The sequence below is a fragment of the Dipodomys merriami genome, unplaced genomic scaffold, assembly GCF_024711535.1.
Source record: "Dipodomys merriami isolate MVZ:Mamm:240054 unplaced genomic scaffold, mDipMer1.0.p SCAF_43, whole genome shotgun sequence".
Lineage (NCBI taxonomy): Eukaryota > Metazoa > Chordata > Mammalia > Rodentia > Heteromyidae > Dipodomys > Dipodomys merriami.
The window spans coordinates 8,476,966-8,549,054 of record NW_027205937.1 but is presented as its reverse complement, the minus strand read 5'-3'; the positions used below and the strand labels follow the sequence as shown (position 1 = coordinate 8,549,054).

At 37.1% G+C, this 72,089-nt stretch overlaps 1 long non-coding RNA gene across 1 annotated transcript; it reads left to right on the top strand.

Annotated features, from left to right (window-relative positions):
* The first annotated feature begins 34,566 nt into the window (after positions 1 to 34,566).
* On the top strand, positions 34,567 to 36,989 carry LOC138807733 (uncharacterized). The gene is made up of 4 exons (XR_011366250.1): positions 34,567 to 34,626; positions 34,927 to 35,118; positions 35,817 to 35,859; positions 36,801 to 36,989. It is a non-coding gene; the product is annotated as an uncharacterized lncRNA (long non-coding RNA).
* The last annotated feature ends 35,100 nt before the right edge of the window (positions 36,990 to 72,089 follow it).

Sequence of the window (72,089 nt, the reverse complement as noted above, 5' to 3'; positions counted from 1 at the left end):
TCCCCAAAGAAGAAATTGGAACAAGAAGAGAAAATTTATCATTGCTGGAAAAGGAGGAAGACAACTAGGAGAATATTTCTCTGAATACAGACATGGATATAATTGTAACAAAAATGTAAGTTGTGGCTCATCAGTACAAACTATCAAATCAAACCTCACTAAAGCTAAAAATAAAACATAAAAATAAAAAAACAGCTATTTGGATTTCAGTACTAACATGTATTTTAAGGAGTGTGTGTGGGGGTGGTGGTCTGAGATTATATATGGGACAGCATTGGTTCTTAAAATCATCATATTGACACTATCCTTTAGGTTTCCCATTCAAGTCTGGTGGCTTTCTAGCTCTATCACTTGAAAAACACAATTCTCGCTTTCCTCTGGTTAACTGGAGATAAACATGTATTGGATATGTCAACCTGGATTGGTTCAAACTATGACCTTCAGATCTTACTGTATGGAATAGGTAATGTATGAGAGTGAGCCACTATGCTTAGCCCAGTATTTCCTGTAAGTTACTTAATCTTTATGAATCTCAGCTTCTTCCTGTTTGGAAAGTGAAAATAATTACTTTGTGGACCTTAGAATCTGGTGGGAGTTATGACTGGGTGCAGGAAGTATAAGTGCTCAGGATGTGTGGGCAGAGTCTGACACTCTCATAAAATTACTGATGTTTATATGAAATGAATTCCAGGAATTGGAAAGAAGAGGGATTTTTCTGTTCTTGTTTATCCATTTATGGGCATTGAGGGAGCCAGAGATATTCAAAGAGAACAGGGAAACAAATGCAGCAGTTGTATTCTGTAGATATTATGTTCACAATGAGGTATAACACTGTGGACAGGGACAGGAGGGAAAATCAGAGAGAGTGTGCAAAGGAAGTGATGAGATTGTCAAACAAGAAATGAACTCACCTGACTTACAAAATGGTGATCCGCATCTACACTACATTAACAATAACAATTTTTAAAATCCGGGTTTCTGATTCTTTCCTCCACTTTTTGTAGGTTCCCTTAAGACTCAGGCCCACCGATGGAGTTTGTGAAGGTCAATTTATATGATAATGAATATAGAGCCAGAATCTCTTAAGCAATAGTATAAAAAATATTTCATTCTTAATACCAGTTTCTCTTTGAGTGGCAATTCTATATGTTGTTGGCAGAGATATTTTTTTTTACTTTTTTTTTTAGTACTTGCCAGGTGTTGAAATCCTTCTTAAAGCGTTGGGACAGATGTCTGCTATGTCTTGGCACCCTGCCAATAACTAAAATGATAATCAACCTTTGAAATTAATGTACTTGAGTATGAGTTTTATTTATTTATTTTATTAGTTGATGTTGGTGAACTCTGGGCCTGGTTGCTGTCCTTCAGCTCTTCAGCTCAAGACTAGTGCTCTACCACTTGAGCCACAGTACCACTTCCACCTTTTTCTGCTTAGATGGTGCTGAGGAATCAAACCCAGGGTCTCATGAATTAAAGGAAAGCTGTTAACCTTTGATCCACCTTCTCAGCCCTTATGAGTGGTATTTTTGTGCAGGGTGTATCAAGAAAATCTATTGAGCAAATGTATTCATTTGCCAATAGACATATTCAAAATTATGAATTATCTGATATTTTAAAAATAAAAATGTTATCATTGTTACTAGGAATTTTTTGTATCCCCATGCTAAAAGCATGGAGGAGGTATTTTAAACTAAAACTACAAAAGAAATTTTAAGATCTTGATACTAATAAATCTGTCCAGGTGTTATTACATTAAACAGAGAATTCCAAACGGTTTTTCTTCATGAATACAGAGATCAAAGGTCTTATAATACTTATTTCAAAATACAAATTAAAGGGAAAATCAGTCAGGAGGTAAAATTTATATTGAATGTTAATTTTTAAAGAGGAAGGGAAGATCCTACATGGCAGACTAAAGTCAAAGCAATATCAGAGCTGTATATGCTCAATAATAAATAAGAAGCCTTAATTGAAAAATTGAGCTGGAATATGCACATAGGGCAAAGATAAGCAATCAGAGCCCACCACCAACAAAGAAACATCATAATGTATCCCTCAGAAAAAAGAAAAAATTCAGACCAGGGCTCAACATCCTTATCCTTGATTTCAAGGATAACCCTTGATACACATACACCCCCCCTACACACACACACACACACACACACACACACACACAAATGTATGCAACAACTCAACCTACTCACATCCATTCAACATGAATCAAAGATCTTCCTGTAATATTTGAAACTTTAAAAGGTTTAAGTCTTGTAAATAATTGATAACAGATGCATAAGCAATTATTTTCTGAATAGCACTCTGATATGGAAATGAGTGGTTATAACTACTTAAATATTTCTGAATCTTGAAAGAATTAAAAAAGAGACAATCCGAATTCTGGGACTATATTTCTACCATCTATTCTGCAAAGGCTTAATAAGAAGTTATGAAATCCAAAATTAAATACCAAATTAATACAATTAATACTTGTGTAAGTGAAGTGAAAGACAGTGATCAGAGACCTACGCTGCCTCCAGTTCTCAGCCGGCTGCACACTGTGGCACCTTTGATTCTGCTGGGCCAGGCCCACAGATGTCTTCCCCAGAGCCATGGCCATGTTGGTGTTGGGGCTGAAGCTCTGTGGATAGGAGGGGAGGCCACGGGGGAGGCTGAGCTGGGGTTGGGGCTGGGGGTAGTAAGGAGAGGACGGGAGGCTCTGGCAGAGGCTGGTGAAGGGAGGAAGGAGGCAGTAAGCCAGTGGCTCAGAAAGCAGCAGCCCCAAAGGCAGCTGGGTTCTGGAGAGTGTTTGTGAGGCTGGGAGTTTGGCCCCTGGGGCTCGGTGGCTGGGTGAGGAGAGGAAGGAGTCTCAAATCATACCCAGACAATGAGAAATGGGACAACCGTGGCTGAAGAATTTCAAGAACAAAGGCAAGGACTTGTAGGTAAACTCTGGGGGCTGGAAGGGCAGCAATGCTGGGCCGGTGGTGGTCATGCTTCTCTGGAGGTCCTTGGAAGTGAGTGAGGGCCAGCTTTGCTGTGGGCTAGGCTTCAGTCTCCCCTTGAAGCAGGCATCAGGAATTGCCAGCAGAGCCTCAGTCTGCCCCACGGACCTGGCCTGGCATGGCTGCTGCAGACCAGGCAGCTGCTGGGAGGCTTTGTGCAGCAGGGCAGAGGAAGAATGGCTTGTGGGCACTGCTCCATACCAGCCAGACCCAGGGCCACTGCAGAAGTTCTGGCTTTGGATCAGGACCAGGGACTGACCCCCAAACAAGTGGCCTCTGGTGACCTGCATGGTGGCTGCCACGTGTGGGCTGGGAACTTCCTTAACATGGCTGAGGAGTCTCCACAGCGAGGTGCATTTGCTCCTGTGCCTCTCCCATCTTTTGGATTCCCGCTGTCCTCAAACCTCGTGCCATGTCCAACTTTAAGAGTCAACTTCTCTTGGCCTCTGAGAGGCCATCCCGGAGATGCTCACCGTGCTTCCCCCTTCTGTTTCACCATGCATGCAGGTTTCACAGGGTGCCATCCTACAGGCAAAGTGTACTCCCATTTCAGCTTGGCCACAACTGCTTAAGGGAACACAAACTGCATTCTTACACAGAAAGCCAGGGGAACACAAGGCTATCCTGCAGTCTAAGTCATTCTTTGACTCCTCCTGTTCAGGTGTGGGGCAACTGTGGAGCCAACCACCCCATCACGTTTGATAATTTAAAAGGAAGAGGAAAACGCTTCATTGTCACAGATAGAGCTGCCCTTGGAGTTCTCTATGTACACTAATCTTGTGCTGAGATAAAGATCCCCAAAGACCAGCAAGCAGCCAATTCCCATGCAAGTACATAAGAGTCATTTATTGCAAGCTCGAGCCTGGACTCACAACTGTCACCATCGCAGCAGGTCAGAGTTGAGAGCCCTGACCCTTCAGTTAACAGGGTTTTTATAGGGCAAAGGGCTGAAGTAAGGGGGTTCCTAGCTTGGCAGTTTCATTATTGGTTGACATTTAGTGAGTGAATAGTATAACAATCTTATTGGCTAGCGTGCACAGGCTAAGCAAATAAGCAGCAAACTATGTTAACTATGCTATCTTAAGAAACATCTGTAATTTTAGCTACCTTCTTGTCATTCGTCATCCATATGAACCTGTCATCCATGGCTATTGCTAGGGGACTGATGGGCAGAACCTTATTGGGACATTTCCCATTTTTTCCGGGAACCTGATTTATTTATAACTTTCAGTAAAAGTCTTTCAGTAAAGGCCTTCACAAGGGATACTTTCTGTAAAGGCCTTCAAAATGTAGTCTAAGTCCAGAATGGCTGTACTTTGGCTAAAACTTCTCACTAGGTAGGTGTGTGTGTGTGTGTGTGTGTGTGTGTGTGTGTGTGTGTGTGTGTGTGTGTGTGTGTGTGTGTGTGTGTGTGTGTGTGTGTTTGATGTGAAAGAGTCAGCTGAGGTTTGGGGTCAAACACTTCTTCTTTTCAGCATTGAATTTTGTATCTAGTGGTTGTTCCCCCTCCTGAATTCTGAGTTCTAAAGTTGTCCTTCCATATAATTTTATCCTTAGATCTTCTTGATATTCAGTTTCCTAAGGTCTGCTTGTGAACTTCAGCATTTGCTTCATGAAAGTGGTGCCTTTCTTTTAACTTTTATGAAGCGCTTTGCTCTCTTTAGATGCAGTTTGTGCTTTGTTATTTGTTTTACTTAGCCCAGACTGTTATGGCCCAGGCTGTGACTGTTAATTCTAAGGTTAGTTTAGGCCAATATGAGATGAAAGAAGTTCAGCATCTTTATTGTAATAATTTCCTTGCTTTAAAAACAAACAAATAATCCAGTGAAATAAATGTACAATCAGTTGTTTTTGTTAATTGTGCACCATTGTAATGAAAAAAATCTTTTTACTAAAGTGAGTATTTAGAATGCAAAAAAAATTGAATAATATAGTATTTAAGAATTGATCAAATACCAAAAGAAAAAGAAAATGACTGATCAGAAATGAAGTGCAAATTTAAGTTTTTAATAAGTAAATGAAATGTTTGAGATTCTTATCCACATAGGAAATACATAGGAAAATAAATAGGAAAGTCACTGAGTTCCCATCTTACACACCAGAATAGATATCGCCACTCAAATATATAAACTGCAGGAGAGGTTGAAATAAATCAGGAACTGTATTTGGTTTTGTGGCATTGTAAACTAGGGCAACCCATATGGATAACATAATGGAAGTTTACATAATACCAAAAGACACATATGTTAATGACCTTTATGGCAACTTGGATACATATTGAAGGAATACAAGTCAACATGAACATACATGATCATGGCAGCAATATTCATAGCAACCAAGCTGTGTAATCAATCTAGATGCACAAGAAAGAAGGAATAAAGAAAATGCACTATTCATAGCTATAAACATATTCTGTTATATAAGAGAAGTGATTGTTTCTCCTGCATCATTGTTAAAGATTTTGGGATATATACCTAATCCTAATTTTGTGGCATTGTGTTTTTGTTTTAATGAGGGAGCTCCATATTGATTTTCAGAACAGTTAAAATATGTTGAAGATATCCTATAATATGTGTATATCAAAGCAAAATTTAAATATATAAATGAATACATCCAGGACCATCATATATAGTTTATAATTTGAAGCAATTTAAAGAAGGCAACAATTAGGGAAAAAGACAATGTTAGAAGATTAATAACAAATATGCAGACATGGAAAAATACAAAAAATGTGCAACTAATTAGTGCTAATAGTAACAAAACATTTTCAAGTTTTAAAAATGAAACTAATAAAATAATAATAATATCAAATAAATATGCCATGGAAGAAAATGTACCATAGACATCTGTTTCCCCATAATTAGTTTTATTTTATAACAAATGGATTAAAAATGTGATTACATGTCTGAAGATAACACATTTAAGTGTAATTGATTGAACCCAGCAAAGGAAAGCAACACAGAAGTAGAGAGTAAGAACAACCTAGGGTATGGATGAAGATACTCAGTAGAACTTTGTGAGGAAAGAATGTGCACCGTTTTCCTCATCTAAAGAGAGCTAGGACAGCTACTTTTTGAGAGAGCACTTGTTATGTAGTCAGAGCAGTTGAATTACTAATTTGGGTAGTAATTTATTACTTTTATTCCCTAATCTTATGATGTGATTCACAAATGTAAGTGATCCTTGATTATCTGAGCCTTTGTCACACAAAGTTTCTAATTCCTCCCCCTGCCAATGATTTGTCTGTTACTCTCAATTCTCCTTGTTTCTGAACTCAACTCCTGTGATTTTTTGGTTCATGAGAAAGGGCTGGAGAAATAGGATGGATGGCCTGGAGTCTGACCTAACATCCACTCCAGCTTGGAGGATCTGGGGAGGAACTCCGCGTGGGCCTCAGAATCAGATATTAATTGACCTTTTTGGAAATGGAGAAACTCACTCCCTCAGGCATAATCTGTCATTCTTTGACTTTCTCTGAAGAGATTTGGTACTAGGGCACAATTTAGAGAATGAGCTTTCCCACCACCCACCACAGTCTTGTCAGGAGGAACAGGTTGAACAATAAAAGTGGCCTCAGTTCCCACAGGGCCAGTCAGAAGCCAAGAGATCACACTTTCCCCTTCATCAGGGATCTTCTGGTAGGGATAGCGTCTGAGCAAAGTCTAAGATGGAGATTGAGACTGGGTCTAAGGAGGACACAAAAGAATGACCTTCTATTTGACTACAAGTGAGTTGTGTAGTGAAACATGACAACTTCATTAAAATATGAAAATATACTAGGTGAGTTATCTCACTGCCACTTTAGAGGAGGTCAGTTTCCCCAAAGGAGAAGTTGTTAAATGTTGTGACTACCAGTTTGCTCTCTAGGCTGTTGCCTCTCCCACCAATTCCCATGCTAGGAATTCATTGCTTCTTTCAGGCACTCAACAACTTGTCCTGACTCCTAGGCAGGAATACTGTAGGTTATTCTTTGGATAACCTCTTGCATTTGAAGTAGAATAGGCCCAGGCTGTGCTCATGCCAAGAAGTAGATGCAAGAAGGTGAGTATAAGCTCAGATTTGTGCCGAAAAACAATCATATTGGAAAAAATTAAATGAAATTAATAATTGATTAATCCAGGGTTTATAGCTACTAAATTTAGGTAATTATTTGTGACACACCTAGAACCATGGGTTAGGAACAGAGCAGTGAAGTAGGTTCAAGATAAGATGGAAAAGACACACCATAGCAATTACAGGAGATGAGAGTGTGAAGGAACTATTGGCATAGGTCCATTTACTATCTTAGGAGTGACCTTGGATAGGAGGCTTTTAGAATAATACCTAAAAGAGAGGGATTGCTGGGCATTGGTGGCTCACATCTGTAATCAAATCTACCCAGGAGGGTGAGATCTGAGTATTATGATTCAAATGAAGCCCAGACAGAAAAAGCCAGAAGTGGTGCTGTGGCTCATGTTGTAGAGCACTAGCCTGGAGCTCAGGGACACTGCCTAGCCCTTGAGTCCAAGAAACAGGATCAGCAAAACAACACCAACAAAACAATAAAGATAAAAAGAAATAAAAGAAGGACTTAAATATATGTGATGGAATGATAATCCTGTGTAACTATTTAGGGAACATAAAAGGAGACAAAATTTGGAGCAAAATAATACCTATTCATTACTAATCAAGGATGCAAAGCAAATGCCAAATTCCTCTCTGGAAAACTACCAAACTTGGGCTGGGAAGGTTGCTCAGTGGTTAAAGTGCTTGCCTTGCATGCATAAGGCCCTGGGTTTGATTCCTCAGCCAGAAGTGGCGCTATGGCTGGACTGGTAGAACACTTGCCTTGAGATGAATAGGTGAGGGACAGCAACCAGGCCCAGAGTTTTGGCCCCATGACCGGCGAAAGAAACCCCCTCCCCCCAAAAAAACAGAAAAAATGCTTCCAAATTTATCTTTTCTCAAAATTGAGGTGAGGCTTTGTTTACAGGAATTCTCCTTATCTAGCTCAACGTCGTCAGAATCTCAGTAGACTTTCCTTGTTGAGATGTAATGCACCTAACTCTACTGAACCTAATCATGGCTAGGAAAGTATGGACATTGATATGTTTATTGTATTTTTCCTTATAAATGTATAATACTGTCAGGTATTATAAATAATATATATAATATACAAATGCATTATATATGATATATTAAATATATTCTAATATAACATATGTTATTTATTAACAGACTTCCTAATTTTAGTGTTAGGAACAAGCAACATATTGAAAGATATATGCTTGAATCTCTGAGTAATTTCTCTACCACTGGACAAAGCAACATAGGAACGCGATACACATGGAGGTGGTTCTCTGGATTTTGGAAACTGTGATCTGCATGTACATATATACATATATATATATATATATGTATATATGAAATATTGTTTTATACTAGTGAATGTGTAAATCTATAGCAACAGTTAAATAAGTGAAAACCTATGTGCACACACACTCAATCACTTTCAAGTAGAAGACTTTCTTTTCTATGTGCCCTATTCACCTACACAGAGAACACATGATTTCCCCTTTAATTGTCCTGGAAGTTCTTTATGTGGCTACTGTAGCTTCACATCCTTTGCTCTCTAAGTAGCCAGATGCTATGTATTCAACAGTAATACTTGTTAAAGGCAACAGTATCCACCCTGACACACAGAGGAACTTGGATTTCAGAAATGCCACAAATAAGTGGGAGGTACAGCAGTAATTTTCAAAATTGAATAGATTATATATTATTAGAAAATTTGTAAGAAAAATAACTTCAGTGTAGGATGAAACACTTGAAGAAAACTACAGTTTAAATTACATATAGCCAGGTGCTTATAGCTCATGCCTATAATCTTGGCTAATCTGGAGGCTGATATCTGAGGATCACAGTTCAAAGCCAGCTTGGGCAGAAAAGTTCCCGTGAGACACTTATCTCAAATTAATCATTAAGACTAAAATTGATACTGTGGCTCAATGAGTCAAAGACCTCAGGAACAGTGCCCAGGCCCTGAGTTCAAACTCTGCAATAGACAATAAATAAAAATGAAAAATAAATTACATATAATTTATTACCAACTCTCTACAAGGAAAATATGATATGACACATGACACATATGACTTCAAGTTACAAAGTTCCTGTGCATTTCCCCACTCTTGAGAACTAGGAGTACTCCATATCGAAAAAAAATAAAAATGTGAATGATTTATAAAAAATTTCAAAACATACTATATATTATACAAACGAAATGCAACAAACATGCATTTCACAGTCTAGTAACATCATATATTATAAAGAATCTGATTAACTGACTCATAAAAATCAATACAATGCAGTTAAAACATCCGATATCTCAGGTGACAACTTAGCAGAATACTTTCAATCTATGATGGATATTTTGTAAATTACCCAGCCCTATCCATCCCACAATGGCAGAAGGCTCTTCCTGAGAAAGTCCAGAGACTTGTGAGTGCTCAATGTATACCTGTTCCCATTCTCTATTATTTGGGCATGTGATAGACTGAATATCTGATAACTTGACAAACGTACAATTTAGGACTGGCTTCCAGTAATGCTATTTTAGTTCTCAGAAAAAAAGGAAATTGAAGACAGTAGGAAAATCTGCCAGATCCTTGAAAGATGTCTATCATTGCGTTAAAACTGTACCCTTCTACTGACACTTGAACAAACCAGTATTTCTCACTCCAACCACATGTACAAAAAATGGCTTTCCAAATATTGACCTGTTTTCACTTTGGCAAATCAAGACACACTACTGTGGCCCATTTTACTTAAAATATCAGCGACGGTTGGCCCAAGAGATAGTTGACCTTACCAATTTCTTAAATTTTAGGTCATCACACAATCACTTCATAGCAATTAAACATTAAAAATACATATCTATATAAGTCTGCATTACATACTTATTACTGTTTTTCATTTGTCATCTTTTACATATTTGTGTATCCCAGAGCTTAGTTCTGTAATCTTCCTTCTCATGATTTTACCACTGAGTACATGTAATTATTTCTGTTTTTTCCCCCCTCCGGCTCTGTTCTTTCTTTAATTGAAGTCCTTAATAGCATTCTCTCTACTGACAACTCCTAGCTACTGATTTTAACAAACAAAAAAGATTCCAAAGTGAGCTTTGATCTTTATCTACAAACTTATCCCTCATTACTATTTGATTAAGTGATATTTCTTTTAGTTATCTTGTCAAAATACCTTGGAGTCATTTCAGACTTACATACATTTTCACACCTCATATGTAATCTATGACCAGTTTTTGACAAATTATCTCACAGAATATATAGTACATGAGTGCTAACATTATGACTTAAATTCAGGGCCTAGGTCCTTTTATTTTTCTTTTGTGCTCAGGCTGTCAGTCTTCCATTTGAGCCACAGCTCCACTTTTAGCTTTTTGGTTCTTCATTGAAGATAAGTGTCTAATGGTCCATTTACCTGGTCTAGCTTAAAACCATGATCCTCTGTTTTCAGATTTCTAAATAGTTAGATTTATAGGCATGCACCACTAAAACCACACCTATTATATTTGAATTAAAAATAAATTTAAAGAACGAATATTTATAATATTTTCAAATTAGTATGTTTTCATTTACACCAAAACACACTGCCTTAAATGTTTTTTTGTTATTCCAGTTCACTGTCAAAGAAAGAAAAGAAAAATTCACAACTGGAGAATCTCTGAATGTACCAGTGCTCAACCCTGCTAGCCACAATTTCTTTGCTGTGAAATAACAAAAGATGATATTTTCTACAGGCAAAGCAGGAGAAAATGCTCTTCACTGAAATTGCTGAAAGGGTGATAGGGATGGGGACAAGGAACATTATCCAGAAAGTATCACAAACTGTTTTCTGTGGATGAGTGTCGCAATCTTAGAGGATGTTCATAGCAACGTGGAGAATATTTGAAGGTGAATATGGGATTACAGAGGTATGCTTTCTTGAAGATATATGTTTATAGCATAGTTTACACACTGTTGAAAAGAAGACAGTTAAGATAGTGATACTGTCATTCCTTGTATCCTTCACAGAATAATATTAAAACCAGTTTTTTATATATATATATTATTTATAGTATTATAAAATATCCCTAATTATGCATATATTATAAATATATCATTTATATGTTATATAACATAGTACACTGCATATACTATGCACACAAAATTTAATTTTTCTACTTGTCTGACCAGGAATTAAACTAGCAATATCTTTGAAAATTGTTAGTAAAGTAGGGTTCTTAAAATTTCGATTGCAACATATAGTTTTACCCAATAAATCGTTATTTATTCTGAATTGGTTTAGAAATTTAATATCATAATATCATTTAATATTCAAAAATAATTATGTAAGAAGATGCCAACGATGGAATTAAAAAATATAACATTACTCATGTCTGTAATCACAGCTACTTATGGGCTGTGATATGAAGATGGTTATATGAAACCAGTCTGAGTAAAATGGCTCAGGGACAACACCCAGACAATGGTTCAAGTCTCAGTACTGGCACAAAAACAAATTATGTGACGAAAACATACAACTATATTTATTTAAATAAATTTGTCATTCCTTGTATGCGTCCCAGTATAATACTACATCAAATAATGTATTACAGAAGATCAGTAATGATACACATATTATAAACATATGATTTATATGCTATTTAATAGAATACATTACATATATTATGCACACATAATTTTAACTGATATCACTAATATCCATTAATTGATATGTGTTTTAGAATAGGGAGTAGATTTTCTTTGGTACTACCAGGATGTAACTAGTCATGAAATTTTTTCTTTTTTTTATTGTGAAAATACTGTACAGAGGGGTTACAATTACATGGGCAAGATAGTGAGTACATTTCTTATCAAGCATTGTGGCCTCCTCCTTTGTTTATCCTTCCTATCCCTTCCCTGCCTCCCCCCAACCCCCACCCAATCCACCCCAACCATCAACAAAGTTGTAAAGTTCATTTTCAACATGACAAATTGTACTTCTCATTGTTGCAACGGGTCCCCTGTATCCATATTTAAACAAATTGTTTTTCCGCTTCCCCTCCACAAATTATACCGACATCAAATACAGTGAAAGCAGGGGTTATACAGTGGGGGAAGGACATACAAAGCAACAAAGAAATAATCTTATAAATGCTTTAGAAACAAATGCATAAAAGAATAAAAAGCATTTAAATACATATCTAAGGGTTCATATTCCTAATATCATCTTATATGACTTTTTCTGCTTGACTCATATATATACTAGATATTGCAAATAAGTGAAACAATGGGACCTATGTTTATTTGAGCTTGGCTTACTTCACTTAATATAATTTTTTCCAAGTCTTTCCATTTCCTAAGAAATGGGGCAATGTCATTCTTTCTGATGGAGGCATAGAATTCCATTGTGTATATATACCACATTTTCTTGATCCATTCATCTACTGAGGGGAATCTGGGTTGGTTCCCGATCTTAGCTATGGTAAATAATGCTGCAAAAAACATAGTTGTGCTGGTAGCTTTAGTATTGTCTTGTTTGTAAGTATTTGGGTAAATGCCCAAAAGTGGGATTGCTGGGTCATAGGGGAGCTCTATGTGAAGTCTTTTGAGGAACCTCCATATTCCTTTCCAAAGTGGTTGAACAAGTTTACACTCCCACCAACAATGAAGTAAGGTTACCTTCTGTCCACATCCCCTCCAGCATCTGTAGTTATTAGAGTTCTTGATTTTTGCCATTCTAACTGTTGTGAGGTGGTATCTCAATATTGTTTTGATTGGCATTTCTTTTTTGGCTAGGGATGTTGAGCATTTCTTCATGTGTCTATTGGCCATCCTTCTTTCTTCTTCAGAGAAGTTTCTCTTTAAGTCATTAGCCCACTTATTTATTGGGCAGTTGTTTCTTTGAGGATTTGTTGTTGGGGGATTTAATTTTTGGAGTTCCAATATATTTTAGATATGAGACCCTTGTCCATTGTATGACTAGTGAACATCTTCACCCAATATATGGACTTTCTATTGATCTTGCTAGCCATGTCCTTTGCCATGCAGAAGCTCTGCAACTTCATGCAGTCCCATTTGTCCAAACTTTCTTTGATTTTTTGTGTTTCTGGGTCTCTATTAAGACAATTTCGGCCTGTGCCAGGGAGACCTAGCGTTTCTCTTATTCCATCCTGTAATGTTTTCAGAATGTGTGCTTTGACTCCCAGGTCTTTGATCCATTTGGAGTTGCTTCTGGTGCACGGTGATAAATAAGAATCTAGCTTTAGTTTTCCACAAGTAGTTAACCAATTTTGCTAGCACCATTTACTGAAAAGACTGTCTATCTTGCATTGTATTTTTTTGGCTCCCTTATCATTAGAAAGCTATAGGTCTGTAGGTTCATTTCTGGGTTTTTAATTCTATTCCAGTGGTCCTGAGGTCTGTTCTTGTGCTAGCACCATGCTGTTTTGATTACTATGGCTTTATAGTAGAGTTTGAAATTTGGTATTGATATTCCTCCATCAGTGTTCTTTCCGTTGCGGAGCGTTTTAGCTAATCGGGGTCTTTTATTGTTCCATAGGAATTTTTGGATTGCCTCTTCTATTTCCTTGAAGAATGATGTTGGAATTTTTATAGGTATCACATTGAATTTGTAGATGGCCTTGGGAAGTATTGCCATTTTTACGATGTTAAACTTTCCAATCCAGGATCATGGGAGTTTTTTCCTATTTTCTAAGTGCTGTTTGATTTCCTTTTTCAGGTTCTTAAAGTTTTCATCATAGAGGTCCTTCACTTCTTTAGTTAAGTTAATTCCTAGGTATTTTATTATTTGTGGAGCTATTACAAATGGAGTTGCTTTCCTAATTTCAGCCACACTTTTCTCATTGTTGTCATACAGAAAAGCCATTGATTTTAGGGGGTTAATTTTATACCCTGCTACTTTGCCAAAGTTTTGAATCAGCTTGAGTAATTTGGGAGTGGAGTCCACGGGATTCTTAAATACAAGATCATGTCATCTGCAAAGAGGGAGAGTTTTATTTCTTCTTTCCCTATTTGGATCCCCTTTATGTCTGCATCTTGTCTTATTGCTGTAGCTAGGCATTCTAATACTAGCTTGAAAAGAAGTGGAGAGTGTGGACATCCTTATCTTTTTCCTGAGTTAAAAGGAAATAGCTTTAGTTTTTCACCATTAAGTATAATGCTGATTGTAGTTTTGTCATATACAGCCTTTATTGTATGGAGGAATGTTCCATGGATTCCTAATTTTTCCAAAAGCTTCATCATAAAGGGGTGTTGGATCTTGTCGAATGCTTTTTCTACATCTATTGAGATAACCATGTGGTTCTTATTCTTGCTCCTGATGATGTGATGAATAATATTGATTGATTTGCGTATATTAAACCAGCTTTGCATCCCTGATCTGAATCCTTTTTGATCATGGTGTATAATTTTTTGGATGAATTGTTGAAGTCGATTGGCCAAAATTTTGTTGAGAAGTATTGCATCAATGTTCATCGAAGAAATGGGTCTATAGTTCTCTTTCTTCGAGGAGTCCCTGCCTGGTTTTGGGATGAGGGTTATGATGGCTTCATAGAATGTGTTCGGTGGTGAACTTTCTCTTTCAATTTCATTGAAGAGTTGGAGGAATATTGGTGTGAGCTCAGCTTTGAAGGCCTTGTAGAATTCCGCTGTAAAACCACCTGGTCCTTGACATTTCTTAACTGTGAAGTCTCTTCTTGCTGTTTCTGTTTCAATGCTTGATATGGGCCAGTTAAGATGGTTTAACTCATTTTGGTTTAGTTATGGCTTGTCAATATTTGCTAGGAAAAGGTCCATTTCTTTCAAGTTCTCAAACTCATTAGCATAAAGTTTTGAGAAGTTTTCCCTTATAATGTTCTGAACCTTGTTTTTTTCTGTGGTGATATTTCCATTCTCATCTCTGAGTTTATTTATTTGGGTGGGTTCTCTTCTTTTTCTGATAAGATTTGCTAAGAGTCTGTCAATTTTGTTAATTTTTTCGAAGAACCAACTCATTTTTTGTTGATTCTTTCTATATTTTTTTTGGATTCTAATCCATTTAATTCTGATTTAATTTTAATTACTTCTTTGGGTAGACTGGATTGGGGTTTATCTTGCTGCTCTTTTTCAAGGAGGTTCAAATGTCTCATTATATTCTTGGTTTCAGATCTCTCCAATTTGTTGATGTAGGAGCTCAGAGCTATAAACTTGACTCTGAGTACTGCCTTTGCTGTGTCACAGAATATCTAGTAATTTGTGTGTTCATTTTTGTTAGATAGCACGAATATTTGGATTTCCTTTCTAATCACTTCCAGGACCCACTTGTGATTCAGCAGTGTGTTGTTCGGCCTCCATGTGTTACTGGACATTCTTTGGTGGCTTTTAGTGTTGGGTTCTAATTTTATTCCCTTGTGGTCTTAGAGAATGCAAGGTATTACATCAATGTTTCTGAATTTCGACAAGTTTGCTTTGTGGCCTAAAATGTGGTCTATTTTAGAAAATGTTCCATTTGCTGCTGAGAAAAATGAGTATTCTCATGCTGTTGGGTGAAATATTCGGTAGATGTCTGTTAAATCTAGTTGATCTATGCAGTTGTTTAGATCTGAGGTTTCTCTGTTGAGTTTTTGCGGAGTTGATCTATCTAGTGGGGAGAGTGGTGTGTGAAAATCCCCAACAATTAATGTCTTTGGATCTATGTGGGATTTGAGGGAAAGTAGTGTTTCTTGGATAAATTTGGGTGCTCCGTTGCTTGGCGAATAGATATTTAGAATTGTAATATACACCTGAAGGAGAGATCCCTTAATTAGTATGTAGCGACCTTCTTTATCTCTTCTCACAAATTTTAATTTTAAGTCTATTTTATCTGATATTACGATTGCAACTACCGCCTGTTTATGGGGGCCATTTGATTGGTAGATTATGTTCCAGCCATTCACCCTGAAAATGTGTTTGTTTTTACGGGCAAGATGTGACTCCTGAAGGCAGCAGATAGAAGGATCTTGTTTTTTTTTAATCCAACTAGACAGTCTATGTCGCTTAAATGGAGAGTTGAGTCCATTAATGTTAAGAGATAGGACTGAGAGGTATTTGGGAGTTCCTACCATGTTATCCACCTTCTTAGGGGCTGTGAAAATTGTGTTCTTCCTATGGTTCTTGGATTCTCAGTTTGGGTGTAGTTTCTTGGCCTTTATTGTGGTCTTGTTGGTGTTCTATATGTAGGACATCTTTAAGACTCTTTTGTAGGGCTGGTTTGGTGGAGATGTATTGTTTCAATTTTTCTTTGATATGGAAGGTTTTTATTTGGCCTTCAGTTATGAAGGAGAGTTTAGCTGGGTACAGTATTCTTGGTTGATATTTGCTTGTTTTTAGGACATGGCATACGTCATTGCAGGCTTTTCTTGCTTTGATTGTCTCAGCTGAGAAATCTGAGTTGATTCTAATTGGTTTCCTTTATAGGTGATTAGTCTTTTTCTCCTTGACAGCTTAAGGATCTTTTCCTTGTTTTGAGTTGATACTGTGTGTATTATGATGTGACAGTGGGATGTCCTATTCTGGTCTGGTCTATTTCGAGTTCTAAAAGCTTCTTGCATATGAATAGGCCTATCTATTTGCATGTTTGGGAAGTTCTCTGCTAGGATCCTGTTAAGCAAATTTCCAAGACCATTAACTTCTGTTTCTAGGTGCTCCTTTACACATATGATCCTTAGATTAAGCCTTCTGATTGTGTCTTCCAAGTGTTGGATAGATCTATCATATTTCTTGGACTTGTCTTGGATTGATGTATGTTCTTTCTCTGTAATATCTAGGCTGTCTTCAATCCCTGAGATTCGATCTTCTGCACGGTCTAACCTGCTGTCAAGACTTTCTACTTTGTTTTTTATTTCTTTTCTTTCAAGTTGGTCAGTTTTGATGGCTTCAAATTCTTTGTTGAAGCTTTGTTTTAGATCTTGTATTGACTTCTTTACTTCCTTAATTTGGTGTTCGGTGTTTATTCTCAAATCACTTAGTTGATTGTTTATGGTTTCCTTGCACTCCCATTCCATCTGTTGGGTTCCAGTCAGTATTCCCTTTGTGGTCTCCCTGACTTCCTTCAGCTCTTCGTTAATGGATTCCATGAATGCCTTTAGTGTTCTTTGTGTATTCTCTTCCTGCTCTCTCAATTCCTGTATTGCTCTTTGCTTAGATTCCTCCCGTTCATGCCATTCCTATAATTCTCTTTGAATGTTCTCAGCCTGCTCATGCCATTCTTGCCTTTCTCTTTAAGCATTCTCAAGCTGCTCATGCAAATCCTGTATCAGTTTTTGACTAGGTTCCTCTCGCTCATGATATTCCTGTATAAAACTTTGCATTGCCTGCTTTCTATCCCTATCACGCTCATACAGAGTCCTTTGTATGTTTTCCGTCTTTTCATTTATCATGTTTGCCAGCAGTGCTTGTAGAGCTATTTGGGAAGTCTCCTCTGGATTTTTCATTATCTGTTCTGTCCCCTGATTATCATGAGTGGGATTTGAGATACGTGGATTTGCCATTTTTCTTGTATTTTTCCAGCTTACCCTGCCCATTTGGGATGAAATCAACACCAGTTTTGTGCTAGAACACAAACTTAAGGCAAGTATCAACCAAAGTCTGTATTTGCACAGTCAATAGTCTGCAGGTACAATCTAGTTCAACAGATAAATCTATTCAACATCGAACAACTATATATTAATAGGCGACGAACCGCAAAGAAGTATTTGGTAAACCAGAAATTATTAGGTTTAGGAAGAGTTGTGGGTAAAAAATAGGAATAGAGTGATGTGGGAAGGCACAGGGAGTGTTAACTAAGTCCTAATCTCAAAGCAGGAAATAGGTTGGATAGGATGAAAGTAGGGAGAGAGAAACAAAAGAAGAAAGAGAAAGGGAACAAAAAGAGACCAAAAAAATTGGAAAGGTAAAAATTAGAAATATACTTGCTCAAAAACAAACTATTCAGAAAAGAACGTGAATATAATGAGAGAAGGGGAGGGATATAAAGGAGATATAAGAATAAAAATACTTAAAATATTATATAGGTATAAAGAGGTAGTACTGCTCTTAAGGAATTTAAGTCTCAGAGGTTTTGAATTGAGTAATAAATTTGTGGACTCAGTGTGTACACAATGGGGTAAAAGGTCTAATAATTGACTACAGGTTTATCTGAGGATGTGTAGAACAACAATTAAGTCATATAAAGAAGAATGAAAGAGAAGAAAAGGTGAAAAGGATGAGAAAGAAAGAAAAAAGATCAGAGGTTCAGTAGAGCTAAACAGAAAGCGAAAACAAAAAACAAAAACAAAAAACAAACAAAAAAAGAAAGAAAAACGCACACACTGAAACCCCTAAAATAAAATTCTAAGAGGAAAAAAAATTACTAGAAAACAATTTTTTTTCAAAAAGTAAAAATCAAAGATTAAAAAAATTAGAAAAAAATTACTTTATAAAAGGTACAAAAACAATAGTTCTTTTTTTTATTTAATTTTATTTTATTTGTGAACATACTGTACAGAGGAGTTATAATTACATAGGCAGGATAATGCGTACATTTCTTACCAAGCATTGCAGCCTCCTCCTTTGTTTACCCTTCATATCCATTCCCAGCCTCCCCCTCCCCCCCAATCCCAATCCTTCTCCTTCCCCTCGCCCCCTGCACCAACGTTGTAAAGCTCGTTTTCGACATGACAACTTGTACTTCTCATTGTTGCAACAGGTCCACCTGTATCCTTAAACAACTGGTTTTACCCCATCTCCTCCACAAGTTATACTGACATCAAATATAGTGAAAGCAGGGGTTATACTGTGGGGGAGGGACATACAAAGCAACAAAGAGATAATCTTATAAATGCGTTAGAAACACATACATGAAAGAAAAAAACATTAAAATACACATCTAAGGGTTCATTTTCCTGACATCACTTTATCTGACCTTTTCCGCTTGACTCATACATATACTAGATATTGCAAATAAGGGAAACCATCGGACCTATGTTTCTTTGGGCCTGGCTTACTTCACTTAATATATTTTTTTCCAAGTTTTTCCATTTCCTACCAAATGGGGCAATGTCATTCTTTCTGATGGAGGCATAGAATTCCATTGTGTATATATACCACATTTTCTTGATCCATTCATCTACTGAGGGGCATTTGGGTTGGTTCCATATCTTAGCTATGGTAAATAATGCTGCAATAAACATAGTTGTGCTGGTAGCTTTAGTGTGGTCTTGTTTGTAAACATTTGGGTAAATGCCCAAAAGTGGGATTGCTGGGTCATAGGGGAGATCTATGTGAAGTCTTTTGAGGAACGTCCATACTGCTTTCCAAAGTTGTTGAACAAGTTTACATTCCCACCAACAATGAAGTAAGGTTCCTTTCTGCCACATCCCCTCCAGCATCTGTTGTTGTTAGAGTTCTTGATTTTTGCCATTCTAACTGGAGTGAGATGATATCTCAATGTTGTTTTGATTTGCATTTCTTTTATGGCTAGGGATGTTCATGTGTCTATTGGCCATCCTTCTTTCTTCTTCAGAGAAGTTTCTCTTTAAGTCTTTCGCCCACTCATTTATTTGGCAGTTGTTTCTTTGAGGATTTGTTGTTGGGGGGTTTAATTTTTTGAGTTCCAAGTGTATTTTAGATATGAGACCCTTGTCCATTTTATGGCTAGTAAAGATCTTCTCCCAATCCGTGGGCTTTCTATTGATCTTGCTAGCTATATAATTTGACCTGCAGAAGCTCTGCAACTTTAAAAACAATAGTTCTTTGATTTTTTGGGGTGGGGGTGGGAAAAATCCTGAATCTCCCTTGTGTCCTTAACTGGCCTCTTGTTGGAGTCTCTGGTCTGCTTGTGTTCCTGTGGCTTGGTTGGTTTCTTAAATCAGTTTGTTTGAACAGGCAGAAAAATGTTCTGCTTTCCTCAAAGGTTTGCATTCCTCCTCCCAGGTTAGTTCAATGGGAGTCAGTTCTGCTTTGAGTATCACAAAAGAGGGAGATGGCTTTTTCCTCAAGTTTGGAGATGTTGTGATGAGGCTAAGTTCTGGGTAGAGTTGAGGCCTTTTAGCAAACAGCAGCTTTTCCTGGGGGCTGGTTTGTGAGAAACTCACAGAGCCCAGCCTGGAGCCATTCTCAGGGTTTCTGTTTACTGAATTTCAATTGATTGTTGAGGCTGCTAAAGGGAGGGGCAGCCTCTGCCTCTGATTACCCGGTGAAGAAAACCACTCCTGGGGCTGGCACCCAAGCTGGGTGACTTTTCCCTGGGTAGAGCTGAGTCTGGCAGTTCAGGTTAGGCTCCTGTGACCTGCTAAATGACTCTAGTTTACTTCCAAGACCTGAGTTAGAGCTAGCAGCTCTGCCGAGCTTTGTAGGTATCCAAGATAGAGATCTCCAGTACTTGGGGGGAGGGGTGGCCTTCCCTCCTCTGCTCCCTAAGAAGGAGTGAGTACGTCAGGTTTCTACTCACACCGAGTCTTGGTTCCTGGGTTGTCTCTGGTCTGCGAACTGAAGGATGAAGATTTCTGATCCTTGTTGGTTCTTGCTGGTGATGAGTAGAATCTGCTCACCCTCAGTGTCTGGCTCCTTCATCCCAGACTCTCTGTGATTCAGATATGGCAGGTATGGCCGCCGCCGCCGCCACAGCTGCTGCTGCAGCAGCGGCAGCTGCTGGCAAGTGCTCAGAGCTGTCTCCTTGCCTTTATTTTCTCTCTCTGGCCTAACTCTCTGTCCTTTGAAGGCACACTTGGTGTGGTTCTCTGGCTTAGGACTGTTTGCTGGACCTCTAAAACTGCTTTCTATGCGAGAGCTTGTTTAGCCTCCAGCTTCTCCTCCGCCATCTTCCCAGAACCTCCACTAAATTATTTCTTTTGGATTATATATCCATAACAAACTATTCACTGTGTATTCACGGTACTTCATGATAAAAGCCTGTGTTTATCAGCACAAGTGTCTTTGACATGGAATTGGTCTCTTTAAGCAATTACTCCAGGAGTAATGAAAAGTGGAATCTAAATGATGTTCATTCATGTATTTCGTGAGAAATTAAACTGATCTTTGTTTGGTATAAAGATCACTTACACTTTCATTAGCCACACCCTTTTCATTTAAAAATATCTATATTCTGAAGCATTTTTATTGCCATTATAGGAAGATAATGTGGGTTCATCTGCTCCATAGCTCTTGAAAGGTAATGAATATGACAAAGAATATCCTCAGATATGCCTGGTGCAAACCTGGATTTAATTATGTGTCTAGAACTGATCAGTCTTGGGTATTTGGGAAATTTGCTTCACCTTGTTGCCTACTTCTGTTTTTAATAAAATATTTAATTCATTTTCTAACTTGAAAAACACTCATAAGCACTACAATTACCTAATGCAGGTGCAGTGCTTGGAATAGTGTCTGTGCATTCTGTAGTAGGTCCCAGAGAAGTCAGCTTCAATTAACATAGTGAGAGCATCCTTCCTGAATGCCTTAAGAAATATATACCCAATTGATGTTAATATCTGTGAAAATTTGTCTACTACAAAAAGGTCTTTTCTTCATATGAACAATGAAAGTAATGATGGGGCTGTCCTGTGGCTTTTACTCTGAAGGAGTTTTGCCTAAATTTCATTCTTACTCTATTAATGGTAGCAGTAATATTCTTTAGTGCTACCCTTCATGTTTCTAGTTCTGTGTTCCATTTGGAATACTATTGTAACTTACTTTATAAACTTTGTTATCAGAATAAATAAACTACAACTGCTGAAGTTTTCAATAAAGAGTCATTACATTACATTTTATGTGCTTAATGCTTTCCTGAAATTATGTCTTTGGGAGTATATATACCTAACAGACCATTTTTTGTGATTTCTTATATGATTCATATAGATATCTTATGTTATTCTTTTATAATTTCTTAAAGATCCATAAATAAAACTGCTTAGAACAGAAAAGAGTAGGTAAACAATACTATTATGGTGGTCTTAATGGCTAAGCATAATGAATATGTTAAAAACTGTTGGAAGATACATTTGCTCTGTTTGCTATTCTCTCCCCCTTCTTTGTAGAAAGGTTCTTACTATGAGGTGCCAAATGGTCTGGACATTCCAAGCCTTGTCTCAGTGACAGAAATGATAGAATTAGGGACATGTGCTTCCATGGATGGCGTTTAGGAAGCTCACAATATGGCAATACCAATACACATAAAGAAACTTTTGTGAGTGATGTGTATTCACTTCCTCAATTACCAAAATTTAATTCACATGTGAAAACATCAAATTACTTACATTATAATATATGCAGTTTAACTGGCATTACTAACACCCCCATAAATCAGATGCAAACTAAAAGTTCTACTTCAAAAACCAACATCTAAGGCAGTGTTGGAAATATAAGAAGATAAACAATAAATCTAAAGAGTGAGATCTTTAACACTGGCAATGAGCAGTGATAGCTCAATTGTTAACCAGGCTTGAAAAGTTCGGGTGTCCACTAACTATGTGGTTAGAGTTGCAGTGTTGACCTTAGTACCAAGATTGGAGGTAACATTCAAAGGCAGCTGAGGTTGCTGCAGTATTGTAGCTCAATACAGTGTGATCCTGCCTGATAATGGTAAAGCACAAAGTAGAAGTTAAGTCAGTAAAATGTATAGAAAGGATTCTCCACTGAGAATAATTACAGGTGTGATATCACTCTTGCATTGAAAATGTATTGCCCATCATTCTACTTTAAGCTCTAGCATTTTTCTGATCTGATGACAATTTTAACACACGAATGTGCCATGAATGCTGAGAGGTGTATATTACTCTAATCTAGGTATAAATCCTCACAGGTATGGAATGGCCTGACCCTGATACTTCATTCTGTGTTGCTGAGTTTCATGGAGAAATGGTCGTAATTAGGCAATTCACACTCACCTATTTGTAATTCAGGCAACTGGGTCATCACTCCAGTGACGTGGTCTGACCTATGAAATAAATAACATTATTTCACAATGTATATGTGTTTCTGAAACTATATGCAATACCAAATACCAAATATACAAAAGGGACAATTATCCATTTCTTATATTATCACAAGTAAAGATAGTCCTGAATTGCACTTTCTTGCTAGAGGATCACAGGTTGACTGCTGATGTTAGGTATCTTTCCAGGTGATCCTATACATTTGTCAATCTTCTTTGAGGAAGTATTTTTATGTGGTTTGTTTTGAGGTATTCAGAATATAAGTACTGTCATTAACTGCAACCTTGGGACAGCAAATACAATGGGATACCTGGCCAAAGAACTGAGAAATCACAGGAAGTGATAGGAATGAAGACACCAGAGGACCCAATGCCTTATTACCAGCTTCTGGATCCCCAAATCCTGCTTAACAGACTTTATATTCATTCTACTATAGGGGGTGGTCAGTGGCTACAGGTATGTCCACAAACTAAGGTATCAATCTAGTTTGTGGTTATAATTATTAACATGAGGTATTGTTTGTAAACATAGTGATAATTGAATCCCTTATTGTTAGGGAGAAGAAGGGAGCAAAGGTCATTACAACTATATCACAGACATCCATCTTGTCTCCAAAGTCTTAATCTTTTATTGTCCAACAGCTCTAACTTAAATACCCTTGAGGTAATAACTCCTCATACTCCTGTCTTCCCTTGACTGTTTGACCTTCCCAGAGCACAGCCTTTTGAATGTTGTTTGAGATGGCTTCCCAATCTATCCCTTTTCAGGTCTAACAGCTTGACTCTAGAATCTCTCACAAGTACTGTGAGAGATGTATTATCTTGAAAAGGATATTATTTTTAGGATAGGTTCAATTTTTGAATTTTATTTTATTTCAAAGATACTTTACAGAGTGTGTAGAGTTACATGAGTAAGGTAAATTCCTTGTTGAATATTGTTACCCACTCCATCGTTGTTATCATATCCTTTCCCACCTCCTACCCCACTTCCCACCCAAGGTTGTCAAGTTCATTTCTGACATAGTGTCTTGTGAATATCATTGTTGCACTGGGTCGCTCTTTGTACTCCTTTCATCACTATGTTTTTCTTTTCCTTCTCAAAATCAGATAAATGTATATACAAAATGAAAGGTACCAGAATTAAGACAGAGATTGCAGGGGATAAACCAATTGAAAAAGACAAATGAAATAAAATAAGATCTAGATACACTATTTTAGAGATATCAAGGTTGACATCTGAAAAAAATGACTTGTTTCCATACCTTGGAGTTCATTTCAATTAGCATCATTTTGTAAGGTCAAATGTACATAGCTTTGGAGCCAGCAATCCCACTCCTGGGCATTTGTGGAAATGATCTCAAGCTAAAACTTACTAAATCTACAACTATGTTTTTGGAAGCATTATTACCATATCTAAGATATTGAACCAAACTAGAAGCCTCTCTATATATGAATAGTTCAAGAAAAGGTGGTATATATACACAATGAAATTTTATGTTTCTATCAGAAAGAATGACACAGCCCCTTTCTTAAGAAAATGGAAAGACTTGGGAAAATAGTCATGGAACCTAGGTTCCATGGTTTCCTTCATTTTTATTAATAAATGCTTAGGATAGTCCTGGAAGACAGGTTCACATTTTAAACTCTTAATATTCCCTTTTTTCTCCCTCTTCCTCTCTCATTCCATTTGTGTGTGTGTGTGTGTGTGTGTGTGTGTGTGTGTGTGTGTCTGCGCGTGCGCACGCATGCCACCCAGTAATGAAACTTGACTTGGAGCCTCAAACTCTTGCTTGGTTTTTTCACTAATGACTGACTGAGTCTGTACTATTTGATCCAAAGTTTCAATCTGTGTTTGATTGAACAATTGAACATAAATGTCTCATGGATTGCTACCCCAGCCATCGGTGAACTATGATCTTCCAATCTCAGGCTCATGACTATCTAGAAATAAGGATAAGGCACTGGCAGCCAGCTCTATTGCCAAGTGTCTTTTGCTTTTATTTGTTTTTGTTTTTTGTTGTTTTTGTGCATCCAAAATCTCTAAGAAAAACAAATCATTTATAATCAGGACTATTCACATAAAATGTGTATTGTTTAAAGATTACCTTAATAATGTTATTCTTTTGCATCCACATTATGTGATTTGATTTTTTTTATCTCTACTATTGCAAACAGTCAAGTAACATACACATTTTGAATCTTCTTGTCTTGGTTTTATAGTTTGTTAGGTGTTTCAAAACAGAGTTTATCAAGGTTTAACTCTTCACTACTGAAGCAAGACTTTTATGATTATTCAATATCCTGTAAATCGTACGTTCATCACTTCTTGTGACACCTTATGAGCACAGGTAGTTTCCTACACGTACTTTAGACCCCAATGTGATGTGCTCTACTGCCATATATGCAAGGGCATCCTTCGTAATTCTCCTTGAATTTTCACTGCTCTTTTCTCTACTCTCCAGTGCTAAGTCCTGTTATGATCTTGTTGATTTTCTCCCCCGATACACCTTCATCATTGTATCTTGGGACTACTGGTATGCACTACTGTACTTCTGTCCATTCTCATTATGCTTTGGCTTAACCTTTCTCACCCTGGAGGGCCAGAGATGGGGGTATTTTCTTCAATCTTTAGCTACGACATCTATCTTTATACTTTCTAGAACTACATTCATTGAATTCTTTCTGTAAAGTCTAAGGCCTTGACAATAATTACTGCATTTTCATGGCTTTTTGATTTGGCATTAGGGAAGAATATAGGTCAGTAACTGTAACTGAGGTAAAAGAAGATTGCAATCATTCCTCAATAGCTGTTGTTCATTGGATAATGTTTACTTCAAGGTCTGCCTGCCTGCTTCCTTTTAATTGTTTATTTTTCAATGTAGCCTTTTCTTCTGGAAAGTATTTATGGGCCGAGTGAAAATCAATTCCTACTGTAATTAGTCATTAATTTTATTCCAACATAATTTCACAGATCCTTCTGAGTTTCTTCAGGGTCTGTATAGTAGTGCTTCACATTCTTAGATATGTTTTAACATCGATGTATCCAATGATAAAGACACATTGCTTAAATCACCATTTTGATGACTGCAATAAACCATCTTTCAAGCTCACAGATACCCCACCCTCACTACTCTAGTCCCTCATAGTAACATTGCTCCCCTTTCCTAGTACATCCAAGCTACTCCCTTCCCTTTCATACCAACTAGCCTTCTCCCTCGATCCTCTCCTATTTTCATCAGAACCTCCGCCCATAACTAGCCTACTTCAAACTGGACTAACCTTTCAAACCAAGCCTTGAACCTACTTCTTCTCACAAAACCCATCATGCAATACCAAAAACCCTTCACCTCCCTATAACTGCCCTTGAAGCCTCACATTGCTTGGCTAGAAGCTTCTCACACAGCCCATCTCCTGCCTAGAAAGCCAGCCCTGTTCTACCACAAGCCTCACCACCTCCCACAAGTGTTCTCTCAATGCCCTGCCTTACTCCTCAGATGAACCCGACCCCTATTGGCTCCTCCCTCAGATCCACACCCTACTCCACCAGATACCCTGCCCATAATTATCTACACCTTTATATCCCTTCCACTCCTTCTCAAAGCCCCTCCTCCAACTATCCCCATGGCTCCAAGCCCTGCATTGCTCCAGAAAAAACCCACTAGAATACCCCCAACACACTATCCCATCTCTCAACACCCACATTGCTCCACTAGAAACAACTGCATCAGATGGCCTCCATCTGGAAGCCTCACCAGGCTCAACTGTAAATCCCTGTCCCTCTGTTTTCCCTTTTTGAAGGTTGCTTTGCCCTACTGGAAACCCTGTACAAAGACCATGGCCTGCCTTGCAATACTGAAATCCCCACCCAACATTACTCCTCTTTTCAAAGTGGTGACTGACTATACCAGAAACCCCATCTTAACCATTCTGGTGCACTGCATCCTATCAGTGCTCTCACAAAGCTCTGGTTCTGAAAATCTCCTCCATACATTGTGACTGCACTCTTCTCTTCAGGAAACCCCACTTCCACCCTAACATACTCTCCAAAGGCCTGCCATTGTTCACCAGAAACCCCGCCCATTACTAGTCCATGTCTTCCTTTTACCACCCTGACCTCTCAAGGCCAGACATTGAAAAGCCTCTCGCTCATAGCTCTGCATTCCTGCACCAGAATCCCCACATTCTGTCAGCCTCTTGCCTACATTCACTGCCTTGCCTTATGGGAAACCTCATCCTACATATCCCACAAGGGCTCACAATGCTCCCCCAGAACCCTTCCTCTAAGTAACCTCATCCTTTGTAGCTTTGTTCTTCCTTCTCAAAGCTCTGCCCCAATCAGCCTCCAGCCCTGTGACCTAGCCTTCTTACTAAAGTACCGCATACTCTACAAGAGACCAGGCCCCTAACAAGTCTAGTACTTCCTGTCTCCTCCCTGTGGTCTCAAAGCCCAACACAGACTGGTCTTCACTCCCTAAGACTCACCATGCTCCACTACAGAGACTGTGCCAATACCAACTCCCCCTTTTAACCAGAGAGGGCTCCACCAGAAACCCACACCATCTCATCCATGAAGGTCCAATCTAGTAACTGTTATGAGATATGTGATATTGTACTGGCCATAGAATTCATACTAATCAATATGATAAGAAAGCAGTCTTGCAAAAAGGCAACAAAAATTAGACAGCTATTAGATGCTTTATTCTAGTTTGGGGTTCTGTTACCAGGCAGATACACATTGTGTGAAAATGTATGAAAGTGATTCTTCTTATTGGAAACCATTCTTTGAAGTATCAGTAAGGTTTCATGAATGATCATTTTATTTCTAGAAAATTCGTACATATTTGTGCCCATTAACTTAAAAAATATTAGTTATTTTAAATCCTCTCTTTTCATTGAGGAAAGAGTATTAGATGACTTTCAACTCACCTCCATAATAAATAATTTTGGAGTTGCTTACCTTACTATGTACCAGAGTTTTTAGCAACAGAAATTCTCTACCAGGGGGCTGGGAAGGTGGCTCAGTGTTAGAGTGCTTGCCTTGCATGCATGAGGCCCTGGGTTCGATTCCTCAACACCGCATAAGCAAAAAAGAAAAAAGCCAGAAGTGGCACTGTGGCTCAAGTGGTAGAGCACTGGCCTTGAGCTGAAGAACTGAGGTACACTGCCCAGGCCCAGAGTTCAGGCCCCACGACTGGACCCCCCCCAAAAAAAAACATGAAAAAGAAATTCTCGAACAGAATCCATTTTGAATTTCCTCCTTCCACTAAAGTGTCCTTTGGAAAAGATTGAAATGAGATTATACAGGTAAAATGCCAGAAATAAAAACGTATTTTTTATCATAACAAAATTATGATAAAGACCCCATCCAATGTGCTTTTAATTTTCTAACAAAAGGAACTTAAGCCTATTTAACTGTAGACTTTCTGAAGACTATAAGACAAAAATATAAGAAATGCCCTCTTATACCATGGTTCTGAAAACAAAACCAAATTAAGGAAAGACAACATAATGACACAGAAGGAAATGAAGAACTTGTACATATGATATAGCATGTAAAAAATACACTGAATCAGGTAAAAATTATTTTGGTCACCATGTCTGGTTGTTCAATATATTTCATTTTAAATATTGTTCTTTGTTAACCTGTGACTTAATATTAAAAGTCTCAGCAGGGATATGCCCAGGTAATTGTGTAGTTAGTCAATTTCATCATTGCAAGATCATCAGGATGAAAAACTCCACACACCTTAAGACACACCTGCAACAGCAGTAGACATACACTCCTATTGGTCCAACAGTGTAAGCCAGACCTGTGTTTTACCAAAGCTTTGTATGTGGTATGCTATGGTTTATTCAGGCTGAAGAGCCAAAATAACTCTAATTTAAGATTAACCCTACCATCTTGTGCTTGGCTTCCCTCAGAGTAATACCAAGAGAGAGAAAAAAAACCACAGGTTGCCACCAACCCTGCCCACCCTTAAGAAATCAAAACACTTTCCCAAGTGTTCCAGGAAAAGTACATACCAATAGTTCAGAGAAAAGGCAGTGTGGTTTGGGTGGACTCAAACCAATCATGTAACTGCTTGTGTGGAAATTCCCTAAATTTGTTTGTTCAGTACTATAAAACTGTGCTGATGTTGTGCTCAGGGATTCTTATTATCACCGGTTAGTGAGTGCACAGAGGACCAGCTTGAGCTTGCAAATAAAAGACTCTTATGCTGTTCATATTGGTCGTGGTCTCTGGGGGTCTTTTGGGCATCTCAAGTCTGTACAACATTTCTGGGGGTTCATGTGGAATCTCCCTCATAAAACCATCCAGACGCCCCACCCCAGAGACTCAAAAACAAAAACAGCTGTTAAGTCAAGGCACTGCTGTTCTGCATATTTGGTTGCCTGTAATTTCTGTATCTGTAATTCTGGTTTCCCACAGGGTCTGTATTCTGGTTGGCAAGGACTCTTGGTAGACGCGCTATAAGACTGACAACAGGGTTCTTTGAGAAGATGTCCCCAGACCCCTCTTGGTAGATTGCTGTTTAGTACAGATATTTTTGGGAAATTTTCTGTCTGTAGTCTCGCACTTTCATGCAGACATTTTGTGGGATGTTTTCCATCTGTATTGGGAAGTTTTCATTTTGGGGGAAACTCTCCGTATGTAGTTCGGCACTTTCTTGTTTACAATTTACAATGATGCAGTGTGTCTTTGTAAATTCTTTGTGTTGAGTATTCTGTTTGTCATTTGGAGTTTATATTAGCCTTTGTCCTTGGCCCAGGAGGGTCTGAATATGGGGGAGAATCTGTCCGTCTGAGGGGATGGCCGCTAGAGACTTATTTCCCTTGCTCCAAAATGACTGGGACTTCTCTTCCACTTTGGAAGGCCCCTGGGTCAACAAACGTTGGTGAGACATCACCCCATTCACTGAGACCTGATTGTTCTCTGTTCTGTTTCTTGAGGTAGGGAAGTTCTGGGTGAGAGTAGCATGCTCATTCAGCAGACTCTGGATTCAGCTTGCTGAGTGAGAACGGCACAGAGTTCTGGTAGGGATAAACTCAGCCTTTGGGTGTTGAGTTGTCTCGTTCTGTTTTAGAATTGGTACGAGCTTTAATGTGGGTTTTTGGTTTTTGTGATTTTGTTATTTATTTGAACATCTCTGGGGAAATAAAAGCTCCAGCCTCCAGCTGAGCTCAGTCACAGAGAAGGCTGTGTGGCTGGGTTTCACTTTTCAGCTAGTCCTGACAATGTAAACTGCTCTTGTATAAAATTGGATAAAAATCAGGCCAGTTTAGTTTCAGGTGACCATCCCCCCAGCATTCCTCCAACAGAAGGGATTCAAAAGACTAATTGGAGAAATGCCTTTGTAAAGCAAGCCCTTGAAAAATGAAACTCAACAAAGATACTTAGTTTAAAAGAAATATTGTCTTAAATTTTTGTTTGAAAATTTTAGAAAATGTATGTAAAAGTTGTTTTTATTTTTGCATGCTTAAATATCTGTGTGAGTGTGTTTTGTATGTGTTTGGTAATATGTTGAAGATAGACATTTTCAGCATTCTGTAACAATTGGGTGAGTTCAAAATTTAAAATTCAAAAGGTTATGACGTTTGGACATTACCAAAAATTTTTTTAAAGAATTTTCACTTTGTTTTAAATGGCTTTTTAAGGATTCTTTAACTTGAAAATTAGAAAATCTGGTATTTTAGAATGCATAAGTCTCTTTACACTGTAATAAAGATATCTGGCTTAACAACAAGGAGAAACTTAGAAGACAAGAGAAGAACTATCTTTAGGAGTGAAGGGTGAACATGCAGAAGTGCAGTTCAGCTGGTCATGCACAGTAGAACCATGCATGGTGAAAGAGGGCAAGCTGGCACAAATGCAGTTCATATAACCCTAAAGAGTTGGATTGGGTGCGTGCCCATTACACAGGAAGGGCTAAGTGGCTCATCTTTATTTTGTACCTTACCTTCAGATAGACACTGGAAACATGATGGTAAAACTGAATGATGTAATGATCGGATTATCATTGCTAAAACTGTCCCTTGGATATGTTAAAATTAAAATTAAGAAGGCCTTTAAAAAGTATTAAAAAGTTTATTTATATAATGTGATTTGTTCTCAATGATATTCTGCTATTGGATATTTTTAAGGCAAAATGGTGTTAAGTCTAGCTTCTTGGTACAGTGATTGTGATTGTAATTTTTGCAATAAGAAAAAATTCTTATTTGAGTTTAAAAGTTTTAATGTGTATCTGTTTTAAAACAAGCATCCAAGAGAAAATGAGTGACACCTAGCCTTGAGAGGTCAAGGGATTTTTCAAAATGCAACTAAAAACTAAAGTATAGAATATTAAAACGGAGATAACAAATTAGGAATTGATTTCTGGATATAAAGTTTAAAAGTAAAAACGTTCTAAATATTTACCTCAAAATGCTAAAGGAAAAATTAGGATTACCAAAATAATTGCTTAATTCCTATTTCAGTTTGCTCTCATAGGTTTTTTTTTTTTTGTAACAGTTCCTAGCAGGTCCACAAAAAGGAGTGAGGATTCTTATAAGTTTATCAGATGTAACTTTGGCTCTTAGTACTTTTCAGGTAAGAACATGCTTAAAAGACACTTCTATGTTGAACACCTTGTTGCTTTTAAGTGGATGAGAGTGGCCTTTTATGAGAATTGTTGATCTACAAACTGGTTCCAAGCCAGCCCAGGCAGAAAAAGGTCCTTGTGAAACTGTCACTTCTACTCAGCCAAAAGATGGCTGAAAGAGCAAGCAGAGTTTCTTTAGGACTCAAAGTGGCAGAGCGATAGCCTGCTGTAGATCTGAGGGACAGCACTCAGGCCCCGAGTTCAAGTTCAGCAACTAACTAAGGGAAATGCCAATGAGGCATTTTTCCCAGTGTGGAGAAGACACTCCTGGGATGAAAACAATGGAGGAGCATCCAGACACCATAAGCCACTGCTTGTATGGCAGAAATAATGTCAGATCTTAGAGTCATTTGTGTGTGGCTTTTCAAAAATTGGTCAGAACCAGGAGTTCATGGGAACATAGTTTGTAAGCATGCATACTGTCTATGTCTATCTACCTTGTAAGGGACAGGAACTCTTCAGTCATCTGTGATAGTACTAAAAAGTTAAGGTTTTAAAATGTGGAAGATAGTTTTGATCCCAACCCCTGTATGTGCCAAAAACTCTAATTGGCAGTAAATTTTGAGCTGATGCCAGCTACATGAAATTCATCTGCTCAGGAAAAAAACTTTGTAAACCTGAGAGTGTGTTTCTATTGATATCTGTCTGAAGGCCTACATAGGTAACTGAGGCATTGTTAGGATTACTAGAGATCACATTCCTATGCCATCCAGAAAGATCCTTTTGTAAACTAGAAGTCTAAATAAGCTCCACTGCTGTAGCCAGAAAAAGGTCTGTGCATTTGTTAAAAGTTAAAATATTGTTCTTAATGACATATAACCCTGATAACCTCTTTGTAAAATAGGCTATGTTTATAGGTTCCTGGCTAACTAGGATCAACATCCCTGAGTCAGCTTGAAGAAGTGACAGAAGCTGAATCTTTGCCCAACATCCCCTTTTAAGAACAAGGGACCAGATTCACTTTTTTAAAAATGTGGCAAAACAGACAGAAGGAAAAGACATGGGAAATAATAGTACAGGCCTGAGCCCTATATATCTGCCTAGAAAATCCTAGCCCTATTAAAAGAACTATCTAATTTAAAATGTTGTCAGCTTGGTAAATTGTCCTGGGCTATTGTCTAAATAGTTTTAAAATCTAGTGGGGTCACAGCCTGCCAAGCCTATGCCATGTGTCCTTAACCAGGTTGTGTAGGAATTTGCAGCTCAGCACGAGGTGTGACTGTCCTTTGGAGCCACTGAGAGACCCTGTGCTGCTGCTGCTGTTGCTGCTGCTGCTGCACACCCTAATGGGTAAAGTTCAACGACAGCCTGACAGTCACCTGGAGGAAATCTACATCATCACTCAGACCACCTCCACTGTAGTAAAATAGACTGAACTCCTGCTTGACTCCATCACCTGAGAATGCTTCCCTGTTGATATCTACTACAAAATAATATCATGTGGGACATTCTTTTAGTGATATCTAGTAACCCTCTCTACTCCCACAGTGGATATTAGTGGCAAGGTTATTGCTGAATTGCCTTAGGCACTTCAGGGTCACAACCTCTTTTCTCTCTGGTAGGGTAATAACCTGCTTCTTCCTGGGTATGTTTTAAAGATAAAGGAGGATTTCTTTTTTAAATCAACGGAGACAGTAAGAGGAATGAGACCCAGCCCTAATCTTAGCCTTAAAATCTAACAAGCTTTTCATCCCATTAGTGCCCTGAGGCTTTCTGAGATAACATGGTTCCACAAGTCAAAGTAAAAATGGGCACACACACACACACACACACACATACACACACACACACACACACACACAAACACTCCCACAGAGATGTACACACACAGAGTCACAGGCAATATTGTATCTTAAATTCTTATCCAGAGATTGGACAACAGCCCACTTATTTGTGAAGGTTTTTCTTGATTATTTTGAAGGAGGAGGATAGTTCATGAGACACAGGTGACAAGACTTTAGTGAGGAATACTTTATAAACAACTAGCTTATAAAAAGAACAGGAGCACGGTTTTTATCTTTAAATCTTACATTCCTTCAACTATAGTTTTAAATAATAATCATTGAGGGGCTGGGAAGGTGGCTCAGTGGTAGAGTGCTTGTCTTACATGCATGACGCCCTGTGTTCAATTCCTCAGCACCACATAAGCAAAAAAAGAAAAAATCCAGAAGTGGCGCTGTGCCTCAAGTGATAGATTGCTAGCCTTGAGCTGAAGAGCTGAGAGACAGCGCCCAGGCCCAGAGTTCAGGCCCCACGACTGGACACCCATTCAAAAAAAAATAATCATTGAATTATGAGAAGACAATGCAGCACCTCTTCCCTTCTCCCCTTCCCCTCTGTCATAAAATATGACAAAAGTATCAAAAATAGTCTTTTATCTTAAAAAAATGTACACGTGTAAAAATGTCTGACTATATGTGTAAGGTTTTTTCAATATTTTTATGATTTTTCCCACCTCTAAGTATTTGTCTTTTGGGCAGATTACAGCACACAGGGGCTTCAAGAGCAAACAAAAGATTAGGAAACATGAACCAAACAGTGTCCTAGGAAGTAGATGCAAAAAGCACATGGCAGGCTGAGAGGGCCCTGAGAGGCAAAATGATTTTTGCAGAACAAGAGGAATAGTGAAAAATAAGGAATAAGGCATGGATCTCACCTAGGAAAGCTTCCTTGAGGCTGAGACCATGCTGGTTCCTAGGCCTACCTGAGGATGTTGGGATTTGACAATGTCCACATTTGTATAGAGTGATGTGGGAGGGGAAATTTCAGCCTCCCGTTTGTCTTTGGGATGGTCTTATGTGAGTAAGCAGCTTAGATCATTGGGCTCTGAGAGATGACACTACTTCCCTCACAATGGAATAGAATATGGAACTCTGAGACCCAGACAACTGTAACTTACAGTCAGCTCTAGCCAGCTCACTTGGCCTGTGGCTCAGAAACAAGAAAGATATTCCTGTATTGTTTTCAAAGTTCAAGAGAATCAGGTCCCAGGCATGAGAGGGGTGAGTGCCTCACTCAATACTGCAGACATTGGATCAGTGCCAAACCACGAATCCAATGTCTCAGGCCTTTTTATAAGAAGAAATAAAGGGAATCACAAGGCAACTCAGGTCAGGTGTAACTATGACAGGAAACCTATTTAATCTCATTCTAGCCCACAGTACAGGCTTCTTCTTGTGTTTTTATATGTGTATATTGATAAAATATTTACTGTGTACTTTTCAATCCTATTACTCTATTACTCATTTTGAAGTGTACTCCCATTTCCATGTTTCAAAGATTCATTCTTTTTACCACCTCAGTGTGACAATGAGTCTGCTCAAATCCTGAATGTGCCTTATAATATATGGAGCTTGGACTCAGGCTTGTTGGAAATGCTGGTAATGGACCTGATCCCTGCCTACCAGAAAGGTGATCTCTTCTATGTTGGAAACTTCCACCGCCACTATAGAGAGTGGGAGACAATGGAGCAGTTGCTGGATATTGTTTAAAAAGTGAGTGTTCCTCATTCAAATCCAGGACTGATGAGACCCCCTGGCAGATTATTGGAATACTTGGTACGTCTCTGAGACTGTTTCACTGGGGTTTTATCACAGGAGCTTGGCTTGAGACAAAGAAGTGTATTCCCTGGATAACTCCTTACGAGTGGCCTGCCAGAACATTTCATTTTCCTCAGAAGCTAGTGGAGCCTTAACAGTTTGCTTGCTGAGAGACTAGGATTAAAGGAATGAGCCAGTGTCACCCAACATCCACCCTCACCTAGGAAATCACTATCTTGGAGGCCTTTGAAGGAATATAGATGGAAGAAAGAATGGAACTTGAACTTGGGGCCTGAGTGCTGTTCTGTTCATATCACTCTACCATTTAAGCTCCAAGTCCAGGTCTGGCCTTTGGCTGGTTAATTGAAGATAAGTGTCTTTAGAATTTTACAAACTAGACTGGGTTCAAACTGTGATCCTTAGATCTCACCCTCATGATTAGTAGGATTAGAGGCATGAGCCATGGGACATTTATTTGGACAAATGCTGATAAGCATCCTCACAGAATTTCCATGAAATTGTATAGACATATCTCTACTTTTTGTCTGTTATGTTTACATTACCATATGTGACTTAACCAGTCCCATGTCTGTCCTGTTAGTTCACAAAAGAGAAGCATAGAGTAACTTCCTTCTCTCCTCCCATTGGTACAGATCCTTCTACCGTAACTGGGAGGAAGATGAACAAGATGAAGAAGTAAGTGGACGTTGACACAAAGAGAAGTTCTGTCCTTGAAAACTGGGTATCTTTGAGGTGTCTGAATCAAAGTCAACTTCCTTCTTTGCACACCAGTTGTGATTTTCACCAGGGGGTTGAGGCTTGGCACTTCAGTGGATAGCAGATTACACAGTGTGGATGTGGTTGTGGTTTTGGACTCTCATGGATGACGAGGGGGGTATGTATAGCAAGTCAGATCAAGAGGGGAAACAACCTTCTCCTCCTAACATAGGGAGAATTTTAGATGATTATATTTGAGAAATTTCTAGAAGTGGGTTGTGAGGAGCATCCTGCTTGCAGGAGTCTCTTCCTACAACATGCAAGTCCCGCCAGAAAGAGGCTATAGTACAAAGCTCAGGATGGGGAGGAAAGGCTCTCATTTTCCTTGTCACCAATCTGCCCATAGCATAGTTTGTTCCATCTTCCCTATGTGGATGGACTTCTACCTTGATGATTTCTATGAGAATAAGAACCATGACACCCTGAAAGAACTTACACAGTATGTCAAGCTCAAGATGCCCTCTTCAGACTTGCTCTTCTGCTTACATATTCTTCTGGACCAGCTAGAGGAACGCATGGCCCATGAGACCAAGAAAAAGTGGAAGAAGTCCTTGTTTAGATACCTCAGAGCTGGTGAATATGGATGGAACTTGGGTCTTTAGGCATGGGCAGGATGGGCATAGAGCCCTTAGTACTCCCCAGCTTGGCAAAATATCCTTTTATGGATATTCTTTGCCAGGTAATATCTGTTCTCCTTTGAAGGAACTTGGAAGTAGCCACTCATTAGAAACATGCTAACTTCTCATCAGTGTTCAGTCCAAACTCAAGTTCTACAGCTTCCCCCATTAGATTCTCATGAAAGTTTAGTCACACCTTAACTTCTTGAGTTCTAAGACTCCTGTACCTATTTCCATTCTCAGGTTTGTATCACAGTAGAGCAGCTCCTGCAGTTCTCCAGATAAAGAACCCATCAGTGATGTCGTTTATGATGACTCATGGAAATCAGAAAACATTACTGATCTCCAGAAGGCATGTGAACATAGAGGGTGTTTTTTTAATATATAGAAAGGCCCAAGCAGGTTTTGAGTCTTGTGGACATCCCACTGGTTGTGAACCCCACATGTGAAGCAGGAGTACCTGCACTTACTGCCAAGGAAGAAGATGATCCAGAATATCTTCCAGTGATGTTGATAATCCACCTAGATTAGCTCCAAACAAGTCAAAAAGACATGTCTTGGTATGCAGTGTAAATGTATGCTAATGGAAAATGACCCCAGTGTATCTTCAGGAAAACCAATAAGTGAGGTCCAAAATCTAGATTCAGTTGAGGAAAGGGAATCTTTCCTCACAGAATATCCTGACCAATCTGTCCTCCTGAAGGGGATCCAGTTTCCAATTGAGAAATTAGAATCTGTCCCTCCTTGGACTCAGGAAGAAAACCCTGTCTTTAATGAGGAAGTAAATCCCTTTTAGGACTCTGAGGCAGAATTTCTTTCTGAAGGCAACTTAGAAGCCAATCTAGATTTAGAGATTCCTTCCCCCATTCCTGGGAAAACCTGTATTTTTTTGTCCTGATGGTTATAAAATGCTCATTCTATTTATTTTTCTAACTTTATTAAAATGTTAGTGTTTTTTATATAATCTAGTATTCATGAATCCTAATTATGTTTTTAAGCCTACAATCTGAAGCATTGTGCATACGTGTTCTGTGGGAGGAAAACAGAGTGACAGGGTGCTGTACAAGAGAGCCTACTGCATATTACTCAACTGTTAAATGCACAGGGAGCGGCAAGGAAGCCAGGCCATGCCTGTATGGGGAAATAAGGTGGCTACAAAAGGTCTATGACATAGCAGGATAGAGGTCCTAGAAAGCTGTTCTGTCAATTTGGACAAATGTCACAATACTTATAGTGGTATGTAGGATACTCTTCCAACCGTGAGTTCAAATCTGTTTACATTTCATTGTGCTTTGGGCACATATGGAAGAAAAATTACTCTCCAATAATATCATACAGTAATGTGAATCATTTTCTTTAAAACTGCTCCAGGGCTGAGAAGGTGGCTCAGTGGTAGAGTGCTCGCTTTGCATGCATGAGGCCCTGGGTTCAATTCCTCAGCACTACATAAGCAGAAAAAGCTAGAAGTGGCATTATGGCTCAAGTGGTAGAGCACTGGTCTTGAGCTGAAGAGCTTAGGGACAGTGCCCAGGCTCAGAGTTCAAGCCCCACAACTGGCAAAAATACTGCTCCATTAAACAATTAATTAAATAATTAATAATTAATTCAGGCTGCAGCCACTTAATCAGGCATGCTGGTCCCTCTGGTGAAGTGGGATCCTACTGGAAGCCTGCCCACCTAGGGCCGTTGTGAGCACCCCTTGCCTGGGACTGTGGAAGAAGATCAGGGTGCACCTGTTGTTGGGCTAGGGCAGCAACCTGGCAGCTGCTGCATGAATAACACAGTGCCACTGACTCACATCTAGCACCCCCCTGTCCCTTGGGCCGGGTCCATGAGGATCAGCCCCTGGGAGTACACGCATACTACGGGACAGGGTCCACCCACCTAGGAAGGAGTGCAGACTGAACAGATGCCACTCTGTGGATCAGTTTGTACAGTATTTATCAGCCGTGGAGGAGGGGTTGATTTTGTTCTGCTGTGGGGAAAAGACAAAAAAGACAGGCCCAAGCAGGGTGATGCCAACTTTTGTACTCAGACTGGCAAGGAAACTTTCCCCCACGCATTCGCCAGCAGGCTTAGGAAGCCATTCCATGCTCCTTGTCCATGGAGTAGCAGCCAGGGACACTCCCATCCGATACTCCTGGATGCTCTTTTGGGTTTGTTTGTTAATTTATTCAGAGAGCCCCTCCCTCAGACAGCAGAGTTATATTCTGGGTTTTGTAAAATGTTCTGCATCTGAGCATTCCCAGTGTTTGGTTTTTGTATTGTTTCTTTTAAATGCGTTTTGAAATTTGTGTTTTAGGTGTTGAGGTGCAGGAGGAGGAGCCAGGTTATGAAAATAGTTTCCTACAAGCCGTTCATCTAAAAATGAAAACATATTCTCTTTAAAAATGCATTTCAGGAAATAAATCTGAGAGTGGAGTAAAGGCTGTTTTCTCATGAGATCAAAATGTGAGATTTCTATATGCATGTTTTATGCGTTCAAAATACAATTAAGTAATCCACTATCTAGGAACAATTGTCCAGACCTAAGAGTTAAGTGTCTTGGGAGTTAGATGCAGGGTTTTTTGAGCTTTATTCAAAGGGAGGGAAGAAAGTTAAAATCCGTAGATTACTTTGTAGAATCAAAGTGGTAATACAAAATGAGAATCACTAAAAAAACCTCAGTGGTATTTGGGTTTTCAATTGTTCCATATGTATTTTTGGATTACTTCTATTTCATTGAAGAGTGAGATTGGGATATTGGTAGGTATCACATTGAATTTGGATATAACCTTTGGCAGTATTGCCATTTTAATGGTGTTATTCCTCCCAATCCATGAGCATGGGTGGTTTCCCACTTCCTTAGTTCTGCTTTCATTTTCTTTTTCAGGTTTTGAAAATTTCTTTCATAGAGGTCCTTCTTAACTCCTAGATATTTTATTTCTTGTGTGGCTTTTAAAAAGGGGTTGCTTTCCTAATATCACCCGCAATCTTAACATTATTGGAATACAGGAAAGCCATTGATTCCTGAGGGTGAATTTTATACTTGGCTAGTTTGCCAAAGTTTCAGATGAGCTCAATAATTTGGGAGTGGAGTCCATGTGGTTCTTTAAATACAGGATCATATCATCTGCAAAGAGGGAGAGTTTTATTTCATCTTTCCCTATTTGGAGACCTTTAAGTTTGCATGTTGTATTATTGCCCCAGCTAGCATTCTAATATTAAGTTGAAGAGTAGTGGAGAGAGCAGACTTTTTATCTCATTCCTGAATTTATAAGAAATGGCTTTAAATTTTCACCATTAAGTATAATGCTAGCTCTGGGTTTGCCAATCCATAGCAGAAAGAACAGCACTGGAGCACTATCAGTTCCAAATTTCAAACTCTACTAAAAAGCCATAGTAAAACAACAGCTTGTTACTGGCACAAGAACAGACCTGAGGATCAATGGAATAAGACTGAAGACTCAGAAATAAACCCACTGACCTATAGCCACCTAATCTTTGACAAGGGGGCTAAAAATTAGAATGGAAGAAAGACAGCCTTTTGAGGAAATGGTGTTGACAAAATTGCTTCAACACCTGTAGAAAACTAAAGCTAGATCTGTATATAATACCCTGCAGGAGAATCAACTCCAAATAGATCAAACACCTCAAAATAAAAGAAGACACCATGAAAACATTACCTGAAGGAATAGGAGAAACTCTAGGGCTTTTTAGCACAAGCCGAAATTTTCTTAAGAGAGAACTGGAAACAAAAGAAATCAAAGAAAGTTTGGAAAATTGGGATTGCATGAAACATCAGAGCTTCTGCAAGGCAAAGGTCATAGCTAACAAGATCAATAGAAAGCCCACGTTCTGGGAGAATATCTTCACGAGTCATAAAACGGATGAGGTCTTATATCTAAACTATACTTAGGACTCAAAAAATTAGATCACCTGACAACAAATCCTCAAAGAAACAACTACTCGATAACTAAGTGGGCTAAAGACTTAAAGAGAGACTTCTCTGAAGAGGAAATAAAAATGGTCATTAGACTCATGAAGAAATGCTCAACTTTTCTAGGCATAAAAAGGGGAGCCTGGCATAATATATGACAAGCACTAAGGGTAAACAACTACCAATAGTGAATATGGTCCCAAGCCAAACTCTCCTTTACATTTAAAGGATATATAAAAATATTTCATGACAAAGAAAACTTGAAACAATGTATCTCCACCAAATAAGCAGGGTAGAAGTTAATTAAATATACCCTATATAGAGAAGATCAAGAAGAACAGGATCTGGTTATATAAAATGCTCCCTACCAGAGAAAAAGGTAAATATATTAACAGTAGATGAGGCACAGCTCCTAACAGCAGGGCTATAACATAACATATTTCTCAGTCTTAACTTTCAATATCAATGGAATTAAATTACCAATTAGAAAACAGATCAGATACTAGTATCAAAAAACAAGACACATCCATCCAGTGTCCACAAGAGATACATTTTATTGACAAAAACAAACGTACTCAAACTGAAAGGCTGGAAATAAAATTTTCAAGTAAATGGACTCCATAAACAGGCCATAGTAGAATTACTAAAATAAGATAAAATAGAATTCAAATTAAAATTAGTAGGAATAGACATTACATGTTGAGAAAGGCAACTCTCAATTAGGAGGATATAACAAGTGTAAATATCAATGCCCTGAATCCTGGACCACCCTACATCATCAACCAAATACTACACAACCTAAAAACACATCTCAACCCATCATTGTCATCCATCAATTGGTTATACTGGAAAAACTCAGCCAATAAACTGAAGACCTAAATAACTACATTGACCACCTACCCCTAACAGACATCTATAGAACATACATTCAGTATCAGTATATACATTCTTCACAGCAGGTCATGGAAGATTCTCCAAAATAGAACCTATCCCATGTCACACAGAAATTCTGTCCAAATTGAAAGAAAATTAATTGAATTCACATATCTTTTCAGACCACAACAGAATAAACTTAGAATTAAACAGCTAAAGCAAAAAAAAAAAAAAAAAAAAAAAAAAAAAAAGGTCAAACCCATGAAGAGTGAACAACACACTGCTTTATGACCAGTGGGGCACTGAAGAGATTAGAATAGAAATCTGAAAGTTTCTGGAATTTAACAAAAATGAACACACAAAATACCAGCTCCTCAGGGACATATTAAATGCAATACTTAGTGGAAAATTTACAGCTTTGAATGCCTACATCAAGCAATTGGGGAAATCTCAAATCAAGATTTCATTTGATTTTAATTACGGTCTGCTATTAGGACACCCACAGACACCAAAATCAGAGGATGCTAATTCTTCTGATAAAATGCATAATAATTTTTCATAATTAATATAACATGAAGACTTTAATATTAATAACATTAAAAATACTTGTATTCACATTATATAATATATTGAAATCCTTTAGTTTCATCAATTTTTAGAATATTTATAACTAAATGTAAATTGTTTGTAAATAGTTATTTGATGATGTATAAAAATGAGAAAAAAATTCGCATACATATTACTACAAATGCAAACAGATTCACCTAGTTATTTATGATCCTTCATTTGTTGGTTTCATTCATGCATGGATAACATGCAAAGAAGTGAAAATTCCAAACTTGGGCTAAAGAGATTTTATAAATTAAATTGTTTTGTCCCATTCTTTCTCCTTCTCTTCCATCCTTCCTTCCTTTCTTCTTTGCTTCCTCCTTCCTTCCCTCCATCCCTACCTCTCTCTTTCTCTCCTTCCTTTCTTCCTTTCTTCCTTCCTTCCTTTTCCTTCCTTCTTTCTTTCTTTTTTTCTTTCTTCCTTTTTCTTTCTTTCTCCTTTCGTCTAATATTCCTCTCTTCCTTTTACTCAGACTATTTCTTATGGCAATAGAAAAAATCTGAACTGTTGTACTGTAAGGTGTTATGAGTGATTATAAATATTAACTAGATTAATATTAATTTTAATAACCTATGTTATATCTTAAGACAAATTATACTAAAAGCAACTTCTCAAATGTTCCAAGATATGTAACAAATATTATTTTCATGATATTGTTTATTTCTTCAAACTAAAATAAGTATTTAGGCATAATATTGCTTGTGTGTGGGTTTTGTTCTTGTGATTTTAACTCAAGAACTATCCCTTAGTTGTTCTTGTTTTTTTCCTCAAGGGTATTGGTCTATCATTTGAGCCTCAATTCTATTTCTGGCTTTGTGTGTGTGTGTGTGTGTGTGTGTGTGTGTGTGTGTGTGTGTGTGTTGTAATGTGTGTGTGTGATTAATTGAGATATGTCTCACAAACTTTCTTGCCAAGGCTGACTTTGTACCCCAGCTTCCTGAGTAGCGAGGATTACAAGCTTGAGACACCCATATTTAGCACAGATTTAATATATCCAACAATAAAGTAAATTGTATTTTTTGAATTCTAGAGGTTCAGTTTAACAAATTAACATTTAGATATTTATTCATTTATTAAACCTGAATCTGCATTGTGAAAAATGTTTCATTTTTATGAAAAATTATGCACGCAAAGGTTTAAATGACAGAATCTTTAGACAAATTGCAATACTCTATCATTCAAAAGCAAAAAAGGGATTGTTAATCAAATTTCTCATATAAGCTAAAAGCAAAAGGCTCTGTCAGGCTGAATGAAGCAATTTTTCATTAAATTAAATATTATATACTGTGGTCACGTGATTTTCTATTCTTTTAAACCTAAACTTTTTTAGGTTTTGTAAATTCATACATTTTGTGAGTATATAAAAATCTTGATTACAAATCATGTATTTCTGAGGTTTGATTACTAAGTCATATCAGAGAAACACTGAATTTCATGTATTTTATGTCAACAGTGATTTTTAGAAATTGAATGAACCTCATTATAAGAAAACTAAAGCAGGATATTTAATCACTTATCCAATTATTCCTATAGACTTGAAGATAACTAATTTTTGAATGGTAGGAAATTCATATTATACCTACTCTCTAAAGAATAATTCTGATAAAGATTGTGATAGTATTTATTTTTCCTTCAACTTGAAGGAAAGAACCTCACTGTTGATGACAAATACTTGAATGGAAATGCCATAAAATTATGAAAAATTCAAGTCATTATGAGTTAGATGAAATAGTCATTTTTGAAGGTCACAAAATGAAACCTCTGGGAGCATCCTTATCCATTAAATAAAATGTATTTGTGCTCAAAATATTTCATTCATCTCTCCAGCAATGGTATAACCAAACCACCTCTATGCCAAATAGCATCTCTGGTATTTAGGAATAGAAGTTATCACAATTGTATAGAAAGATCTACCCATCAGTCTAGAAATTAAATCTGAAATAATAAAGGATTGGGATTAATAATTAGGTTTCACTATGTTGCCATAAAGAGGTGAAACCTTTCACGTGGACATAGTTATAGAGATTAGGTCACTGAGAACTTGTCATCAAAGAAGGTTTAAGATCAAAGTCCTTTTTTCCTCTTCCTTCGTTTACTTCTCTGTCTCCTTCTCCTTTTCCTTCTCCCTCTCCTTTTTCCCCACCTCCCCTTTCTCCTTTTCTCACTCCTATTCTTACTTTTCTTTACTTCCTCGCTTCCAGGAATACACATACTCCATCACATGTTCCTGATATGGGGTACTGTACCATCACCAACCAAAAGTAATGAGAAAAAGAAATGTAAATTGAAAGGTATAAAATCAGAAACCAAGATTAATCTTTCCTCCTTTGAAGTTAATTTTATAAAAATATTTGTCATATTAATAGGAGACTAACACAGCATGTTCTCATATATTATAAGGGATAAGATTTACTAGAAATAAATCTGGCCAACATTGTCCTAATGAAATAATTGATCAACTTAAGTATATTTGGACAAATCTACTTTAAAATATCAGATATACTTCAATAAGAGGCAAAAAATGTGTTCAGAGGGAGAGTGGAGGAGAAACTAGAGCTAAACAAGCTCTCACATAGCAGTTTTACTGTTCCAGTGAACAGTCCTAGGTTAGAGAATCACACCAAGTGTCCCATTACAGTACAGAGAATTTGTCCAGAGAGGGAAAATCCAGGCAAGGAGACAGATCAGAGCACTTGCTGGTAGCCATGGCTGTGCCAGCTGTGGCAGCAGTGGCAGTGGCCATAGGCGCCATACCTATAACAAAGAGTCCAGGACAAAGATGCCAGACACAGCGGGACAGCAGATTCTACTCAACATCAGTAAGAACTGACGGAAAAGGAACCAAGATTCTGATGTGAGTGGAACACTGACATCCTCACTCCTTCTCAGCGAACAGAGAAGGTAAGGCCACCCCACCCTGCCACCACCACCAGAGATCTCCATCTTTGATACTGACAAAGGCCCATTTGAACAGCTATCTCTAACTCAGGCCTTGGAAGAAAGCAAGATCCATTTAGGAGATCACAGGAACCTGACCTGACTTGCCACGCTCAGTTCCACCCAAGAGAAGTCACCCAGCCCAGGCAAAGAAGCCCTGCCCTTGGAGGAGTGACTTTCTTCACTCTGTAAACAGAGCCAGAGGCTGCCCCTCCCTACAGCAACCTTGACAATCAATTGAAATTCAGTAAACATAAATGCTGAGAATGGATCCAGACTGGGCTGTGTATCTCAGGAGCTAGCGCCTCAGGGAAAAGCAACTGTTGGCTGAGAGGCCTCAACCCTACCCAGAACCTAGCCTCATCACAGCATCTCAAAACTAGAAGAAACAGCCATCTCCCTCTTTTGTGATACTCAAAGCAGATCTCCTTCCCACTGAACTAGCCTGGGAGGAGGATCACAAAATTATGGGTAATGCCGAACATTTTTCTGCCTGCTCAAACAAACTGACTTAAGCAACTAATCAAGCCACAGGAAAAACAAACACCACAAGCAGACCAGAGACGCCACCAAGAGACTGGTTATGGACACAGGGGAGATAGAATATCTTCACATTCTACCCCCACAAAAATAATCAAAGAAGTCTTTTTGTACCTTTCTTTAATTTTAATTTTTTTTTAAAAATAATGTTTTCAATTAATCTTTTTCTTCTCATCATTATTGTTTTAGGTGTAAATGTGTGTGTGTGTGTGCTTTTTTATAAAATCTCTTCTAACCTTTTGGTCCTTATTATTTTATTCTTTTCTTTTTTTTCTCTTTCTTTTTTGTGAGACTTGTTATTAGGATCATCCCCAGATATTTACCCATCGTCGAATATTAGACATTATGCCCCGTTGTGTACAACTTAATCCAGAAATTTATTCCTCAGTTCACAAACTCTTACGCTAAAATTCTTTAAGAGCAGTATTATCTCTCTTTATACCTATATAATTTTCAAGTAACTAATTTAAAGAATTTTTAGTTTTTCATGTCTCCTTTTTTTCCCTCCCATCATCTCATCCTGTCCTTTTCGTCTCTCAATATCATCATTAAACACATAATTTTAAGTGTTTCACTTTTTAAATTTAAATTTTTGTATTTCCATTTTTTCTTTTTTTTTCTTAATCTTGCTTCTAGCATTCTGCCTAATCCATTTCCCTCTCTAAGATTAGGACTTGGTTAAATTCACTCTCCTTTTAACTCTCCACATCCCTCTAATCCTATTTTTGCCCACATTTCCACCTAAAATTAATAATTTGTGATTTGCCAAATTCTTCTTTGCTGTTCTTAGCACATTAAGCCATAGTTGTTTGATGTTGAATAAATTGTATCTGTTGAAAAATATTGTATCTGCAGACTTTTGTCTGTGCAACTACAGAACTTTGATACTTGCCTTAAAATTTTGTTCTAACAAAAAATTGGTGTGACTTTCATACCAACTGGGCAGAACAAACCGGAAAAACACAAGGAAAATTGCAAGTCCAGTTATCTGAACTCCCACTCAGGAAAATCATTTGACAGCATAGTTAATGTATAATCGAAAAGAGAGTTCCCAAACATCTCTACAAACACTACTGGTAAACATGGTGAATGAAAAGATTGAAAACCTGCAAAGGATTCAATGTGAGCGTGATAGGGAGAGAGAGGCAAACCAAAGATTAATACTGGAATCTCATGAGAGTGAGGAAGCTCCTCAAAGATTGATACAGGAATTGCATGAGCAGGATCAGAACAGTCAAAGAGAAATACAGGAATTGCATTAGCAGGCTGAAAAAAGTCAAAGAGAACTACAGGAAATGCATGAACATGAGGAAGCTAATCAAAGAGTAATACAGGACTTGGGAGAGCGGTATGACAAGAGACAAATATCAATAGAGGCATTCATGGAATCCATAAACAGAAAGCTGAAAGAATTCAGGGAGACCACAAAGGGAATGCTGAATGGAGCCCAACAGAAGGAATGGGAGTACAAGGAAACCATAACCAATCAAGTACGTGATTTGAGAATAAACACAACACCTAATTAAGGAGGTAAAGAAGTTCTTACAAGATCTAAAACAAAGCTCCAACAAAGAATTTGAAGTCATCAAAGCTGACCAATTAGAAGGAAAAGAAATTTAAAAAAACAAAGTAGAAAGTCTCGACAGTAGCTTATACCATGCAGAGGAGCAAATTTGAGGGATTGAGGACAGCCAGCTTATTACAGAGAAAGAACATACAACTATCCAAGACAAATCCAAGAAATATGATAGATCTATTCAACATTTTGAAGACACTCACAGAAGACTTAATCTGAGGATAATGGGGGTAGAGCAGCACCTAGAGACAGAATTTAGTGGTCTAGGAAATTTAGTTAACATGATCCTAGCAGAGAACTTCCCAAACATGCAAAAAGATAGGCCTATTCAGATACAAGAAAGTTTTAGAACCCCAAATAGACCAGACTAGAGAAGGATATCACACCATTACATTATAATCCACACAGGATCAATTCCAAGGAAAAAATCCTTAAAGCTGTCAAGTAGAAAAGATCAACTATTTACAAAGGGAAACCAATTAGAATCAGCTCAGATTTCTCAATCGAGACAATTAAATCAAGAAGAGCCTGGAATGATGTAGGCCATGTCCTAAGGAAAAACAACTATCAATCAATCATACTGTGCCCAGCTAAGCTCTCCTTCATAACTGAAGGTAAAATAAAAACGTTCCATAGCAAAGAAAAACTGAAACAATGGATCTCCAACAAACTGGCCCAATAAAAAATACTTAACGATGTGCTACACATAGAAAACCAACAAGACCACAATAAAGACCAAGAAACCGCACCCAAACTGAGAATCCAAGAACTATAGGAAGAATCCAATTGCTCCAGCCCCCAAGAAGTTGGATAGCATTGCAGGAACTCCCAAACACTTCTCAGTCCTAACTCTCAACATTAATGGACTTAACTCTCCAATTAAGTGACAGACTGTTTAGTTGGATTAAAAAGCAAGATCCTTCTATCTGCTGCCTTCAGGAGTCACACCTTGCTCATACAAACAAACACATTTTGAAAGTGAAAGTCTGGAACAAATTCTACCAAGCAAATGGTCCCCATAAAGAGGCTTGAATGGCAATCCTGATATCAGATAAAATAGACTTCAAATTACAATTAGTGAGAAGACATAAAGAAGGTCTCAACATACTAATTAAGGGATCTCCCCTTCAGGAGGATATTACAATTCTAAATCTCTATTTGGCAAACAACGGATCACCCAGATTTATCCAAGAAACACTACTTTCCCTCAAATCTCACATAGATCCAAAGACATAAATTGTTGAAGTGTTTAAGTCACCACTATACCCACAAGATAGATCAAATCGGCAAAAACTCAACAGAGAAACTGCAGATCTAAACAACTGCATGGATCAACTAGATATAACAGACATGTACAGAATATTTCATCCAGCAGCATCAGAATACACGTTTTTCTCAGCATCACACGGAACAGTTTCCAAAATAGACCCCATTTTAGGTCATGAAGCAAACTTGTCCAAATTCAGAAACATTGAAGTTTTGCCATGCATTCTCTCACACCACAAGGGAATAAAATTAGAACTCAACACCAAAAGGCACCAATGAAAGTCCTGTAACACATGGAGGCTGAACAACATACTGTTGAATCACCAGTGTGTCATGGAAGAGATTAGTAAGTAAATTCAAATATTCATGATATTCAACAAAAATGAACACACAAATTACCAGCTCTTCTGGGATAGAGCAAAGGCAGTACTCAGATGGAAGTTGATAGCTCTGAGTTCCTACATCAACAAATTGGAGAGACCTTAAACCAACAATTTTATGAGATATCTGAACCTCCTTGAGAAAGAACAACAAGATAAACCCCAACCCAGTAGATGGAAAGAAATACTTAAAATTAAGTAGGAATTAAATGAATTAGAATTTTTAAAAAATCCATAGAAAGAATCCACAAAACAAAGAGTTGGTTCTTCGAAAAATTAACTAAATTGAAAGACTGTTAGCAAATCTTATCAGAAAAAGAAAACACACCCAAATAAATAAATTCAGAGATGAGAATGGAAACATCACCACAGAAACAAGATTCAGAACATTATAAGGGAATGCTTCTCAAACCTTTATATTAATAAGTGTGAGAACGTGGCATAAATGGACCTTTTCCTAGCAAATATGGACATGCCAAAAATGAGCCAAGATGAGATAAACCATCTTAACAGCCCCATATCAAGGATTGAAATAAAATCAGCAATAAGAGACCTTCTATCTAAGAAAATGCCAGCAACAGATGGATTTACAGCAGAATTCTACAAGTCCTTCAAAGCAGAGCTCAAACCAATAATCCTCCAACTCTTCAATGAAATTGAAAGGGAAAATTCACTACCAAACTCATTCTATGAAGCCATAATAACCCTTATTCCAAAAACAGGCAGGGACTCATCAAATAACAAGAACTATAGACTCATTTCTTTGATGAATATTAAGCAAAACTTCTCCACAAAATTTTGGCCAATTTACTTCAAAAATTCATCCAAAAAATCACGCATCTCGATCTAACATGTTTCATTTCAGGGATGCAAATCTGGTTCAATATACACAAATCAATTAATATAACTCATCACATCAAAAAACAGCAAGGATAAGAACCACATTGTTATCTCAACAGATGCAGAAAAAGCATTTGACAAGATCCATCAACCCCTTTATGATGATGGGTCTGAAAAAATTAGGAATCTAGGAAACATTACTCAATACAATAAAGGCTGTATATGACAAACCTACAGCCAGCATTATACTTAATGGTGGAAAAATAAAGCCATTTCCTCTTAACTTAGGAATGAGACAAGGATGTCCACTCTCTACTTCTCGTCAACTTAGTATTAGAATGCTTAGCTACCGCAATAAGACAAGATGCAAACATAAAGGGGTTCCAAATTGGGAAAGATGAAATAAAACCCTTTGCAGCTGACATGATTTTAAAGAATCACACGGACTCCACTTCCAAATTACTGAAGCTGATTCAAAACTTTGGCAAAGAAGCAGGGTATAAAATTCACCCTCAACAATCAATGGATTATCTGTATGAAAACAATGAGTAAAGCGTGGGTGAAATCAGGAAGGCAATTCATAACAGTGCACCAAAAATAAAATATGTAGAAATTTACATAATCAAAGAAGTTTAGGACCTTTATGATGAAACCTTTAAAAACCTGAAAAAGGAAATCAAAACAGAAATTAGGAAGTGGAAAAATCTCCCAAGCTCCTGGATTGGAAGGATCAACATCGTGAAAATGGCACTACCTGCCAAGGCTATCTACAAATTCAATGTGATACCTATCAATATTCCAACCTCATTATTCAACGAAATAGAAAAGGCAAACCAAAAATTCATATAGAACAATAAAAGACCCCGAATAGCTAAAACGATCCTCAACAGAAAGATCACTGCTGGAGGAATATCAATACCAAATTTCAAACACTACTACAAAGCTACAGTTATCAAAAGAGCTTGGTACTAACACAAGAACAGACCTCAGGACCAACGGAAGAGAACTGAAAACCCAGAAATGAACACACAGCCCTATAGCCACTTAATCCTCAATAAGGGAGCTAAAAAACTAGAATGGAAGAAAGACAGCCTCTTCAGTAAATGGTGCTGAAAAAATTGGTTAACTACTTGTAGAAAACTAAAGCTAGATCCTTATATATCACCCTGCAGCAGAATCAACTCCAAATGGATCAAAGACCTCGGGGTCAAAGCAGAAACTCTGAAAACATTACAGGAGAGAATATGAGCTACCCTAGGTCTCCTTGGCACAAGCCGAAATTTTCTTAATAGACACGGAGAAACACAACAATTCACATAAATGTTGGACAAATGGGATTGCATGAAATTGCAGAACTTCTGCATTGGCAAAGGACATAGCTATCAAGATCAATTGAAATCTCACGGATTGGGAGAAATACTTCACTAGCCATACAATGGACAAGGGTCTCATATCTAAAATATACCGGAGACAAAAAATTGAATCCCCCAACAACAAATCTTCAAAAAAACAACTGCCCAATAAATAAGTGAGCAAAAGTCTTTTTTTCTTTTTTTAAAATTTTTTTATTGTAAAAATACTGTACAGAGGGGTTACAGTTACATGAACAAGGTAATGAGTACATTTCTTTTTTTTGTTATTATTTTCTTTCTTTTTTTTAATTGTGAGAATACCATACAGAGGAGTTACAATTACATGGGCAAGATAACGGTACATTTCTTATCAAGCATTGTTGCCTGCTCTTTTTTTTTCCCTTCCCATCCATTCCCATAATCCCCCAACCCCCCCAATCCGATTTTTACCTCCCCCACCCCGCCAAAGTTGTAAAGTTCGTTTTTCGACATAACCATTAATGCCTGTCCCCCACAGTATAACCCCTGCTTTCACTGTATTTGATGTTGGTATAATTTGTGGAGGGGAAGGACAAAAACAAATCGAGCTAAAGTCTTAAAGAGAAACTTCTCTGAAGAGGAAAGAAGGATTGCCAATAGACACATGAAGAAATACTCAACCTCCCTAGCCGTAAAAGAAATGCAAACCAACACAACATTTAGATACCACCTCACCCAGTTAGAATGGCTATAATCAAGAACTCTAATTTAAAGAACAGATGTTCCAGGGGATGTGGAGAGAAGGGAACCATACTGCATTGTTGGTGGGAGTGTAAACTGATTCAACCACTTTGGAAAGTAGTATGGAGGTTCCTCAAAAGACTCCACATAGAGCTCCCCTATGACCCAACAATCCCACTTTTGGGCATTTATGCAAATGTTCACAAACAAAGCTATAAGCACAACCATGTTTATTGCAGATTTATTTACCGAAGGTAATATATAGAACCAACCCAGATGCCCCTCAGTATATGAATGGATCAAGAAAATGTGGCATATATACAAAATGGAATTCTATGCCTCCATGAGAAAGAATGAAATTGCCCCATTTGTTAAGAAGTGGAAAGACTTGGAAAAAATAAATTAAGTGAAGTAAGCCAGGCCCAAAGAAATGTAGCTCCCATGGTATCCCTTATTTGCAGTAACTAATTTATGTCTGAGACCAAGATAAGGATTCAATTTTTCTTTCTTGCGATTGTTCCTAACATACCTATAAGATGATTTCTTTATTGCTTTGTATGTCCATTCCCCCCTGTATATCCCCTGCTTTCACTGTATTTGATGTTGGTATAATTTGTGGAGGTGAGGGAAAAAAGAGATTGTTTAAATAGGGATACAGGTGGACCCATTGCAACAATGAGATACACAAGATTTTATTTCAAAAATACAATGTACAACTTTCGCTGGGGGGGATGAGGGGGAGATGGGAAGTGTTGGGAAGGAGAAACAAAGGAGTAGGTAACAATGTTTGATAAGAAATGTACTTATTACCTTGCCCATGTAATTGTAACCCCTATGTAATGTACTTTCCCAATTGAAAAAAAAAAGGCAAAAGAATTTCCTGTATGGTTTCTTATGAAAAGAAAGAAGAATGCAATCTGCTCCTCAAGGAAATTGACCCATAACTGGCAGTACTGTCACATTCATAAATGATGTAAGAAGACTGAAGAACAAATTTCAACTCAAACGTCCTGATATAAAATTTACTTTGTCCCCTGTAAACAACCTTTCAATTCTATCTATGTCTTGCTCCCAAAATGATTCGTATTTTATTCTTATCATATTTTTTAATTAACTTTAAGTAGTTGAATGGAAATTGCAGTTTGACAAAGCAGTTTATGAACAGTATTTAGTGAGTTTTTTTCTTTTTTTTCTCCTGAGGTTTGAACTCTGGGTCTGAGCGCTGTCCCTGAGCTCCTTTGGATGAACACTAGAACTCTATCATTTGAGGTACAGCAACAATTTCAGATTTTTCTGAGATTTAATTGGAGATAAGAATCTCACAGACTTTCCTGCCAGGGTTGGCTTCAAATCAATCATCAGCCTATTGACTATCTAGAAAAATAAGTGTGAGCCTCTAGTGCCTGGCTTAAAACAATGCATCTTTTATTTTTTGGTTTATCCTGGGGCTTGAACTCAAGGCCTTGCCAATGTCCTTGAGATTCTTTTCCTCATGCTAGCACTCTACGACTTGTGTCATAGTACCAATTCCAGCTTTTTTTGTTTATGTAGTACTGAGGAATCAAACTCAGGGCTTCATACTTGTAAGGCAAACCGTCTACCAGTAAGAAACATTTCATGGCTAATACAATGCAACTTGAGGTTCATTATCCCTCATCCCTCTCAATCCTATTTCATCCCTCAATTTACATAATTATGTAGAATATTTACTGGCTCTCAATGTCATACATAGTCACTCAGAGGCTATGTCACTGTGCCAATTTTAAAAAGCTCATATAATTAGTACATTTCTTATCAAGCATTGTAGCCTCCTCCTTTGTTTCCCCTCTCCATCCCTTCTCATCTTCCCCCCGACCCCCCACTCAATCCTCCCCGCCCCCCTCGCACGAAAGTTGTAAAGTTTGTTTTCGACATAACGACTTGTACATCTCATTGTAAGTAGAAAATGTAGTATAGGGCTGCGGAGATGGCTCAGTGGTAGAGCGCTTGCCTTGCATGCAGGAGGCCCTGGGGTCGATTCCTCAGCACCACATAATCAAAAAGAAAAAAGCCATAAATTGAGCTGTGGTTCAAGTGATAGAGCACTAGCCTTGAGCTGAAGAGCTGAGGGAGAGCGCCCAGGCCCAGAGTTCATGCCCCACTACGGGACCGCCCCGATCAAAAAAAAAGAAAATATAGTCTGTTTTATCCATTTTTCATATGTAATATTAGTGTTTCCTAAGTAAGTCCATGTAAATTTATTTCATGTTGTTTTGCATACATGTGTATAATTGTATTACATCCTCAATGAGCATCTCAACAATTTATTATATTGTATCATAAAAGGTTTTGCAATATCTATTCTTGTACATGTGTCTCATTTGACATAAGTTGAAATATATTTTGTATATAAAATTATGATTGAAAATGCTGGATCATAGAGGCAACTCTATGTATAATATCTAAAAGATTGCCAGTATGTTTAACAAACTGACTATCTCACTTTAAGTGCCAAGCACCAATGTATAAGGATTCCAATTTCTATATAGTGGTTGTGCAGGGCTATCTTATTGATGTTTCTATTTCCACTAATCTCTATGTATGCAGTGTCTAGGCATGATATGACCTTTTCATGTTCTTTGGTTGTTGGTATATTATAACAGACAGTTTTTTGATAACTTATTCAGGAAGGTTAAAGTTTTTCATTGGCATTAATATTTATAAGTTTTTGACAATTTCCAAAAACACCTGACCAGCACTCTTTGACTCATTGACAAAGGAATATAAACTTAAATATATTTCTCTGTCCAATATTAAAGCTGTTAGTGTAAAATTGTTAGGTTTGTAAAGGAAAGATTACACAGCTCAATGGGTTTATAAGGCACCAGATTGGATCCACATAATTATTGTCAAGGAATATTTAATAAGGAGTAAAACAAAATATTTGTAGAATGATATTCTCTTTAATAAGTGGTGATAGGTTAGCAAGTATTGGGGGAGAATTAAAAAATAAACATTGACTTAAACATAACAATTTATTCAAATATTAACTTCAAGCAGGATTAAAACATGGCATATAAAACAAAAAGAGTGATGTAAATGTAAATCAAAGAAATATGTCTTGACAATTTCGGAGATGAAGTATTCTTAACTTAGGCATTAAACTTATAGGAAAGGAAACTTGATATAATAGAACTCAATAAAAGTGTAAAATAAAATTTGGTCTGTGAAAGCTCATATACAAGTAGTGAATACAAATTGGGAGCAGAGGGCTTATGTATCTCATCCTAGCTACTTGGGAGGCTGTGATTTGAGTATTGCTATTCGAAGCCAGCCCACAAAATAAAGTCCCTGAGAATCTTATCTCTGATTAATTTACAAAAATCAGTAGTGAGGCATGACTCAAAGGGTAAATTGTTAACAAAATGCAACAATTCTCAGGGACCCTGAGTTCAAACCCCAGGACCATACATACATGTACAAAAGTGATAGTAGTAATACTAGTAGTGATGATGATGATGATGATGATGATGATGATGATGATGATGATGATGATGATGATGATGATGATGATGGTAATGATGATGATGATGAAGGGTACCCAGACTCAAGGATAAAATATTTGCAAATCCTATACCTGAAAAATACCTCAAATCGAGACTCTACTTAGGACTCTCAAAACCTAATGTTAAAAAAAAATTGAAACCAGCAAAATACATCTTGTGAAAAATCAGCACAAGAAAATCATCATTAGTCATCAAATAATTGCACATTAAAAGTAAAATGACATCATAAAATATAGATGAGAATTACTTCATGTAATACAATAATGACCATACTAAATGCTATCAAGAAACAGAGAAACTATGGATCATGGCAGGAATGTCAAATGGGAAAGCCACTTCTGAAAACATTGTGACAGGTTCCTAGAATATGAAATATGTAACCCATAGCATAGCACAGGAATTGAGCTCTTCAGGCTTTGTCTCACAGAAATAAAATGTAACGTTCACCCCAAAGCCAAAACACAGAGGATTATAGCAGCATTATTTCCTCTAAAAAATAGAAATCAATTCAGGCTTTCTTCAGGTGAATGGGAAAAGAATTGTGCTACATTCTCTAATAACAGAACCAAAAGGCAACTCTCATAAATGCAATACAATATTAAGGCATACAATAATTGGGAATAATCTATCATATATTTGAAGGCAATCTTAAAAACTTATTTATTGCATGATCTAGAAGTCAGAGAAAAAATGTGTTACCAGGATGAAACAGGTTTGGGATGGGACAAAGAGAAGAAGTGGGTTTAATTATAAAAGAATAGCATGAGACAGACTCATTTTTGGTAAAGAAACGTATCTGTAAATATAGTATATTCATATAGAGTTGATAACATTATATTGGACTTAATATGTGAACAAAATAATTAAAACAACTGAATGCTGCTTAAGGTACTTGTGAAATATTAATGTCTACTTGTGATGTCTTACAATAAATATTTAAAGAAACTGGGGAAAGTATTCAAGGGATATAACTGTGTTCTTATAACATCATAAAGATCCATACTAACCTCAATAGAATTTAATGATATCAAGAAAACAGAAGTCAATATTGAATGTTTACATTGAGAACTAGTCTGGGTCCAAGCTTGAGATGAAATATACCTTGCTAATTAGAAAGCAGAGACTTAGAAGATTGATATCAGGGCCAATTTTTACAAAAAAGTGATAAATTACCAAACCAAAGTAAGCTAGATATAGTGTAATTTCCCTGTTACTCACGTTTGTGGAAGCCATAGGTAAGAGATGATTGCTCAAGGGAGGCTTGGCCTGAAAAATAATATAAAGTGGTTAGAGCTTTGGCAACTTCAAGCACCAGTATTATCAAAGGAAAAAAAAGAAAACAGAAAAAGGAAAGGACAGAAAAGGCAACTATTTGCTCTTCATTCTTGTAGTTTCATGTCATTGGTACAATAATTGAGAATATTTTGTTTACTGTTTGAGGATTCAGGCCTCTCAAATATGAAAGCATTTATTTCAAATAATTATTGTATTACTATTATTTATTAACTTATTTTTAGGCCTTCTTGGAGATTGAACCCATAGCTTTGTATATATTAGTCTAGTTCTACAACTGAGCTGTACCCCAGCTCTCATATATAGTTTTGGAAATTGTTTATGAATTCTTCAGTAGTTAACTATTCTACTTTCCATCTTATCTTTTCTCTCCCTTTTCCTCTATGCATTTTAGTTTATGTGTTGAAAACTTTCCTCAATTTTATCTTCTAAACTTACAATGTTGCTGTTGAGTTTACAGGGAAGTCGGTTGTTATATGACATCTTTTAAAATTATATGCATATATATGTATTTCACATGTATGATTGATTCTTAGAGTTCATTTCAATAAGCATCACTTTATCTGGTCATATGCACATAGCTATTGAGCTATTGTGATCCTCTCCTAAGAATAGCTTCCATTGCTCTTGCCATATGAATGTTTAGAGTGCTGTTAATCATATCCAAGTGCAATTATATGTCATTTATTATCTGTTGCATTACCTTGTAGATTTATGGATATATCTAGTTATTAGAAATGAGGAAAGCCATGCAGCATATACTTAATTGGATGTGGCTTATTTCACTTAATATTATTGTTTCCCAGTCTTTCCATTTCTTCAGGAATGGGGTAATGGCATTTTTTCCAATGGAAGCGCCGAATTCCATCAATACAACAGAATTGAAGATCCAGAAATTAATCCACACCTATAGGTATATAATCTTTGATAAGGAAGGCAGAAACACAGGATGGAAGAAAAACAGCCTCTTAAAAATATGTGCTTGTAGAATTGGCTGTACACAGGCAACTGAAGTTATATCCTTATATATCCCCCTATACCAGAATCGATTCCAAATGGATCAAAGACCTCAATGTATGTCCAGATACCTTGAAAATGTTACAGGAAGAGTTAGGGGGAAACATGGGGACTCCTTGGCACAGGTCGAAACTTCCAAAGTAAGTCTGGATAAATGGGATTACATCAAACCAAATCAATCATTTGTCAGACTCAAAAGCCATGAAAAACAAAGATAGTGTAGCACAGATTTATTAGGGAACAAACCTACAAATGAGTGTCTCAGCCAATGCCTTTCTTCCTTTTCTAACTAGGTTATTTATAGTGGGTTTACATGAATATAAGAGTTTTCTGGTGAGGATTATTAAGAAAATAACTAATGCTAAAAGAGTGATAATATGTGAACTGAGTTGTAGCTGGAGAAAGGGAGGGACTAAGGCGTGGGGGGGGTCTAGTTCAAAGCTTTGGCTTGGTGCCAGTTTAGTAAGGGATAGCTGCAACAGGGAAGAGGGGTAAAAGAGGAGTGGTTATTAAAAAAAGCACTGGTCTGAAACCTCAAAATAAGGACCCCAGTCTGTGTGGACCAGTCTCTAACATGAGGTTCTTTTTAAATTAACAAGCACGATTTTAGATTTTTGCAAAGTGGGATGATACATAGTTACAGACGAAGTCTGATATGTCAGGTAATCCAGTCTGCTCTTTCACATGTTACCCAATAGCCAGGTTTCAACACAAATGACTACAATGAGATTGTCCAAATTATACTGTGACTTTTACCTGTCATGAATGAAAATTCTGTCTAATAATTTGTTTTCCAGATGTTTTCACAATATTTCTCATGATCTTTTCTACAATTTTGTCTTCATTATTGATGTGCATACTAATTTTTTTGTTGTCTTGTGTGTATATGCCATTTTTGGGCTTGAACTCAATGTTTAATGGTCTCCCTTGTGTTTTTTGCTCATAGCTGATGACAGGCTATTCCTTGAGCCACATCCACACCTTCTGCCTCCTGCTGGATAATTGGAGATAAGTTTTCACATTTTGTCTGTTTGGACTGATATTGAGCTAAAATTTTCAGGTGTTAGCTTCCTGAGTTTCTAGGATTCTACACATGAACAACTAACACCAAGCTTTGCTATACCATTATTTTAATTATGTCTTAGAAGAATGTGGAAGTATATTTGTGTTAAGTGTGCAATTTTAAAATACAAGTTTGAATCTACTTGATATAATGTAACTGTTATCAATTTTAACAGTTAAATCAATGAATACTACACATTCCCAAAGAAATAAAATTGAAAAAAATGCATAATTATTTTTTAAACAAGTAATGGAACTATGAACTTCTTTCACTTTACAATTCATGTTTTAATTAGCAGACTTCCATGACTAAAAGTAAATATATTAATTTTATCCTACAAGAAGCAAAGTGATTATAGTTAAGAATAGATATTTCATCACAGCCAGAAGATAAGTTTTTGAGCATTCTCCCTATAAAGAAATGTTACATGCAGAAATTAATGGATATGGTGTGGCTTGATCATTAAACAATATATAAATGAATGGGATTATCACTCCATACTTCATAAATGTGTAAAAAATAATTATGTTGCAAGGCGCCAATGGCTCATGCTCGTAACCCTAGCTACTAAGGTGGCTGAGAGGTGAGAATCATTGTTCAAAGCCAGCCTAGGCAGGAAAGACCGTAAGACTCTTACTTCCAAATACCCACCAGAAAACTGGCTGTGGCTCAAGTGGAAGAGCACTAGTCTTGAGCTGAAGACCTGACGGATATCGTCCAGGTGAAGATTGCAAGCTCCATGACCGACAAAAATTAAAAATAAACAGTTACAAATAAACAAATATTTTGGCATAAATGTTAAAATATGTATAATAAAACTTTTAAATCCTCACTAGATATACTAGTTGTTATTGAATCAATTGTGTAAATCACATATTTCTCACTCAATTCATAACTGTATGTTTATATACTTATATGCCATAAGTATAATTAACTGATACGTGATAGGCAGTGTTGTTTTAGGAACCTCCCTTGGCTTTCTAACATTAATCCTTCTACCGTAAAATAAATATACCCTCCAAACTTGTAAGAGGTTTCATCTCATTGAAGCATAAAAGTATAAACCATAATAATTTTTTGGAACAACTGTAATATTTTACATGCATTTCACTTAGTTTAAGAACCAAAACATTAGCTGGGCACTGGTTGCTCACGCCTGTAATCCTAGCTACTCAGGAGACTGAGATCTGAGGATCGTGGTTCAAAGCCAGCCCAGGCAGGAAAGACCGTGAGACTCCTATCTCCAATAAACCACTAGAAAACCGGAAGTGGCGCTGTAGCTCAAGTGGTAGAGTGTTTGCCTTGAGCTGAGCTCTGCGCTCAGGCCCAGAGTTCAAGCCCCACCACCGACAAAAAAAAAAAGAACCAAAACATTCAAGTCATCTTAACCGTACAAGTTATAACAAAATGTTTTTGATCTTTTCAGTCTCTTAAGAGATGAAAACTTTCAATTATATATCTATTTTTTTTCTGCCTAACATCCTATTCCTTAGGAAGATATTTTGTGTAACCTTGTGTTCCTGATTAGAAGACAGGAACAAAGGCAATAATGAAAATAGCCAAGAAAAATATTTGAAAACAATTATATAACAATCGCAGACACTCCTGTTTTCACTGGTTTCAATGAGAATATACGTTAAAGTATCACGTTTTTGTTATCATTTAAAGAGCAATAATTAAACTTTAATTAGCAGTGAAGAAGGGAACAGAAAACTGAAGGCAGCTTCACTTTGAACAATCCAAAATAAGCAAAAGGGATTTATCTTGTTATTCTATGTAGTTGCCAAAATAATAGCAACACCCAAAGTCAAGAAAACACCTAAGTCAAAGCAGTAAATGTTTGTCTATAAAATAATGGTGAGGGTCTGACTCTTTCAAAGTCAGGTTTGGAAAAAAGAAAAGTGTATTTGCTTTAGTGTGAACGAAAAAAAATTTAAAAATCCTTTATTAATGTTTTACATATCTAGACTAGGACTTCTAATGTTGGAGAAGAGGAAAGGTATGAAAAAGTTCAAGATTGACTATGCCCCAAGATCATTCTTCTTTATCAGCTATAGCAATGCCTTGGTTACTCATAGTATCCTGCTTGTTTACATTTAGAAGCATTATTTGTTCCTGGGTCATACGCTGCAAACCCTTGAGTATTAATAAAGTAATTTCCTAAGAGATGAAAGTAGCTGTGTAAACAAATCTAAAATGTCAAAGACTTAGCATAGTGGAAACTATTTTCTAGCTATATCACAATCTGTAGGTGTAGATTTTGTTTCCCATTGTTCCATGGGACCCATTTTTGTTAACTTCTTTTTCACCATCTGGTGATCCTATAACATCCTATACCATCCTGGGATTGCTTATCTTTACGGGATTCTCTAATTTCTGTTGGAAAGTTAAGAAGGAGAGAAGATTGAGTTACTGTTTCCGTTTTACCTTATTTTTTTATTACCTTAGAAACTGTAAATCAAAATGACATAAATTATCTTTATAATAATAGGAGACAGATTTCGTTTCTATATTCTTACCGTAGCCTTCTATATAAATTTGGTACTTAGTGATCTCCAAATGTGAAAATGAAGATAGGGAGCTTCTTGTTTAAATATTATTTAGGAATTCAAGACTTCATTAATGCAAGGCCCTTAGTAGTATGTATATCATACATGTGTACAAAGCTGGTGGCAACTTTTTCTTATTCTCAGAAACTAGGACGTGTGGTATCCTTGTAGTTGCATCAGGAAAAGGTTGTAGTTGAGTGAGCTTACCACAACAAATCTGCTGTAAAATATTTCTACAAGATAATTGGCTTGAATAATCCATATTTATCATTTACATTTCTAAAGGACAGAAATCTAAAATAAGTCTCACTGGATTAAAATTGAGCCCCCTACAGAGCTAAAATATTTTTCAAGTGATTCTAGTGGAAAAAGCATTTATTTCCTGTTCTGCTTTCCAGAAACTTCAGAATCTGTGTTCTTGTCTTTTCCTTTATCTTGTAATGTAGCATCTTTACATCATTCTGATGATTCTTACCTAATGATGTCCCTTTCGAACTACAGCTTGGACTTTTGAGTATACTTTGCCCATCTGATAATTATTCAAATTTGTGTTCCTTGGGTAATGAAAGGTGATTATTTTACAACCTTATATATAAAATGTAAATCAACATTTTATGGATTAGATATTTCGGGACTATAGATATTTTGGGAAGGTATTTTACTGCCTACCACAATGAGTGTGTAAGCATTCTTTCCACAGGTTATAACCTGTTACCCTTTCATTAATTTTGAACAACATATTTTTTAATAAAATATAACTAGAAAAAATTGGGTTCCTGAAAGCATTTAATCCTGATTGTCATGTACTAGCAATCTTAAATGTCAGACAGCAGCTCCTGAAGCAGTTCTAGCACTATCACTTTTTGAATATTCTGCTTACAATCTTCTCTTTTCAAGAGCATTTGATTGTTGTTATTTTGGAATTATGGTTAATAGTTATGTGACTGCTATTTTTAAAGAATGCACTACCAATACTGGTTCTCGTCTTTTAACTTGTTTATGTGTAATCTATTTCTGAAAGAAACACAGCTATTTGAATTACATGAACTGCTTATTGAAATGTGGAGAGGAAAAGAAGAAAAAAGATGTCCCTGTGTATATGTCATATTGAAAATGTACCTAAAAGCTATTTATCTTAACATCATATATTTTTCATTTTGTTTGGATTCTTATAAAATTTAGCCTCTCAACTCACACAATGTTAATGCAGTCTTATTTTATGCCTACCAAAAGCAAAGAACAAATTACTATATATTTAAAAATTTTTAATTGTTAAAATTATTATTTATTAAAAAACAATATTTTAAAAAATTTAGCCAAGGCAAATTGTTTATTATATGTTTAGAGTCGTGTTCAGACTCTATTGTTGAAGCCAGAAAGGGGAAAAATCATGCTTTGCTTCTTCCTTGAGCCACTCTGATTTATTTCATCTATTTCTGAAAGAATGAAATTCTGGCTTTGAAGCCTTTTGCTTGATATCCACATGTGTCATTCTTTCTTTATTAAAAGGAGAATTTGGAGAAAGGATAAAAATTCTCAGTAGAAAAAGGAGAAGAGGAAAAGAGAAGTGAGAACTCTAGATATTTTGTTCTTCCTCATCTCAATCACAAGTTCTTGATAATGATTGTGGATGTTATATACAGTGCTCTAGAGTGATTAAATACATTTATAGAAAAAGTTAACCCCTCAAGTGATCACATAGAGAATGCTTATTTATTTAAAAAATGTAATAGCATCAAACAGGAAGTGTTATCTTTTTTTAGTACTTGTTTAGTATTTCTTAAATTCTGATGTGCTGTAGTCATACAAGAATGGTAAGAAATTAACATTAGTATCACATTCTAATATTCGCTTAATTCTTTCTGTGTTTGAGTTTTGCCTCATTTTACATGCTATATTCTTCCAGTATATAAGTTGAAAAAAGATTCCCTCTGGAAATATGCTATTTTTGTAGCTAAGGGAAAAAAAGTTAGCTCTTAGACACAAACAATGGGATAGAAATCTTCCCCTAGAAATAGCCTTTCACCACTTCTGGTTCATTTTTGTAAGCCGAAGTAAGTCACATGACCAATCTTGACATTGCAGAGTAGAGGTAAATCTCACCTACAGGAAGCTGATGCAGGGCAGTCTAATATGCCAAAATATGCAACACTTGAGATAAAGAGGAAAAAGAAGAGAACTATAATACAATCAGTCATACTTGCCATCACATGTCTCTGCAGGAAGAAAGTATTATGTACCTTTGTTCCTAAAATTACTGAGATCTTCAAATCATGTCTTTTATGCTTCCACGTTACTGGAATTAGAGAACATCTTAATACAGAAGCAGCATAAAATCTCAAAGAATTCAATACTACATTTTGTTCTGCTAGGAGGTGAAACCATTTTATAGACAATAATTTATACTGGTAACTTTTTCAAGAACTGGATTTCGTTAATATATGTGACTATCCACCAGAATAAATGTATTCATTTATCTGCATTTTGTGCAGACAGCATATTCAAGTAGATGTGAGAGTTCGTCAGTAGCACTTTTTAAAATTGCAAAAAATGTGGACTGGGAGCCAATATACATATTTTTCCAACATCATCTTCCACATCCTCCTTCTACCTTCCTAGAAAATATACCTAATCAATTAAAAAGTCTTCGATTTTTGACTCTTGAACTTGAAAGTGGAAGCAGAATGTTATGGAGGTCGGGGATGACTTTTTATGTTTTTTTATATAATAATATAACATGCAACATCCCTATGAGTCCTGCAGGTCTTCACACTGTACTTCTGTAGGGATGTGATAGGAATGTCAGCCTTACTGGACTTAGTATTGTTTTCCACTTCCTTTTCTACCACCAAGCCTAAATTATAGTACATAGTAATTGAATGAAAAAGTAATGCCATATTAATAAATTCATTTAGAGCTCTGGGAATGTGGCTTCATGGTACAGTGATTGCTTAGAATGCATGAAAAGCTGGCTTCAATTCCTCAGTACCACAAAAACAGAAAAGGAAGTGGTGCTGTGCTTCAAGTGGTAGAGTGCAAGCATTAAGCAAAATAAAAAGAGAAAAATCTCAGGAAGAGTTCCCTGGCCCTGAGTTCAAGCCCCAGGACTGGCAAAAAATGCATTTACCTAGTAAATGCCAAATAAAGAACCTATATTTGAATATATAATTGCTCCTTCCAATTATGACTTAACAATCGTTCTTAATTCATGTACTTTACCTATATTAGAAGGCTGTGTTGATTTAAAAAAAAGGTTTTGTTAGTAAGTCACAGCAATTAATGTCAGGAATGTGCTTAGATATCAGGTGAATATTAATCCTGGAAATTCAAAGATTCCAGGCTTTTGAGTGGTCACTGCTAATCACAATGTGTAGGGTAGTCTAAGTGAGAATTATAAATCTTTTTGGTCAGTTATTGCACCAAAAAGGCTCCAGCTAATTAATAGTTGTGATAGAAGTGAAGGAATAATCCAGATCGAAGAAATAAATGACAATTGTTACATTTTTTTAAAAAGAGGTAGCTGAATAAGAACAGCACCATGAACATGGTATTCAGGTAAGGAGTAAGTTTATTCTTCGTTCTGGCTGGCACCAGGCCATCTTGGTCTTCCACGCGGTGGGGAAAGGCCTGGGAAAGAGAGCTGGGAGATCTGGGAAAGAGAAAGAGCTGGGAAAGAGAGAGAGCTGGGAAAGTAAAAAGAGCTACAAAAGAGAAAAAAAGAGCTAGAAAAGAGAGCATCTGGGAAAGAGATGGGAAAGAGAGAGCTAGGAAAGAGAAGAGAAGGAAAGAGCTGAGAAAGAGCTAGAAAAGAGCAGAGAGAGGACGTCTGGGCCTGTGGTAGGCCTTATCTAGCGTATGGGCGCAGAAAGGTGTGGCCACATCAAATTCAGATGTGACCTCAGCGGATGCAGATGTGACCTCTTCCAGGTGTCCCAGTTGCCTAGGTAACGCAGGTACTGGGTGGAGATTTTGCTGAGAGAAGGGTGGAGTCTGTTAGGCATCCAGGAGTGGACCTTACAATAATAATAACTAAATTATACCAGAAACTGTTCTAGGGAACCATATTTGGTTATTGAAGAACTAGTTATCAACCAAGCTTATTCTTCATTACCTTTAGCATTCTATATCACTTAGGCTAATTCTTAATCTCTGTGTGATAAAGTGTATGTCATTCTATGTTGTTCTTTCCTATCTGATCTCCATTGCTTTCTAAAAATATCAGGCTTTCTATATTTCTTTACTAACAATTATTTATACTAAGTCCACCATCGCAGACATCAGAGGATGCTAAAGTAAGAGTCCAATAGCTCATGACTCATTAATTTAACAGCATGGGAAAGAAGACATATTAATTGCTACCTCAAATTTTCTGAAAAGCTGAAATGTCATCATTTGATTCAAATTTTCATTTTTTGTCTACAGTGTCATTAAGTGCACATAAATGCAAATATGAGCCGGGTGCTAGTAGCTTACGCCTGTCATCATAGCTACTCAAGAGGTTGAGACCAGAGGATTGTGGTTCAAAGCTAACCTGGTCAGGAAAGTACATGAGACACTTATCTCCAATTAGCCACCAGAAACCAGGAAGTGGTGCTATATCTAAAGTGGTAGAGCACACAATTTAAGCTCAAGAGCTGAGGAACAGTGCCCAGGATCAGAGTTCAAGCCCCACGACCAACAAAAAAAGTCAAATATGATTTTAGTTTCCCCAGAAGGAACTATGAAGTCAATAGTAATCTTCCCAAGCAGAAGAAAAGTTTCCAATATGATTCAGTGCACCTACTTTTGCTGAATTATTTAAGTTATGGCTTCTTTCCTGGATGTATTCTCTTCTTTTAAAAATTGTCAAATATTACCTTTATAATTAACTTCATCTAATATTTCTTTGTTCAAAAGAGAAGTCCATACAGTTGGTGTCACTTAGCTTTCTTACTATCTCAGTTCAAAGCCAACCCAGGCAGGAGAATCTGTCAAATTCTTATCTTTAATTAAACCCCCAAAATCTGGAAGTGGACTTTTGTCTCAAGCAGTTGTGTACTAGCTTTGGGGGCAGGTGGGCAGGAAAGACAAATGTTCAGGGACAGGGTCTAGCCTCTGAGTTCAAGCCCCAGAAGCAGCTCAAACTAAACAAACAAACATGAAACAAAAAAAGCCAAATATTTTTTTGGACCATACTTAAAGCACTGGTTTGAAAAGAGGCTCCTTTTGCTGATCATACTCACTGGATCCTTATTGGAATCCTTATTGATATGGTGAACTGAGGACCAGAATAAAGGAATAGATATCTGACTTTTACAAGAGAATCATCTCAAGAGTTAAATATCCATGCATAAGACATTTTAAAACCTCCGTGTCTTTATTTCTTTGCAGAAGATTGTACAACAATGTTATTTCCATTTTTTCTATGCTTGCCTTCAAATGGCATATTGTTTCCTTTTGTAATACTCTCAACTAGAAGTTTACAGAAAGTTTTATGAGGAAAGAACACACTCGAAAAAGTCAGGGACAGTGATTCCTTCAAGCCTTGGATTATTTTCTTGTACAGTAAAAGGATCACACAAATTAAGTTGAACTTTGTCTTTTCCCTATGTTCAATTTCTCTCCTGGATTCAGTTTCTACTTCCTGTAAAAGTTCCTTCCAATTAGTTCCAGTAACAATCTACGGTGCTGCTCGAGGAAAAATGAATGTTTTCTGGCTTAATTGAAATAGCACAAAGACATCTTTGGGCATGAGGTAACACGTGTTTCAGAGACAACTTAGTAACGAGAAAATATGGAATTTAAATGATTTATAAAACATTATCCATGTTCATATGGCCATATAAGACTATGTTAAGTGAAATGAGCCCCAAAATAGGGACACGACTTGTTTTTTTTTTTTTTACTATTGTTTTTAACTGTATTTATTTTATTTTATTTTATTTTATTTGAGAACATACTGTACAGAGGGGTTACAATTACATGGGCAGGATAATGCATACATTTCTTACCAAGAATTGCAGCCTCCTTCTTTGCTGACCCTTCACCTCCCTTCCCAGCCTCCCCCCTCCCCCCCACCCAATCATACCCCACTCCCCCCCCCACACCGACATTGTTAAGCTGGTTTTGACATGACATTTTGTACTTCTCATTGTTGCAACAGGTCCACCTGAATCTTTAAACGACTTGTTTGTCACCATCTCCTCCACATGTTATACTGACATCAAATATACTGGAAGCGGGGGTTACACTGTGGGGGAGGGACATACAAAGCAACAAAGAAATAATCTTATAAATACATTAGAAACACATGCATGAAAGAAACGAAAATATTAAAATACATATTTAAGGGTTCATTTTCCTAACATTACATTATCTGACCTTTATGGCAATACTTCCCAAGGCTATCTACAAATTCAACGCGATACCTTCAAAATTCCACCCTCATTCTTCAAGGAAATAGAAGAGGCAATCCAAAAATTCATATGGAACAATAAAAGACCCCAAATAGCAAAAACGCTCCTCAACGGAAAGGACACTGCTGGAGGAATATCAATACCAAATTTCAAACTCTATTATAAAGCCATAGTAATCAAAACAGCTTGGTATTGGCATAAGAACAGACCTCAGGACCAATGGAATAGAATTGAAAACCCAGAAATGAACCTACAGACCTATAGCCATCTAATCTTCGATAAGGAAGCTAAAACAATAGAATGGAAGAAAGACAGCCTCTTCAGTAAATGGTGCTGGCAAAATTGGTTAACTACATGTAGAAAACTAAAGCTAGATCCTTATATATCACCCTGCACCAGAATCAACTCCAAATGGATCAAAGACCTTGAACTCAAAGCATACACTCTGAAAACATTACAGGATGGAATAGGAGAAACCCTAGGTCTCCTTGTTTCAGGCCGAAATTTTCTGAATAGAGACCCGGAAACACAACAAATCAAAGAAAGGTTGGACAAATGGGATTGCATAAGGTTGCAGAGCTTCTGCAGGGCAAATGACATAGCTAGCAAGATCAATAGAAAGCCCACGGATTGGGAGAAGATCTTTACTAGCCATACAACGGACAAGGGTCTCATATCTAAAATATACTTGGAACTCAAAAAATTAAACCCCCCAACAACAAATCGGCAAAGAAACAACTGCCCAATAAATAAGTGGGTGAAAGACTTAAAGAGAAGCTTCTCTGAAGAAAAAAGAAGGATGGCCAATAGACACATGAAGAAATGTTCAACATCCCTAGCCATAAAAGAAATGCAAATCAAAACAACATTGAGATATCACCTCACTCCAGTTAGAATGGCAAAAATCAAGAACTCTAACAACAACAGATGCTGGAGGGGATGTGGACAGAAAGGAACCTTACTTCATTGTTGGTGGGAATGTAAACTTGTTCAACCACTTTGGAAAGCAGTATGGAGGTTCCTCAAAAGACTTCACATAGATCTCCCCTATGATCCAGCAATCCCACTTTTGGGCATTTACCCAAATGTTTACAAACAAGACCACACTAAAGGTACCAGCACAACTATGTTTATTGCAGCATTATTTACCATAGCTAAGATATGGAACCAACCCAGATGCCCCTCAGTAGATGAATGGATCAAGAAAATGTGGTATATATACACAATGGAATTCTATGCCTCCTTCAGAAAGAATGACATTTCCCCGTTTGTTAGGAAATGGAAAGGTTTGGAAAAAATTATATTAAGTGAAGTAAGCCAGGCCCAAAGAAACATAGGTCCCATAGTTAACTGTATTTTTTTTTGTCTTTTCTTTTTTGGTACTGGGGATCGAACCCAGGTCGTTGCACTTGCTAGGCAAGCGCTTTGCCACTGAGCTACATCCCAGCCCTTTTACTTTTGTTTTTAATGTATCTAACATGTATTATGTGATTTTTTTTGTTTCTCTTCTATTTTCTTCCTCCATGGTATAACCCGTTTCCACTGTTTGATATCGGTTAACTGCATCGTGCATACGCATTTTTCTAATGTGGGGAGGGGAAGGGAAATAAAATGGTAAATCAAGGATACAACAGTATGACCTGTTGTAACAATGAGATGAACAAGACACTACGTTGAAAGGAACTTTACAACTTGGGGATAGGAGGGGAGAGTTGGGGTGTTGGGGAGAAAAGGGATGGCAGGGGAAAGACAAAAGAGGAGGTAACAATGCTCCTTAGATAATGTAGTCATTAACTTACTTATGTAACTCTAACCCCTTTGTCCACACTTTTCACAATAAAAAAATGAAAAAAAACATTATCCTGGAGTACATTAAGTTCAAATTTCCTAAGTGCTCTGTAAATTAAGACAAATTTTAAGTGGGAAGAAGGTTCTCGGAAACGTTTTTTTGGTCAGTGTTTGTGTTGTGCATTATTACCCAAGTGTACATAAGTTAACAGAAGGAGAAACAATAGGTATAGGAGAAAGAGAAGTTCTGTATTTAAGTATAATGGTTCAATACTCGATAGAAGACTCTGAAAATAAGACAACGTTGAAATAATAAAGCCAAGGCCAGTATGTAGATCTATGGGAGTGACATAGAGAAAGCATTACTACTAAGTGGAACATGAAGGGTGAGACCACTCTCTTTCTTCTACTAGCTCTAAATCATGATAGCTAATCATGCAGATTTGTAAAAAGTAGAATGGAAGAATAATTCTGGTTCCAATCAAGTCAGAGATAAGACCATGGACTTAACTGGAAAAAAGTCCATGTGTTGAGAAAGCAGGAATTATACTAGCAATAAACTAGTGGCTAAGATCACATTTCTTTTTTTCTTCTCTTTCTTTCTTTTTTTTGATGGTAGTGGGGCCTGACCTCCGGGCCTGGGCACTATCCCTCTATTCTTCAGCTCAAAACTTTTTCTATACCTTTGAGACTCACACCACTTCCAGTTTTCTTGTGGTTAATTAGAGATAAATGCCTCAGAAACTTTCCTACTCATGCTGGATTTGAACTGCAATCCTCAGATCTCAGCTTGCTAATTAGCTAGGATTACAGGTGTGAGCCACTTGAACCCTTCTTAGGATCACATAGAAATGTGAAAACAGTGTACACTCAGCATACGTAATGTGTATGTTCATTTATCTTTATATGAACTTGAGTTAAAAATCTGGGCTACAGCTGAGATTTTACACTCACAAAAATGGTTGTAGTTCAAAAGTTGATACCCCTGGAGAAATAAAACTTAAGAATGCAAAGGAGTCTGGGAAGTTCATTTTGCATCCAGCTTGGGCAAAACAGTCTTTGAGACACTATAATTAACCAGCCAAAAGATGCATTAGAAGAATGGCTCAAGTGATGGAGTACTAGTTATGAGCAAGATTGCTGAAGAAGAGCATGAGGTTTTTGCATACATATATACATACAAATACGCACATATACACAGAGGCACTTATATGATAAAACACACATTTGGAACAACTCTCAGATTCTGTACAAAAGTTAGAAAATATGTCCTAAGTAAGACTAAAATCAAGTGATAATTTTTAATACTAGAAAGGCTTCAAGTGAAATTTCCCCAAAAAGCTTGAGAATATTACATAGGTGGGAACAAAAATAGTAAGAAAATCAAGTCATCATTAATAAAGGGATCGGATCCAGGAAGAAATGAATCACAGACCCCTTCAGGTACATCTGAAAATGTTCATATCCTGTGTCAAATGTTAGAACATCTTTGAAAATAGTACATGAATAGTCTGAGCCATCAGTCTAGTGGAATATATTATTGGAGAAGTTCAGAATTTCTAGTCTGTATCTAGATTAAATAAACCAACAAACTATGGTAAGACAATGTGATACAAGCCAGGAATTCTATCACTCAGACTTAAACAGGTAATTAGAGAATGGAATGACATAGTGATACTTTCACTGGACTAGGTAGTATAATTTTATCTCAATAAAACAAACCAAGAAAGGAATAAAAAATAAGTCAGAAAGAAACACACAGTTGGAAGTTTGGGCTAATTTTGTCATTACGTTTTGAGAAGTCAAGTTTCCTATTGAACTGCAACTCATATATTTAAACTCAGTTGTGTTTAAATATCGTCTTCATTACAGAACATTACTAGATGCAAAAGTGAACATGATTCCCAACCAAGAATTTGAAAGAGCAATAATCATTCTGTTAGATTCCAAAGAAATGATGAAGGATTACAGAAGTTTAAACCTAGAGAAACAGGAAAGTTCATTTAATGTAGGACTTTGTAGACCTGGGTAAATAAGAATTGAGATTTAAAAATAAATATTTTTGTTTGTAATTTAATATTCTATTAGATACTATAAAATTGTTTTTAAGTAGAAGGTTTAATTTACAAATTCACAATGATTCTGGCATTCTATTTGCCTAAAATATTCGTCAAGTGAGGTATAATTAGAATTTAGTTAATAGTTAATTTCAACAGTTCATAAGTAACATGATAATGTGAATAATCTAGACAAAGTTGCCAACAAATTGATGCTATTAATTTATGAATTTAGCAAAAGAGCAATTTTTTGAGACTTTGCTGTAACATGGTATGAAGAGAGTAATTGTGTGACATCTTTTTTTTCTATACATAACACAGGAAGAAATTTCCTTAATTATGTACCTCTGTATACAATGAGAAAAATGTTAGGGTTAGGGTTTGTTTTTGTTTTGTTGTTTGCTTTGTCCTAGGGCTTAACTTCTAGGCCTGGGCACTGTCTCTGAGCCTGCTTTTGCTCAAGGCTACTGCTCTACCACTTGAACCTCAGTGCCACTTTTCGTGAGCAGTTTATTGGAGGTAAGAATCTAAGGAACCTTCCTTCCTGGGTGGAATTTGAACCAGGGTCTTCATATCTTAATATTCAGACATTCAGATCTCCTGAATGTCTATGATAGATAAAATATATAACTGTAAATAATATTTGCAAGTGTTCTGATCTCAAGAATAACACTGGAGCCAGGCGCTCGTGGCTCATGCCTGTAATCCTAGCTGATCAGGAGGCTAAGATTTGAGGATCGCGGTTCAAAGCCAGCCCGAGCAGGAGTGACCGTAAGACACCTATCTCCAGTAAACCACCAGAAAACCGAAAG